General features: G+C 41.0%; 3 protein-coding genes across 3 annotated transcripts; all 3 read right to left on the bottom strand.

Annotated features, from left to right (window-relative positions):
- Positions 1-36,347: 36,347 nt before the first annotated feature.
- On the bottom strand, positions 36,348-37,589 carry LOC139455552 (uncharacterized). The gene is made up of 3 exons (XM_071237104.1): positions 37,565-37,589; positions 36,965-37,017; positions 36,348-36,605 (listed from the first exon to the last, which is right to left on the bottom strand). Exons 1-3 carry the CDS (start codon positions 37,587-37,589, stop codon positions 36,348-36,350), a joined length of 336 nt encoding a protein of 111 aa, XP_071093205.1.
- Positions 37,590-40,716: 3,127 nt separating this feature from the next.
- LOC139455934 (uncharacterized) lies at positions 40,717-41,978 on the bottom strand. Its single transcript, XM_071237479.1, has 3 exons — positions 41,954-41,978; positions 41,334-41,386; positions 40,717-40,974 (listed from the first exon to the last, which is right to left on the bottom strand). The coding sequence occupies exons 1-3, from the start codon at positions 41,976-41,978 to the stop codon at positions 40,717-40,719; spliced, it is 336 nt and encodes a 111-aa protein (XP_071093580.1).
- A 2,513-nt stretch (positions 41,979-44,491) lies between these two features.
- Positions 44,492-45,752, bottom strand: LOC139455938 (uncharacterized). Its single transcript, XM_071237482.1, has 3 exons — positions 45,728-45,752; positions 45,108-45,160; positions 44,492-44,749 (listed from the first exon to the last, which is right to left on the bottom strand). The coding sequence occupies exons 1-3, from the start codon at positions 45,750-45,752 to the stop codon at positions 44,492-44,494; spliced, it is 336 nt and encodes a 111-aa protein (XP_071093583.1).
- Between the last annotated feature and the right edge of the window lie 7,855 nt (positions 45,753-53,607).

The raw sequence follows: 53,607 nt of genomic DNA on the forward strand, positions 1-53,607 counted from the left end.
GCACACCAGAAACCTATGATTGTGGGTTCGAATCCCGGTTCGCCCCAATTAATTTTCTAGGTTTGTCAGCACCATACCCCTGCTCATGGGTTTCACCGAAGAGGTAAACGTCTGAGACCTGCATCACTTCGGGCTTTCAATGGAGGCTGCACAATATACCAAGCACAGACACTGGGTTTTTTAAAAGTCGGGTTGCATTTGGTAATCTTTACTCAGTTAATTAAAGGCAACAGGCCCAAACAACAGAACATAACGACAATCTTTTCATACAAGTATAACATTGATTTAACTAACATTCTTGATGTAGTGACTTTTGTAATTTCATCGCATTGATTATATACTTTGATAGGGGCTGCACTTAAAATTTGTAAAAGTGAATGGAAATAATTTGGGAAACAATTTGTGATAATTGGATAAGGGCAGATAACTTATAACCTACCTCTGTGTCAATATGTATTTACCGTATTCGACGTAATAAGCGCCCAGCTCTAATAAGTGCCCACGACGATATTTGCTAGTATATTCACACATTGGCTTGTGAACAATCCCTTAGCACCCCTTCTGATTGATCAATGTACACAAGACTTATGTATTCATGTATAATACGCAATCGTGTGTTATATGCAGCCTTAATTATGGGCAATTAAATTCTGAAAAATATATCTATCGTGTATAATACGCACAGATTCTTCTTTCATATCATTTCAGGCTGTCAGCATAAACCACGAAATTTACAATCTTTTAACTCTGTTTTTTTCTCTCACCAAAATTATATTCTCATAAGAGCCCCCTATTTCTAATTTTGAGAGTGGCCACGGCGCTTATTATGTTGAATACAGTATATGAATTAACACAGCCAATTGCAATGCGTTAGACTACTGGGCCACCTCTGCCCCGTACTGTAATCAAAGTTTATGTGTGTGCTTCTAGGAGAGGTGCACAAGAGATTCACTGAATAGAAAAACTCCAATCACCTTTGAAATTGAAGAAGAGATGAGGGCCCAATTTGGCCCACTAAAATGTTAAAATTTTGAAATTTGTGGATAACTTTGAAATATTCAAACGGAAATTATCAAATATATTGGCTGACAAAAATTCACAATATAACTACATGGTTACACGACAATTTTAAATCTCTAATTTTCTCATTTCTTCATGACTATGAACACGTTCCTTCTGACTTATATATGTTTGAACAAAGCTAAACTTCAGTGTATGCATGACCACATCGTTTTATACATGTATCAAAATACATTTTGCCAGGTCTACTGTCAAACTATTCCCAATCAGACATTTTGACACCAACAGCGGGTACCCGGGTAGGGTTGGGTAATAGGGATGTGGGTACCCGGGTAGTAAATTTGCACTCATCCCAGCCCTATTAACTCTACAATTGTTGAAATGAACAAAAGTCTCGTTCCCATTCGTATAACTTTATCTGGAAACTTTCATAACAATTTCTGAAAGTTTTGCTCAGTTCTTAAATCATGCCCACCCTGATGCCCTTATCCTACCTTGTCATTTAAAGGGCCACTGAGCCTGAACCTTAACACTAACAACTCACAAACAGGCGTGCTTCAAGGTTCAAGACTGTGTGCCTATCCTTTTCAAAACGACTAAATGGTTTAAAGCTTAAATGTTATCATTTTCCTTCTGCCTATTGAATTTACTCTACCCTTTTGAATTCAATACCCACGCAAACTGAACCAAACTCACCGGTAATCACGTACATTTGTAGCATGTCCTACAGCCCATGCTCTATCAATGACAACTGTACATAAACCACATAATACAAACTAGTCTCAGTGATATATGAGTTGTATACTCAGGTAAAACTTATTGACATTTTATTTGTTAAGAATACAGCTTTGGAACTGTTGTGAATAGACTGCCTCAACAGGGCTCTCCAAATCCTGCTTATACTGCGCCATGAAATGACGATCAAGTCTAATCAATTGTATAAACATTCAAGATGGGTCATGAATCTATTTTGATTTTTTCCATATTGGAACCCTAGGATCATGTTTCTCCAAAACTTCAGAGAAAGCTTTGGAACATGGCATGAAACCAGCAATTACCGTTACCATGGTCACAAGATGTTTTGACAATTGATAACCATTTGTACGTCACATAAAATAATTCTGATAACTGGCCATTTCATTGATCCGGATGGACATGGAAGTGGTCTTGGAGGATTAGCGCCCCTGGTGTCTGGAACTTTCCCACAGTTAGATGGATGGGAATAGATTAATGGTTTGTGTTTTCTATGTGGGCCTTTCCCTATACTTTAAATTGCCTGTCTCCTCAGTCAGGTGCCTACATGTTCAAGGTCTATCTTGGAGTGACATTTATTGACAAAGTGATTAACTGATGGATATTCATTTAATATTTTTTTAAAAAGTTAAAAAAGAATATGATTTTTTTCCAGTATTTATCAATTTACAAAGTGTTCCAAGGCCCAATTGTGGACATGTATTGACAAAATGGTTAACTGATCCTTATTATTTAATCAAGAAACAAAATGAAATTCTAAAATAGGAAATTTTAGCTTCAGCACATTTAAGAACATTTAAAAACTGTGTTGTTTGAATTGGCTCATCGTCATGGTGTTTTACTAAATATCTGATTCTTAGATCTGCAGAGTGAGATAATGAGGATGGTTTTACTCAACTACATCAATGCAGGGGCTTCACATAGTAATCCTGTGTGGGGAATCAAACCTGGGTCTTAGGCATGACAATCAAACGCTTTAACCACTGGGCTACCCATCTCTCCAACAGACGTAACCACACACAGAAATATATACATACCGTATTTGACGTAATAAGCGCCCAGGGCGCTCTCAAAATTAGAAATAGGGGGCTCTTATTAGAATATTATTTTGATGAAAAAAACAGAGTTGAAAGGTGAGGTGAGGTGAAATGGGGTTTAACGTCGCGTCCAAGATTATTGCACTTATATAGCGACGTGCATGTACGTGTGTGTGTGTTTGTGTGGCTGCTTGTACTAGTCCAGACTGATGCCGATTTATAGTGCTAGCTCACTGAGATACCATGATGCAGTTTAACATGAATACCCCACTCAGACACAGTATACTGACTCCGAGCCGACCAGTCCTTGTTTTAGCCCCTTAATGCCGAGCGCCAGACAGGGTAACAACAAGTGCCATCTTTTAACGTCTTTTGGTATGACCAGAGTTGAAAGATGGTTAATTTCGTGGTTTATGCTGAGAGCCTGAAATGTGTACATACGACAGATATATTTTTCCAGAAATTAATTGCCCATAATTAAGGGTGCATATAATACACGCATGCGTATTATACAAAATTACACTGATCAATCGGAAAGGGTGATGATTGGGATTGTTTACTAGCCAATATATTAGTAAATATGGCAGTGGAGCCGAGCGCTTATTACGTCGAATACGGTAATGGTTAGCAGTTACTGACAGTATGAACTTATTACAGGAAAATGATCATAACATAACTTGTAGACAGATCTAAAGCCAAGGAGCTAGTTCTAGCATAACCGAAGTGATTATTGATTTAATATTACCCACAGAACATCCAGTATACCATGTGAGCAGTATATTTTGTAACACCTGCATAGTTTTTTTCAGCATTTTTTAAAAATGGATTATTATAAATTACAGTAAAAAATGTCCCAGTCTGGTCAGTCCATGGAACAATTGGCGCCTGGCAACCTGTGCTTGTTGGTTGGTTGGTTGGTTGGTTGGTTTGTTGTTTTACGCCGCACTCAGCAATATTCCAGCTATATGACGGCGGTCTGTAAATAATCGAGTCTGGACCAGACAATCCAGTGATTGATATCAACCAAGTCAGCGAGCCTCACCACCCGATCCCGTTAGTTGCTTCTTACGACAACTAGAGTCGCCTTTTACGGTTAGAATGGGTTGCTGAAGACCTAGTCTACTCTGGACCTTCACGGGTCCTGTGCTTGTCGTACAAGATGCCTGAATGGATCTAGCGGTCAGACTCACTGACTTGGTTCATAGTATTTCAACATACCCTGACAGCAGGGCTGATAATACGACCTTTGGTTTGTATGGTGCTGACTGTTTTATTTATAGGCCACAGTCAAATAGCTGGAATACTGCTGAGTGTTGCACTGAACAACAAACAAGCAGGCTTAAAAAAAAATAAAAAAATTATAAATGAATTTAGTACCCAAGTGCAAATATTTGTCATGATATACGAGATAGTGACCATGGTCTCTCCGAGTAGAAGCTCTTTACTCTTGTCAATAACATAATGAATACACATATAGGGAGTGACAGCCATTTGAAAAGTGAGATCTGGCTTGTTACTGGACATCGCCATGGAGACTATCAACCAGTGTCAGCACACACTGTGCACTTTTTTAAGTGGATTAAGCAGTAGTGAAGTACACACAGTCACGTAACTATTTCACAGGCAAAACTCCTTATCAGCCTTTTTAAACACTCAGCAATGCTACAGCTGTCTCAATGGCCTGGACTGAGTGTTTTTAGAATGCGATAAAAATGCTTTGGAACTCACAAGAATCATGTATTGTAAAACCCTCTTAGCAGGAAAAAAGGGACCTAGAAAAAATCATTACAGTCCTTTTCTTTACAGTCCACACAGTTTATAGCTTATCCAAAATAAACATGAAATAAGTAATATCTGTCTTCAGCAGGACACACCTTTGATGTCTATCACCTCATTACACTAACAGCAGCTCATTAGCCAGATGAACTCCATGTCATCTCATTGTGAATTAGGACTAACAGTGCATTAGTGTCGAGTGGGGATTAGCACTTGCAATTGTCTGGTAAGTGAGTGAGTGAGTTTTTGGTTTTACGCCGCTTTTAGCAATATTCCAGAAATATCATGGTGGGGGACACCAGAAATGGGTTTCACACATTGTACCCATATCGGGAATCGAACCCGATTCTTCGGCGTGGCGAGTGAACACATTAACCACTAGGCTACCCGACCATCCTGTCTGGTAAGTACTCAACTGAGTAGCAATGGCTTAGTCAGTAGTGCGTTTGCAAAAACGCTTTCTGCTTTTCCACTTATGTAAAATTTAGTATGTAACATGTCTCTGGGGGCCAAGGAAATGTATAAAGATAACACACTTTTCTACTTAAAAGATTCTACTTATCGGATATAAAATAATGATTATTATATAGTGAGTTAGCCAGGACAAAATAAAAGTATCTACATTGAAGGTTTTTCCACTTACAGTGTTTCAACTTTGTGAGAACTCATTAGAAATAACAAAATAATGACAGCCATGTTTGAAATCAGATCGGAGTTCTGTGACAATTTTGAGACACCATGGCTGGGATCATTCATACAAAGTTTCAGCATGGCCGTGTAGTTTCAGAAGATATGTAGAAAGAGAAGCAACACAAGAAAAAATGGGGAAGTGAAGGTCAAAGGTCATAGCTTGATCAGCATTTATCCAAGGAATAAGCTTAGTACACAAAAGTACACACTCAGCAATATTCCAGCTATATGACGGCAGTCTGTAAATAATCAAGTCTGGACCAAACAATCCAGTGATTGACATCATGAGCATCGATCCACGCAATTTAGACCGATGACATGCATCAACTAATTCAGCGAGCCTGACCCAATCCTGTTAGTCTCCTCTTATGACAAGCAAAGTTGCCTTTCACCCAAAAAAATAAATAGGTATGACATCTGCGCTTTTGAAGTAGATAAGATGCAAGTCAATGTGTAAGAGGCCTCATGTCGCTCTCATGTATAGATGCATTCAGCCACCTAGAAACTTTCACATTACGAAACTTCTTGAATGATCAAGTCTGTTATGTTTGTAAACAACCAGGGGAGGTAACTCTAAATCACACTTCCTGTTACAATCTGGTTGTACAAAGGAAACTTAATGCTAAGGTGATCGTAACTTGCATACTTTAAAACAGGCTTACAACCATCGTAGCCCTTAGGTTGTGTTGTACAACAGTATCCTGGTCAATAAAGCACTCAACATTTTACGTGTGTTTCAGTTGCTTGCTGCCACTGACAATCATTTATTACAGGGGAGGGGCGAGGGGCGGTGTGATTGGCCTTAGGACTGTATCATATTGTGCCGACCTCCCCATTTTAAGTAACTTTTTTTCATGCCCCGAACGCTGCATAACATTTCCCCAGGACTCGCCCACCCAATCACCCTATAATAAATTAATAAATGAGCAGGCCCTAAAAAATACAACTTTATAATTATTTAATTAAAAAAATAGAACTGCCATTACATCATGTGCATTATTCCCTGCAGTAGAGTTCGTGTATATCGATGCCTGCATTCAGTCAGTTAAAAAAATGTTTGAAAAGACATCCGTAAGCAATATGAAAAAGCTACACTGGGTGATTTCGTAGTGTTGTGATACCATTGGGTTATCAAATTTCTTCTTGCATATTTGTACGCAGGCAACTCATCACTAATTGTGGTAGGGGAATTAGTTTGTATATTTTACATAAATACACAGATTATCTGGAGCTCTAACTTCTAACATTAATAAACACTGATGATGACTCCATTAGGAAAGTCTGTGATCATTAGGTGAGGAGAAAAAGTGTTTAACATCACGTGCAAGATTATTGCACTCATATAGCGATGTGCATGCACGTGTGTGTGTATGTGTGTGTGGCTGCTTGTACTAGTATGGACTGGACTGGTGCCGATTTATAGTTATAGTTCTATCCCACTGGATACCACTACCAAAGTTCAACATGAATACCCCAATCAGTTTTAGCCCCTTAATGCCGAGCACCAGACAGGTTAACAAAAAGGACCATCTTTTAACGAATTTTGGTACGTTGTGTCCGGGGATCGAACCTGCGACCTTCCGCTGTCTTGGTGGACACTCTTCCACTAGACCACTTGCGATCATTAAGCCAACCTTGAATCATGTGATAAAGCTCATATGACCTTCTAATTTTCAGAATATAAGTGCTGTATTATAGTGAGTGAGTGAGATGGTTTTAACGCCGCTTTTAACAGTATTCCAGTTATATCATGGCGTGTCAGCTTAATGTGGGAGGAAAATCCGAAATTTGTGGTATATGGTGACAGCCTGAATGTTTATATACGACATATATTTTTTCAGAATTTAATTGCCCATAATAAAGGGCACACGAGTGTGTATTATACGCGAATAAATAAGTCTTGTGTACATTGATCAATTGGAAGGAGTGCTAATTCGGATTGTTCACGGGCCAATATATTAGTATAGAATGCGGGGCGCTTATTACGTGGATTACGTATATCAAATTTCAAAGATTGTATAGAATTATCTCAAAACTGTCAATAAACATAGAGATTCTAACAAATATTGACCAGTTCCTATATCATCACTTACAGCATTGCAAAAACTCATAAATTCGCAAACAGACAAACGTTGATATGGTTAAAAGTAGAGTGTTCTTAAATAACATCCAGCAACCCACACCATGATCAATCATAGTACTGTGATTGATATTGACTAGGTCAAATTGACGTGAGGAAATTGGAAGTGAGGGCAAATTTTGCAGGCAAATAATTTTACAGTATTTTCCCACCCTGGCTGATTGATTGTATAATTGCATGAAATCGAACAGGGGCAATAACTTTGTTTGACAATGGTATTGATCCATTTGCCAGAGAAATTACACTGTGACCATAATTGTTGACAGATTCCTTCGTTTCCGCAATCAAACCAATTCTCCCGCTAACAACCCCATTGTTGAGTACCTGGTTGTCAGCAGAATAATCTGGCTCACTTTTCATTGTTTTGACTGAGTGAAAAAAGCAGAAACGGCAATCAATTGATAGACTCCATTCCAGGGTTATATTTGATTGAAACACTAGGCTACACCAAGTCAACTACATTAACAAAAAATAATTTCCTGAGGACTGAATTTGTTTACTCATGCGTTATTGGGTTTGCATTCGAAACTAGTTTCAATTCAATGAATGAATTAACCTGATTCTTTAATAAACTTGATTCAATAGCTGATTGACAAATGAAATCAGATGCAAAAATAAAAAAGGAATAGATTTGTCCCAATAGTTTTAATCCAATGAATGAATTAACCTCATTTTTTAAAGCTCTATGCAACAGTTGATTAGTGAATGAAATCAGATGCAAAATGTGGAAAAGATTTGTCCCGATATTTTTAATTCAATGAATGAACTAACCTGATTTGTTTAAAGCTCCATACAACAGTTTATGTAAAATAAGAAAGGTTTGTAACAATAGGTTTAATTCAATGACCGAATCGACCTGATTTTTTAAAGCTCCATACAACAGTTGATGTAAAAAAAAACCGGGTTGTGACAATAGGTTCAATTCAATGACCTAATCAACCTGATTTTTTAAAGCTCTATACAACAGTTGATGTAAAAAAAAAACGGGTTGTCACAATAGGTTTAATTCAATGACTCCATACAACAGTTGATCAGTAAATCAGATGCAAAAAGTAGAAAAGATTTGTCCCAATAGTTTTAATTCAACTAACATAGTAACCTGATTTCTTACACTCCATAAAACTGCTGATTACTGGGAATGAACAAAATCAGCATCAAAGACATTAACCACATTTTCCTGATAGTTCAATGTCCACAAATCATAACCTTCAACTTATTATTAATGCATAAATCTGCTATGTCCCATCACCCTCATCCAAGTGATGTTATAGCAAGACGAAAATGCATAAAGTAAATTCTTGTGAATCTTAAATTCATTCATCCACAAATCGGTTTTATCTGCCAATTATCTTGGGAACCCATTAAGAGCCGACTTATTTAGTCCTCTTATCCAGTATCACACATTCCGACAAGCCTGTACAGTGACGGAATGGTATAATCAGGTAAAGATTACCCTGCTAATCCAGGTAGTCAGCCAACTGTGAATATAATCAAGTGTACTGGAGGCCATCTCAGTCTGCCCCTACAACCAGTGTGGTGTACTGGAGGCCATCTCAGTCTGCTCTTACAACTAATGTGGTGTACTGGAGGCCATCTCAGTCTGCTCCTACAACCAGTGTGGTGTACTGGAGGCCATCTCAGTCTGCTCCCACAACCAGTTTGGTGTACTGGAGTCCATCTCAGTCTGCTCCCACAACCAGTGTGGTGTACTGGAGGCCATCTCAGTCTGCTCCTACAACCAGTGTGGTGTACTGGAGGCCATGTCAGCCTGCTCCCACAACCAGTTTGGTGTACTGGAGTCCATCTCAGTCTGCTCCCACAACCAGTGTGGTGTACTGGAGGCCATGTCAGCCTGCTCCTACAACCAGTGTGGTGTACTGGAGGCCATCTCAGTCTGCTCCTACAACCAGTGTGGTGTACTGGAGGCCATCTCAGTCTGCACCTACAACCAGTGTGGTGTACTGGAGGCCATCTCAGTCTGCTCCTACAACCAGTGTGGTGTACTGGAGGCCATGTCAGCCTGCTCCCACAACCAGTTTGGTGTACTGGAGTCCATCTCAGTCTGCTCCCACAACCAGTGTGGTGTACTGGAGGCCATGTCAGCCTGCTCCTACAACCAGTGTGGTGTACTGGAGGCCATCTCAGTCTGCTCCTACAACCAGTGTGGTGTACTGGAGGCCATCTCAGTCTGCACCTACAACCAGTGTGGTGTACTGGAGGCCATCTCAGTCTGCTCCTACAACCAGTGTGGTGTACTGGAGGCCATGTCAGCCTGCTCCTACAACCAGTGTGGTGTACTGGAGGCCATCTCAGTCTGCTCCTACAACCAGTGTGGTGTACTGGAGGCCATCTCAGTCTGCTCCTACAACCAGTGTGGTGTACTGGAGGCCATCTCAGTCTGCCCCTACAACCAATGTGGTGTACTGGAGGCCATCTCAGTCTGCTCCTACAACCAGTGTGGTGTACTGGAGGCCATCTCAGTCTGCTCCTACAACCAGTGTGGTGTACTGGAGGCCATCTCAGTCTGCTCCTACAACCAGTGTGGTGTACTGGAGGCCATCTCAGTCTGCTCCTACAACCAGTGTGGTGTACTGGAGGCCATCTCAGTCTGCTCCTACAACCAGTGTGGTGTACTGGAGGCCATCTCAGTCTGCACCTACAACCAGTGTGGTGTACTGGAGGCCATCTCAGTCTGCTCCTACAACCAGTGTGGTGTACTGGAGGCCATCTCAGTCTGCTCCTACAACCAGTGTGGTGTACTGGAGGCCATCTCAGTCTACTCCTACAACCAGTGTGGTGTACTGGAGGCCATCTCAGTCTGCTCCTACAACCAGTGTGGTGTACTGGAGGCCATCTCAGTCTGCTCCCACAACCAGTGTGGTGTACTGGAGGCCATCTCAGTCTGCTCCTACAACCAGTGTGGTGTACTAGAGGCCATGTCAGCCTGCTCCTACAACCAGTGTGGTGTACTGGAGGCCATCTCAGTCTACTCCTACAACCAGTGTGGTGTACTGGAGGCCATCTCAGTCTGCTCCTACAACCAGTGTGGAGGCCATCTCAGTCTGCTCCTACAACCAGTGTGGTGTACTGGAGGCCATCTCAGTCTGCTCCTACAACCAGTGTGGTGTACTGGAGGCCATCTCAGTCTGCTCCTACAACCAGTGTGGTGTACTGGAGGCCATCTCAGTCTGCTCCCACAACCAGTGTGGTGTACTGGAGGCCATCTCAGTCTGCTCCTACAACCAGTGTGGTGTACTGGAGGCCATCTCAGTCTGCTCCTACAACCAGTGTGGTGTACTGGAGGCCATCTCAGTCTGCTCCTACAACCAGTGTGGTGTACTGGAGGCCATCTCAGTCTGCTCCTACAACCAGTGTGGTGTACTGGAGGCCATCTCAGTCTGCTCCCACAACCAGTGTGGTGTACTGGAGGCCATCTCAGTCTGCTCCTACAACCAGTGTGGTGTACTGGAGGCCATCTCAGCCTGCTCCTACAACCAGTGTGGTGTACTGGAGGCCATCTCAGTCTGCTCCTACAACCAGTGTGGTGTACTGGAGGCCATCTCAGTCTGCTCCTACAACCAATGTGGTGTACTGGAGGCCATCTCAGTCTGCTCCTACAACCAGTGTGGAGGCCATCTCAGTCTGCTCCTACAACCAGTGTGGTGTACTGGAGGCCATCTCAGTCTACTCCTACAACCAGTGTGGTGTACTGGAGGCCATCTCAGTCTGCTCCTACAACCAGTGTGGTGTACTGGAGGCCATCTCAGTCTGCTCCTACAACCAGTGTGGTGTACTGGAGGCCATCTCAGCCTGCTCCTACAACCAGTGTGGTGTACTGGAGGCCATCTCAGCCTGCTCCTACAACCAGTGTGGTGTACTGGAGGCCATCTCAGTCTGCTCCTACAACCAGTGTGGTGTACTGGAGGCCATCTCAGTCTGCTCCTACAACCAGTGTGGTGTACTGGAGGCCATCTCAGTCTGCTCCTACAACCAGTGTGGTGTACTGGAGGCCATCTCAGTCTGCTCCTACAACCAGTGTGGTGTACTGGAGGCCATCTCAGTCTGCTCCTACAACCAATGTGGTGTACTGGAGGCCATCTCAGTCTGCTCCTACAACCAGTGTGGTGTACTGGAGGCCATCTCAGTCTGTTCCTACGCCAAGTGTGGTGTACTGGAGGCCATCTCAGTCTGCTCCTACAACCAGTGTGGTGTACTGGAGGCTACCCCACCCCACACCATTTTTCACCTCAGGATACTTAAAACACACAGAGAATTATTCAGTGTTAGAAATAATCAATGTTCCAAGGTCTTTGAGTTATTTGGCAATATCATTTGAATCTAAGCACCCACTAAACCATTGGTTTGTAACATAAGGACACTGACCTCTTGCCAGTCATACTTAAAAATTACTTGTCATGTGATACCTTCGTTCAGGAAACCGAATTAATGTAAATCTCTTTCAAACACAGTAGATACCTTATCTTGGTTCTTAGAACAGTGACTAAACTAACATTTAGATTACCTAATCTATCAACTTTGAATGTTTCTAGGGGGAAAGTCAATTGACATGGTAGAGGTCGTTGTCTGGACAAGTGGCCCTCCTACGTCGTTGCATACAGTTGAATCACAAATACGTTGCTACCAGGGAGACCTGGGTTAGAATATGTCGCCAGCACTCTACTGATTGTCATGAGAGACCACTAACTTGTCTCCGTGCACAGGCACGATGACTTCCTTGATTCTTCATCCTACCGAGCTCCAGATAAGCTTTTGGTGTTGTGGGTATTTTACCCATGCATTTTAAAATCATTGGCTATCAGTAATTCTATCTGGGTATTCAAATTTCTGTTACCCACTAGTTTTTACACATGTGGGTATTTAAGTTAAATATTTATGAACACTATTCATCTAGTCCCTGCAAACTAGTGTCGAGTGGGTTCGAGAGCTTTGTAGGACTCTGTAGGAATACCATGATACTTCCACAAGAAAGTGTGATGGCAAATGATCATGATGTAACTGTCATCGTGGAGTTTGGCAAGGTTGACGGAATGCCCGTTTATAATTTCCAAATAAGTTGCTGATTTGCGAATCAAATACGCAGGGTTACTTCACAATATTTTGATGATAGGCACAAGTTTTATTTTTGTAGCATATCTGTAATGGTCGTTGCGTATTTGATACGCTTGGATTTTATTTTACTGCATATTTCTGCATTTCTGATGCGTATTTTATGCAGATACGCAGCTTATCTGGAGCTCTGTCCTACCCGGTCAGCAGGGGCAGCTGGTTACAATAAACCTCGCTGTGACTCAGTTATTTACAGGCTGCCATGATAAGGCTGAATATAGCATAAAGAAACTGGGCATAAAGAAACAACAAACAACGACAAGTACCATGTGTGAACCTTGCCTCACTTGATTGTTTCTTCTGCCAAGACGTCTCATGCTTTTGCTTGTTTGTTAAATGCATATATAATATGATCAAACCTCAAACTATGACAGCACTGACAAACGAAAAATTGTTATAAATGAAGCAATATTCGAAGTTAAAAAAATGGAGGGGACGGCTTCATTACTCACTCATGTCCGACACATATTAACAACCCACTTACATATAAATTTATGGCAAACAACTCTGTAGGGGGCAAAAAAAACAACTTGGGATAAGTATGAGTCAAGTGAAAATCCAACAGAATATCTTGGAAACCATCATCATAAGCAATTCTCACATCAAATACCTCATTGAACTAGCAGAAGGTATATGGTATACTGCATTCTATCCATAATCACTTATTTTGTACCTGAAGTTCAAAGTATTTATTTGAGTATGGTGTGCAACCCAAGCATAATGAGCACCCCCTCTAGGAGATGCTGTACTCGAAACAATTATTTTTCGGTATCACGCTCAGGAAAAAAGTACATCATATCCCTTCTTGTGAATGATTTGTTGCCATGGTATTTCCAGTGTTAGTGTTCATGGAAATGTATTTACGTTGTGAGTGAGTGAGTGAGTTGGGTTAAATGCCGCTTTCAACAGTATTCCAGTTATATCACGGAGTGTAAGCTTAATATGGGAGGAAAGCCCAAAGTGATGCAGGTCTTAGATGAAACCCATGAGCAAGGGTATGGTGCTGATAAACCTAGAAACATAATCGGGGTGAACCAGGATTCGAACCCACAATCATAGGTTTCTGGCGGGCCCAAGGTTGCAACTCTGCACAGCGAATCGCGGCGCCTTAGATGACTGGGTCACCCGTGCCCCCTTTTACGTTGGGACAAACCGTAAAAACTGATGATGGAGTGTTTTATGCGCACCCCCTCTACACAGCTGTATTTTTAGGAAAAAAGTGTGCACTTATAATGAAAATACAGTATTGACCATCATGTGAAAAAAAAATATGTTTTAAAAGCAAAATAATATCAATTAATATTTTTTGGCACAAAAATAAAATATGGCTTACCGGGTAAAGCGTTTTTCTATATCGGAGGGCGTGGAGGTGCGTGAGCTGGGGGTGGAGTACTGGTTGAGCCCCGGGGTGGCGAACAGGGGGCCTGGACACAGACTTGTCATTGTGGCAGTCACTGGTCACAGCATGGAGGGTCGATGTCCACTTCACCTGCAACAAAATAAGGTACCATGGGATACTGTATTTTTGTAATGCCAGACATTTTTACAGATTATTTTTGAAAATTTGCTGGTAAGTAGGCGGGAAATGAAGAAGGCATTTTAGATTAGTTTTATTCTTCTTCAAACTGTTATCTGAATGTGTGGGACCCGTGAACATTCCGGGGTAGAACAGGTCTTCAGCAACCCATGCTTTCCGTAAAAGGTGACTATGCTTGTTGTAAAAGGCGACTAACGGGATCGGGTGGTCAGGCTCGCTGACTTGGTTGATGCATGTCATCGATCCCATTTGTGTGGATCGATGCTCATGATATTAATCACTGGATTGTCTGGTCCAGACTCGATTATTGACAGACGGCCGTCATATAGCTGGAATATTGCTGAGTGCGGCGTTAAACAACAAACCAACCAACCAACTGAATGTGTGGCCAAATGTGCTGTGTTGTTTAACCTGTTGTTTGCACAATTATATGTAATGACCAAGTAAATGTTGGACTTTCAAGTTTGTATTTGTCGCTCAATTTTCAGATTTTAGGGTTGACAGAATACGTGAACATAGTATTCTCATAATATTACTCCTCGTAAAATATTAATGGAGCACAAATTGAATGATTTTTGTTGTATTTTATTTCTGAAAGAGATTTCTTCCTTCTTTCTTTTTTGTCAAAAAGAGAAAAATTCCAACACTTAAAACAAAGATTTCTTGTCATTGGCTAAAATACTCTGGAGTCACATCAGTATAAGGCCCAACTGACTGAAGAGTGTATCATGCATGTATAAAACATGGTGGGCTTATCCAAGTAGACAGAGGTCTTTTCATCCTTTTGTTGGAAAAGTACAGAAAGTCGTAAGTGACATTGAGAGTTTGTTGTAAACATGCACAAGGTGTGTCTCAAATGTTTGTTACATTCAGCATTGGTGTTTTGAGATCATGACTGACTGAAAGTCGTCTCTGGACCAGTATTTTTAATTAGTTAACAAGTCACCAGAAGCCCTGGATCAATGATGATGAAAGCATGTATCCTTCCTGGTCTCACAAATACAGACAACGTCTGAATGAGATTTTACGGTTACATCGTTACCCAAATTGATTAACTGATCATCATTCGTAACATAGCTGTCAAAAGGGTTACCATAGCAACCAAGTAACTGTGGCTGTCATCAAGAGAAAATTTAAATTGTCAAAAATCAAAACTAGTTTGAAATTAACATTACTAAGGATGTCGTCTTGATAGGTTCTCAAGCACAGAACCATAACCCAATAAATGCACTGATCATTGAATCAAAGTACAGGATTTATAGATAATAAACTGAAACCAAACCTTACATTTAACCAACGTCAGAGGAGGTGAGGTGAAATGGGGTTTAACGTCGCGTCCAAGATTATTGCACTTATATTACGATGTGCATGTACATGTGTGTGTTTGTGTGGCTGCTTGTACTAGTCTGGACTGATGCCGATTTATAGTGCTAGCTCACTGAGATACCATGCTGCAGTTTAACATGAATACCCCACCCAGACACAGTATACTGACTCCGAGCCGACAAGTCCTTGTTTTAGCCCCTTAATGCCGAGCGCCAGACAGGGTAACAACAAGTACCATCTTTTAACGTCTTTTGGTATGACACGGCCGGGGATCGAACCCCGAACCTTCCTCTCTCCAGGCGGACGCTCTACCACTAGACCACGAAGGCGGTCCAACGTCAGAGGAGCTCACACAACATTACTACATGACCAAGTACACTGCATCAATATATGCTAACACAAACTTTTTTAACAAATTTTGTTTTAAATAACCATTCATTGTTCAGTTTAGCTTTGTTCATATTAATATATATATTACTATGTCTGTTGTTATTAGTCATATTATCATAATGTAGTGATATTGTAATATGCAACCGAAAAAATAATTTTTTAAAGAAAGACACAGACAACCGACTTTGATGGCGACACCTCCTAGCTGTGAAGCTGTTGTGGTTTTCATTAGGGGCGAATAATCATAGGCGGATCCTTTTGAAAACCACATGTAGTATGTTGTAGACAGTAAAACTATCTGAGAGAGGATTTTGATATTTTGGACCCCTCCCTTTTAAAAATGCTTGATCTTCCCTTGCACACAAGATCAGGTCATTGCTGACTCGGTTGATGCATGTCATAGATCCCAGTTACGTAGATCTATGCTCATGATGTCACTCACTGGATTGTCTGGTCCAGACCCTACTTAATTATTTACAGACTGCTGTCCTTAAGGGTGGGACGGGTATGTTGGGTACTCAAGTCAGGTAGGCTCTGACTCGGACCAGAGTACCCACAGGACAACCCCGACCCGTTGTTGGTCACATGATACAGTGTTTAATGACACTAGCAATCAATCCCTATGATTACAATACAAGTTGCTAATATTTGCATTGCTTTCTTTCTATGCACACATTCCTTCTGACTTTCATATGTTAGAGTAAAGATGAAGCTTCAGTCAACATCAGTGTACGCATGATCAGATTTTTTTTGTGTGTATCTACATAGTTTTTGCCAGGGATCCAGTAAAGTTCTCCAATTCCCAAATGGACATTTTGTACCATTTCTTGAGACCTACAGTGAGTACTGGGGTAGGGTCGGGTAATAGGGACCTGCGTACCCGGGTAGCAAATTTGGACTCGTCACAGCCCTGTCATGTAGCTGGAATACTGCTGAGTTCAGTGTCAAACAAACAAACAAACAAATACCCCACTTCACATCATCTTGTTGCCTCACGTACCTACAGATGAAGACAATAGAACTTTACCGTGTTGCCCTTCCTTCTGTGCTTGAGGAAATACAAAATATATGAGATACATGCAGTCCTCCCAACCATTCCTTGACGTGAATCCCATCTGTCGACATGTTCATGTACCCAGATGCCATGAACAGTTTGTTCTAAAAACTTAATCCCCATCAACCACATCAACTAGTTGACCCGTGAGGATCCGGGTTAGAATAGGTCTTCAGCAACTCATGCTTGCCGTAAAAGGGATCGGGTGGTCTGGCTCGCTGACTTGGTTGATGCATGTTATTGTAGCCCAATTGCGTGGATCGATACTCATGATATCAATCACTGGATTTGGTTTCTTGGGGGGGGGGGTGGGGGGGGGGGGGGGGGGGGGTGTGGATTTTTATTTACAGACTGCTGTCATAAAGCTGGAATATTGCTGAGTGTGGCATTAAACAAACAAACAAACAAACAAAATATCAACTAGTCACCAGCTGGGGCACAAGCAAACTCTTGAGTTAAGTGCTCATTATGAATGCATGCAGGATTTGTACAAGGAAACTATGTATCCAAGTCAATGTTACAGTAATCAGATAGGGACAACATAGCACCTACATGACAGACAATCCGTTGTTCCATGTAGCCACAGTGACTGTCAGGAAGTCTCGGTCGGGGACACAAGGCTATGGTTACACTCCAGCAACGAGAGCCGTCACGCTAGACTTGTCATGTCTGGGTCACAGGCTTCATCAACAAACATGACGGTCGATAGGAGCATTGTTTTCTATGTCACTTGAGCATGTTGAGCACGTCCTGACTGTTTACATGGCCAGGATACATCAAAAGGGCTGGTATTTCATGAGTAAAATGATGCTCAACACAACATAAGAAACATAGCATCACAAGACAAATGGCACATGACAATATACGACACATAAATACTGCAGCAAAAGACACCTCATGACACATGGCACATTGCATCACAAGACAAATGGCACATGACAATATACGACACATAAATACTGCAGCACAAGACACCACATGACATCACAAGACAAATGGCACATGACATTATAAGACACATGAATACTGCAGCACAAAAGGCATCACAAGACACATGGCTTCACAAGACGAGTGGCATGACAAGACACAGGGTCTCACAAGACAATTAGCACCACAAGACACATGACAACACAAGACACATGCCGTGTAAGGGGGCCATCAGACATACCACACCATGTGTTATGATCACATGACATCCATTCTTTAAGTCATGACATGGTATGGTGTGGTGTGAGCAACACATATGACATGCGAAGGTAGACACTCAACAAAGGCTAGTAACAGTTCACATATTTGCCACAGAAAACAAACAAAGGCAGACTTAAAGCATATCTTTCCTATGAAAACAATAACTAAGTTCCAAGCAAAACATGTAACAAGTAAACATACACGATTTTCTCATCCCGTTTTACAAAATGTTAAAATTATATTCATTATTACAAGAAAGTAAATCAAAGTAACGCCAGCATCAATCTCATTAAAATCAGACCTTAGTTCTTGCAACTGCTAAACAAAGATCTGAAGACATCCCATTAGGGGTCACGTCAGAACAACCTTTCATCTGACTAATCAGAGCTTCGCTTACCAGATTATGAAAGTGACAGTCACAATGCGATTTCTAATCATGCAACCTCGAAAACTTTAACACGGGGTATTCAGAATGATAGTTACAGGTTTAACGACTGAATCCATACTATCCAGACCATCTATTAGCCATTCCAGAATGTTCTTATGTTCAGGTTTCAAATTTGTAATCGAGAGATTGTTAAAATATGTTTTGAAGCGCAGTCGCCAATTTAAAATGAGTGCCGTAAAGCACGAGAAAGCTGCCTTCTGATTGGTCATTCCATTGGTTGGTCAAAGTTCGCACAAGGTCTCTCTGACGTGACCTGTAATGGGATGTTCTCAGATCTTTGTTTAGCGGTAGCAAGAACTAAGATATGATTTTAATGAGATTGCGCCAGCATATGCGTACGACTGCTGAGTTTGCCCACAAACTATGTCATCAACTCAATGTAATAACAAACATCATGGTGATGGGAATGTGTTCACGATCAATCAAGTGTCCTACAGTACCTTCATTTCATTGCTGGCAACAGGAAGTAGTTAACGGACATACCACACCATGTGTTATGATCACATGACATCCATTCTTTAAGTCATGACATGGTATGGTGTGGTGTGAGCAACACATATGACATGCGAAGGTAGACACTCAACAAAGGCTAGTAACAGTTCACATATTTGCCACAGAAAACAAACAAAGGCAGACTTAAAGCATATCTTTCCTATGAAAACAATAACTAAGTTCCAAGCAAAACATGTAACAAGTAAACATACACGATTTTCTCATCCCGTTTTACAAAATGTTAAAATTATATTCATTATTACAAGAAAGTAAATCAAAGTAACGCCAGCATCAATCTCATTAAAATCAGACCTTAGTTCTTGCAACTGCTAAACAAAGATCTGAAGACATCCCATTAGGGGTCACGTCAGAACAACCTTTCATCTGACTAATCAGAGCTTCGCTTACCAGATTATGAAAGTGACAGTCACAATGCGATTTCTAATCATGCAACCTCGAAAACTTTAACACGGGGTATTCAGAATGATAGTTACAGGTTTAACGACTGAATCCATACTATCCAGACCATCTATTAGCCATTCCAGAATGTTCTTATGTTCAGGTTTCAAATTTGTAATCGAGAGATTGTTAAAATATGTTTTGAAGCGCAGTCGCCAATTTAAAATGAGTGCCGTAAAGCACGAGAAAGCTGCCTTCTGATTGGTCATTCCATTGGTTGGTCAAAGTTCGCACAAGGTCTCTCTGACGTGACCTGTAATGGGATGTTCTCAGATCTTTGTTTAGCGGTAGCAAGAACTAAGATATGATTTTAATGAGATTGCGCCAGCATATGCGTACGACTGCTGAGTTTGCCCACAAACTATGTCATCAACTCAATGTAATAACAAACATCATGGTGATGGGAATGTGTTCACGATCAATCAAGTGTCCTACAGTACCTTCATTTCATTGCTGGCAACAGGAAGTAGTTAACGGACATACCACACCATGTGTTATGATCACATGACATCCATTCTTTAAGTCATGACATGGTATGGTGTGGTGTGAGCAACACATATGACATGCGAAGGTAGACACTCAACAAAGGCTAGTAACAGTTCACATATTTGCCACAGAAAACAAACAAAGGCAGACTTAAAGCATATCTTTCCTATGAAAACAATAACTAAGTTCCAAGCAAAACATGTAACAAGTAAACATACACGATTTTCTCATCCCGTTTTACAAAATGTTAAAATTATATTCATTATTACAAGAAAGTAAATCAAAGTAACGCCAGCATCAATCTCATTAAAATCAGACCTTAGTTCTTGCAACTGCTAAACAAAGATCTGAAGACATCCCATTAGGGGTCACGTCAGAACAACCTTTCATCTGACTAATCAGAGCTTCGCTTACCAGATTATGAAAGTGACAGTCACAATGCGATTTCTAATCATGCAACCTCGAAAACTTTAACACGGGGTATTCAGAATGATAGTTACAGGTTTAACGACTGAATCCATACTATCCAGACCATCTATTAGCCATTCCAGAATGTTCTTATGTTCAGGTTTCAAATTTGTAATCGAGAGATTGTTAAAATATGTTTTGAAGCGCAGTCGCCAATTTAAAATGAGTGCCGTAAAGCACGAGAAAGCTGCCTTCTGATTGGTCATTCCATTGGTTGGTCAAAGTTCGCACAAGGTCTCTCTGACGTGACCTGTAATGGGATGTTCTCAGATCTTTGTTTAGCGGTAGCAAGAACTAAGATATGATTTTAATGAGATTGCGCCAGCATATGCGTACGACTGCTGAGTTTGCCCACAAACTATGTCATCAACTCAATGTAATAACAAACATCATGGTGATGGGAATGTGTTCACGATCAATCAAGTGTCCTACAGTACCTTCATTTCATTGCTGGCAACAGGAAGTAGTTAACGGTCGACAAAAAAATCGCACCATCGAATCAATGACAGAGTCAATCTGCACCCAACAGACTTGACAATTACCAGTGACAAGCGACTGTCACAGTGTATGAAGATTTATGGTCTGACCATAATGAATGGATTGAGCTGATTAGAAAAATACACAAGTCAACAAAGTGCAGAAATTTAATGACTGTCACAATTTGTACAGATTCAGGAAGGAAGCAATGGTAAAAAATAAAAACTGTCTAGTAAAAAGACGTAAAGTGAGTGAGTGAGTGAGTTGGGTTTAACGCCGCTTTTAACAATATTCCAGTTAAATCGCGGCGTGTCAGCTTAATGTGGGAGGAAAGCCCGAAGTGATGCAGCTCTAAGACGTTTACCACTTCGGTGAAGCCCACGAGCACGGGTATGGTGCTAACAAACCTAGAAACATAATCGGGGCGAACCGGGATTCGACCCCACCATCATAGGTTTCTGGCGTGCCCAAGGGACGCAACTCTGCACAGCGACTCGCTGCGCCTTAGACGACTGGGCCACCCGTGCCCCCAAAAAGACCTAAAGAATTCAATACCACTGACAATACACAAAGGCCTAGTGAGGACAAAAAACGATGATAACCGATTGTCAATAAGAAATACAATGTATGAGAAACCAGTTGTAAGATAGCATCGACTGAAGAAAGTCCAGATCGATGGCAACTTCAATCTTAAGTTGCAGAGATGACAAACCATCAATGAAAACAATCAAGGATGAGTGTAAGAAACTGCCAAGCAACTACGACATCAATATCAAACACACACATAACTGACACATGTCCTTTCTGTCACAACAAACGCAGGAGCATCCACCGGATCAATAATTCAAACAAAAGTGTCTGCTGAAGAAGACACAAGGATACCCACAATGCAATGGTCATGGATCTGCAGCCAGTGAAGCAGTTCAGGCCATGTTGTTTGAATGTTATGGTTCACAGACAATTAAATAAATTGCAAGTTAATCATGAAATGAAAAATAGGCCACACCCACCATTACTGTTTTCTTATCCCTTGATAAAAGAATGGAATGTGTTTTTGAGGAGGCCTAGGTGGCTGAGTGGGTTAGATGGTGATTTGGGTGCCTCACTCTGAGAGTGTGGGTTCGAATCTTGGATGGGACTCAACCCCAATAAGTACTAGAATTTGAACTTTACTAAAAAAGTGTTATCCCAAATAAACCATTTGTAACATTTGACCACTTTCTTCAAAGGAATTGTGTATTCATAGCTTTTGGCCTTGGGAGATGTGCCAATTTGCATTTGTCAGAGGAGTACACAAATTATGTGATCTGGACTACCATTTGTCGGACTTCCATTTTTTTTTAAGCTTCAATGGCTGATAGCGTTCATCTTCCCGGGGCAAGGGAGTTAACTGACTGTAAAAGTCCAGTTTCCCACCTTGCCGAACTAGGCTAGAATTTCTGGGCTCGATTGTAGCGCCACTAGTGGCTATTACGAGTTGTGTCCCTTCTATATCCCTCCTATTGACCAATCAGATTCCACTTCTCATTTCACTTGCATTTGTTTTAAACAAAATGGCGTGCCCAGTGAAGATGATCTGATCGATAATCAAAATTGTTTTTGTAATATAAAGGATCTTATTTCTCGAAGAGCACCTTGATGAAACATGAAAAGATTAGGAAAATATTTGTTGACGTCGAGTTGGAGGTACACATGCTTTGCAAATACTGCGACCGAAATCTGCATGGCAATTTAAGAACCGGAAGTCGAATTCAATACACGATTTTGATTGGACTATGCATAGACCCTTTAGCCCAACCAAAATGTAACTCCATAATTGCAGCCAAGGTACAACAAGGGTAGAAACTGGACTTTTATAGTCAGTTGACTTACTTGCCTCGGGGAGATTGATAGGGTAAGATCGTTGACTTTGTGTGCTGGCGATTAGGTGCCTCACTCTGAGAGTGTGGGCTCCAATTCCGAACGGGACTCAACCCCCAAAAAGTATGAGAATTGGAAATTTATAAAGAAAGTGTTATTCCAAATATAACATTTGTTACATTTGACCACTTTCTACATTGGCATTGTGTATTCATAACATTTTCAGTGCTTAACACATTGAAGACAGCATTGTTTCAGTGGTTGTGGAGATGAAGGGGGTTTATGGGTACAAACCCCATGTTTTGACAATAACACATGAACCCCAGTGAGACCCCCTCTACCCCCACCCACAAATATGTTCGTAGTAGTGAAATATATGTGAACATTATTGTCTATCACCCACCCCCAACTCTACTGAAGGTATTAGAATTAAAAAATGCGAACAATTCCCCTCCAACATTGACTTTTACAATTCAAATATTTTCCCCCTCCCCCTTTTGACACTGAAGTAAGAACTTGAATCCCCCTTTAGGAGATCCTGGATCGACCACAGTATATTTTGTATATGTATGGTAGAGGGAAAATTTGAAAATATTCAAACAAAACTACAAACTTCTGTCCTTCAATTACTGACAAAGACCATTTTCTCCACCAGCTGTTCACAATGACATAAAATCGTTTGAGAGGCGTGGTGAGGTGAAATATTCCCTCAATACCCAAACAATCTGTTGACATCTTTTGGGATGGTGTGGCCGGGATCGACCCATCCAGAAACCGCTCTCCAGGCAGACGGTCTGTCCACTCGACAATAATGGTAAAATGATTTATTTCAAATGGAACAGTATACCTTTAACGTCTTGATAAACTACTCATTTCGACTTCTTGAAGACATGAAATTGCAAATAACTATTTCTACAATGCTTACTGTTGAAATATGTTTACCAAATCATCAATTTGTAATCAAATAAATAAAACTAAAAATTCAATCCCATCAATGGCAATTTTATAGCTCTCATGAGACAATTGCCATTCTCACCTAACTGTCTGGGAATACAATAACAATGGAATTATTTACAAGATCGATATGTCTTTCAATTTTAAAAAAACATTTGTTGTGAATAAGATAATCCACTATGATGTTGCCGTCGCCTAGTAACCTTTGTGGTGTAAACAGATAATGTCAATAGACAGGCAATAAAAGCCATTACAATATCACCTAATGCCGTACCACCACGCCTGGTGTTTAGCTGATAGGGCCCAATTATTGCTCAGTTTATTAATTATGTACCAAGCATGGTGTGGTTTCTTTTCATTACAGAAACTCCTCTGAAATTATGAACAATAGATTCTGATTTTTATTAGAAATTGTTTTTAGAATAGGCTTTGATTACACATTTTACTGCAACCGCAAGAGACTGCAGTGAGGGTGTGAGGTTCAGTTACTGATGCTGTAATACTGTCAGAGTAAGACACCATGATCAGGATTCAGTGTTAGCACAACTACCGTATTCAACGTAATAAGCGCCCGCTCTAATATGCGCCTATGGCGATATTTGCTAATATATTGGCTAGTGAACAATCCCAATTAGCACCCCTTCCAATTGATCAATGTACACACAACTTATTTATTTGTGTATAATACGCAGTTGTGTGTTACATGTCTCTTAATTATGGGCAATTAAATTCTGGAAAAATACATCTGTCGAATCTGAACATTTCAGGCTGTTAGCATAAACCATGAAATTTACGGTCTATCAACTCTGGTTTTTTTCACCAAAATAATGTTCTAATAAGAGCCCCCCATTTCTAATTTTGAGAGTGCCCTGGGTGCTTATTACATCAAATACAGTATGCAATCTCGTTAAAATGAGATTTTTTACTCCCGTTAGATAACTCTTTGCATGATTGGTTTGTTGGTTTGTTGTTTAACGCCTCACTCAGCAATATTCCAGCTATATGACGGCGGTCTGTAAATAATCGAGTCTGGACCAGACAATCCAGTGATTAATAACATGAGCTTCGATCCACGCGATTGGGATCGATGACATGCATCAACCAAGTCAGAGAGCCTGACCACCCGATCCCGTTAGTCGCCTTTTACGACAAGCAAAGTCGCCTTTTACGGCAAGCATGGGTTGCTGAAGAGCTATTCTACCCCGGATCTTCACGGGTCCTTTGCATGAAGATCTGACAACACCTCCATAGAATCCCCTTCATTTTGTCAACCTGACTGAACTTTGAATGGCCATTTTATTTTGTTTTTTTTGTTGCTTTGCTGTTTAACGTCACACTTAGTAATATTCAAGCTTTATGACATTGATCTGTAAATAAGCGAGTCTGGACTAGACAATCCAGTGATTAACATCATGAGAATCAATCTTCGCAATTGGAATACAATGACATGCATCAACAAAGGCAGCGAGCCTGACTATCCGACCATGTTAGTCGCCACTTATGACAAGCTGAATTTTAACCCAGAACCTTCATGGTACAAATGCCCATTTTTAATGAAGGATGTATGGATTCAGATGTCAGCTTTCTAAAATGATTTGGCTTTAATTCTTTACCAGTTTGTTCATTATAATTTATTATTTTACTTGTACAAATGAAGTCACACAGAACACAAATATTCATGGCACTCCCTTTTAATGTAGTTGCCATGGCGCTAAGAAATGATATTGGTGTACAGAAGATCATGAATATAATGGTGTGGCCTTATTTATTTACATTTGGAGCTTGTTGCATAAGTTCATTTTCTTGGTACAGAAATCATATATGATGGTATGAATGCTTGGCTCTTTTGTATCAAGAATTTAGAAGCCCTGATGCCGACTGGCTGATATGGAGGTGTAGACAGATCTTCACGGGGACAGTTGTTGCATCGAAGTAAACAATCTGATTTTAATGAGATTGTGCCAATATTGGGAATAAAAGCTGGTTATAGCAATAAGGCTATTTATGTGAGTGCTTCTCATCTGCTCAGCTTCTGTGGAAGACTATGAGCAAAATATAATACAAAAAACACAACAAAACAAACCTTTATAGGTTGAAAATACAACTGATCAGTTGTCTTGATATATACGGGTGCAGGCTAAAATATATGATCTATTTACATGTTATTTGATGTATTTACATGTTATTTGATGTATTTTCATGTTATTTGGTGTATTTTCATGTTATTTCCTGTTTTCCAGTTGTTCACAGATAATTACATACATTCACATAAGTACAGTTCTTCACAGTTTTTATCTTCATCACAGTTTACAATATCGGCCCACGTACCACCGAGCTTTGTGATAGTAGCTGACTCAGGGGGCTAATGTTTAATGTAAACTTGTTTTAACATTTCACAATTATTGGTGTTTGTAAGAAAGATATGAGTTTAATTTAATTTATTTTTACTTTTACATACATGTATAATGTTTTTACAATAAGTTAGCCTAGTTATGCTTCCCAAACAGAGTCAGCGAGTAAATTGGAGTAGGGGGCTAATTTCTAATGCAAACTTGTTTTAACATTTCACAATTATTGGTGTTTGAAAGTGACCATGCAAGTTTAATTTATTTTAGCTTACCAATGTAAAACAAAAAGAAGGTGCCGTTTTCGCCAGGCAAAAGTAGCCGTTTTCACCAGGTGCCGTTTTAGCTATAACCCGATATGTACAGGAACGGCCTTGACCCCAGAGTTGTACAGTGGAAAGTGAGACTGTGATGCTTCCAGGGGTCAGAGTTCAATTCACAACAGTGATCCCTACACATGGGCAGATACAGCTTTTTTGAAAAGGGGGGGTGCACAATTAAGATCTATTTATTGTCTTTGGTGGTAAGATTTTTTTCGAAATAAAAAGGGGGGGTGCGCACCACCGCACCCCCCCCTCCCCCCCCCCCCCCCTCTGTATCCACCCATGCCTACATCATATGATATTCATATGATCCCACGACATGGGGTGGCCTAATAGGTATACGTCGCTATATGGCTGAAATAATGCCGATGCGCGTTAAATTTTAACTCACTCACTCACTAATAGGGATACACCGTCTGTGTTTATTTTTGTTTTTCTCACCTCCCATCAATCCTAAACTTTTTATATAACAAATTACAACCAAAATAGGTTGCTGGTGTCCATTTTAACCAGGAATCCCGAACATACATCCATCCTCGATTATCCAGTGTATCATATCTCCATTTTATTATGATCAATACACTTGACCAATCGTCACATTAGCATTTAAACATTCTTGGTTGACTGCATAAGATATTTTTGTCAATTGACTTATAGCAAAAAGAAATAAACAACAAACTAACATCCACAACAACAATTCAAGATCATCCATTGCTCCTCAACACTTCTTAAAGTGAGTGAGTGAGTGAGTGAGTGAGTTGGATTTAACGCCGCTTTAAACAGTATTCAAGTTATATCACAGCGTGTCAGCTTAATGTGGGAGGATAGCCCGAAGTGATGCTGGTGTCAAACGTTTACCACTTCGGTGAAACCCACGAGCACAGGTATGGTGCTGACATACCTACTTCTTAAAAATATGATACCTCTTAAGAACACATTCATCATAATGACAAACAAAGCATACCATTTGGAAAACATATTTGTTCAAAATACTTATCAGCCTTGCAACCGATACCATTCATAACACTGAACTCGACTGTGACTGAATCTAGCTTTTCAACCTTTGCAAAAACCATTATATAGAATCTAGGCCTAAATATATAATTTATGTGGCATTCTACAGAATAAATGAAACACTCTCCACACGACTCCATGGAAAATATTAATTATACCATACAGGTGAATCAGTTCCTTGATTATCGAACCTAAGCGACTGAAGCAAGCAACACATACCCGAATCACTGAATGACCCGAACATTCAACGCTTGGTTGGTCATGTTGGTTCGACACACAATATACATCAAAATTCACTAAACGTTGTATCGATCGTCATGGCAATTAAACGACTATTTCGTGTATACTTGTGGGGCAATGGTGTACAATCGGTAAAGCAATGTCAAATAAACAGCAAACACACTCACCTGTATTGTCGGCGCTGATCACTTTTAAACTTTGCCGATTGCCACAGGTATCACGAACCGGTGAACGGGGAATGTAGTACCCCTGGAAATTCGTTCCTTCTGTAACGGAAGAGTAATGCAAAGGGTTGAATGTGGACGACATTTTCTTAAACATGTCGGTCAATAATTAATTTAACGAATTTCTTTACTCATATAGTCTGTTCGTAAAAAAATAAGATATCGGATTAATAAAACGGCATTTTATAACGTATATTTTTACATCACATGCTTGTTAAGGGATAGTTCATCATGTGGGTAGACGAATATAACATTTATTTATATTATATTTTCTTATTATGTACGACTATGTAGGCATAATATACGACATTGTCATATCATTTTAATTCAGTTTACGTAAAGATAAAGGACGGTAGCACAGTGGTTAAAGCTTTTGTTCATCTCACTGAAGCGAATTATGGTTCGATTTTTCTCACATAGGGATTGGAAGAAGTAGAACCAGTTTAAGTTATTAGTTCCTCATTTCAGACACTGTAAATATCATTTTGTTTGTTGCTTAACGTCGCACTCGGCGATTTTGTTATGACGGAGGTATGTAAATAATCGAGTCTGAACCAGACAATACAGTGATTGATACAGTGACAAGATCCACGCCGTCGGAGCACGATGGCACACCAAATCACTGGATCAATTTGGCCCAGCACATGTTCCTGAATATTATAACTCGGAAAACGCAACGAGGGTAGTACATATAGAATAATATCCGGCTGGATTTAACAGATTCCGGATTAACGATATGTAGTATTCTGAAGTTGCATTTGTTTTCGAACTGATATGTTCTAGGTTACAGGTGATACGGTTTATCAAGAATCCCTTGTACAGGTACGGCATATTTTGGCCCTATTAATAATATAGTATCATAGCTTATTTTGGACGAAAACAACTTCATTTCGAAGATCATGAAGAAATAGTGAGTGAATGAGTTGGGTTTAACGCCGCTTTTAACAGTATTCCAGTTATATCACAGCGTGTCAGCTTAATGTGGGAGGAAAGCCCGAAGTGATGCAGGTCTCAGACGTTTACCACTTCGGTGAAACCCACAAGCACACGGGTATGGTGCTGACAAACCTAGAAACTTAATCGGGGCGAACCGGGCGAACCGGGATTCGAACCCACAATCATAGGTTTCTGGCGTGCCCAAGGGACCTAACTCTGCACAGCGAATCGCGGCGCCTCAGACGATTGGCAGAAGTTTTGTATCTTGGTAGTTATATTTCATAGGGAGGTAAATGACCATACACCGGCATACCCTTCACCATGGTAGCAAACCTCACGTCAAGGCGAAATCCCTTTGACACCTGTGTGGTTGAAAAGTCGGCGTCGCGGAGCGAGGCGCCTGAGCAATATCATTTATTATTGAACCCAGTCTGCACATTTAACTAGGCGTTTTGGAGAATGATTCCTGACCCAGGTTCCATTAATAATATAGGTGTTTGTGGCCGATCACATCAACAACCAGTAACTTAGCAAAGCCGATAAGATAAAAGTTGTGAGTTGAAAAAGTAAATAGAGCACTTCCGTAAGCATGTTTATGTCAACTGTTGCCGACCCTCTCAATATTACTGATATTTATAACAATATATTGGGTCTTTGGTTTTAAAATCTAGCACATCAGGATTATCGTACGTTTCGTACCATTTTGATTAATTAATTAATTGAATTCTTTACAATTCCTCACTAATTGTTTATGTAGCGTAGCCGTTGCTAATAGCAACGTGCATCGGCGCCTCCCGGGTGCCTCTGGGATTTAATCTGGTTAACGATGTAAGTTAACAACTGTGACAAAAAATGTATTTATTGTTAATTAAAGTCTTTTCAGGAATAAAAACTATACCTTGCTGGCTTAGCAATTCACTGATTTTAATCTGACTGTGGAATGTTTATTACAAAAGGTTAACAGGCAGGAATTTTCATTTTGTATGATCTACATTTATTCTATATACGTCAGTGAAATACCGATATTTGCGAAAGAAATTATGAGGAAATAAGAACGCTATTGTCACTAGTGAAAGATCAATTTCAAAAGACAATTTTTGATTGTTGAATGACGTCACTATTACTTCACGGGACAATATATCATTGACCTAATGTTACAATGAAGCCGCGTTTTACCTTTTTTGGTGGTTAAACAAGAATGAAATTTAAAAAAACATTCACAAATTCTTTATATTTTAATAGTGCACTCGGTGTATCTTAAATCATACGATATTATATATAACAGAAGGTCTCGTTCCACACAAACGTAATATTTGGCATGGCAGTATATATGTTACATACTCTTCCACATTTCTACTACTAATTCCTTCACTAGTCGCCCTCACAAGAATTCGTATATTTTTCAAATGCCCCCCCCCCCCCCCCCCCCCACACACACACACACACACACACAACCAGGCTGTGAACACATTTAACGTTTACGATTTATCTGTAAAATGCGTTCATTTCAGAGACTAAAAATTCCTTTGGTTGTTGCTGTTGCTGTCATTGTATTAGGAATCCACTTTTCGTGTAAACGAGCGATCTAATTAAAATCTGATGATTCTCCAACTCGATATTTTTCGCTTGACAGAGAGACGTTACATTAGGGGCAAAATCTGATATTTATGAGGATGTGTGAACGAGGCGATGCGAATGATCAAGCTCTTCCCAGTACGTAATACCATCGCTACCGTCCAATAACATTAAATAGAGGGAGTCAATGGGGTAGCCTAGTGGTTAAAGCGTTTGCTCGTCAAACTGAAGGCCATGGTTCGATTCCTCACATGAGTAAAATGTGTGAAGCCCATATCTGGTGTTCCTGCCAGATATTGCTGGAATATTGCCAAAAGCAGCGTGAAAATTCCCAACTCACTCACTTGTGCTCCAGGAATGGGCTATCGCTACAAGGAGATTGACACAACAAGGGAGGTAACTTTCAACACCTCGCCCAGCCGAATGCGTCGGTGGTTGGCCCAAGTGGTTTCTTTCGTTCGCCCGGTTTCGAATATAAAATAAGTTAAAGTAAGTGAATCATATTTGATTTGTGTTTCCTTCGTTTGGCTGTAAATATGCGAAAAGTGTCCTAAAATCCTTCATGTTCACTCATTCGCAAAGACAGAATTGATCGGCCAAGTCATCTCATCACCGTGACCAATGGCCTGTGACGACTCCGTACACAGTCATAAACTTATTGGCGTTACTCGGAATCGCATGGGAATGTTGACAGGAGGTTACAGTCAGTCAATCCATAAATCAATGAGAAAGATATATATAAATAGACGCATCGCTTGTCGTATAGATCTCTGGATTGAGACACAACCATAAGCGGGTACATTCCCACGGTCAATGGTTGGTCTGGAGAGTAGTCCTTCCGGCGCCATGACCCGACTGCATTAACGACAGTGATTGTGTAAATATTTTGTTACGTCATAGTTTGCAATCATCCAGTTATACAACGTCGGCCTGTAAATAATCGTGTGTTGTCCTACCTACAAACCAGTGATTGACATAATGAGCAACAAGCCAAGGCGTCGGGATACGATGACACGCAATCAGTATAGTTAGAAAGTGACCACCCGATGGACGGTGGATAAAACACAGCTAAGTACGTAAAAGTTCCTCAACAGAGTTTGAAATTCAGTGAATTTACGATTACAAAAAAGAACTCCGAACCAAATTGGCTGGTCCAATTGGAGAAATTCTATTCAAAAATTTAAAAGTTAATTTGAAGTTAACTCCGATCACGCAATTAATTTGAACCCCATGCCCTTCACCGTGAAATGGTCTGGCCTCACGCCATTGCAACAGGAGAAAGATATATAATAAGTATACATTACCCTCGCATTCCCCTCCGTGCTCACATGAGCTGTTGACTGTAATGACTGTTTTTGTCAAACTCTGCATGGCTATATTTTCCTCCAACAGCCTATAATTACAGCACTTACAATTTGACCTTTAAACAAACTGTGAAAGTTAAAAAAGCATGTCCATTGCAACCCCCGTGACTAAACGGAAATTTCGTCTGCTGGACGATTGTTGTTGGTAATATTTTTTGTTGAAACTCTGTTTGTACGGAAATCTCGTCTGCTGGACGATTGTTGTTGGATATGTCTGTAGTGAAACTCCCTTTGTACGGAAATCTCGTCTACTGGACGATTGTTGTTGGTATTGTTTATAGTGAAACTCCCTTTGTACGGAAATCTCGTCTGCTGGACGATTGTTGTTGTATTGTCTATAGTGAAACTCTCCTTGTACGGAAATCTCTTCTGCTGGACGATTGTTGTTGGTACTGTCTATAGTGAAACTCCCTTTGTACGGAAATCTCGTCTGCTGGACGATTGTTGTTGGTATTGTCTGTAGTGAAACTCCCTTTGTACGGAAATCTCGTCTGCTGGACGATTGTTGTTGGTATTGTCTGTAGTGAAACTCTGTTTGTACGGAATCTCGTCTGCTGGACGATTGTTGTTGGTATTGTCTATAGTGAAACTCTCTTTGTACGGAAATCTCGTCTGCTGGACGATTGTTGTTGGTATTGTCTATAGTGAAACTCCCTTTGTACGGAAATCTCGTCTGCTGGACGATTGTTGTTGGATATGTCTGTAGTGAAACTCCCTTTGTACGGAAATCTCGTCTACTGGACGATTGTTGTTGGTATTGTTTATAGTGAAACTCCCTTTGTACGGAAATCTCGTCTGCTGGACGATTGTTGTTGTATTGTCTATAGTGAAACTCCCCTTGTACGGAAATCTCTTCTGCTGGACGATTGTTGTTGGTACTGTCTATAGTGAAACTCCCTTTGTACGGAAATCTCGTCTGCTGGACGATTGTTGTTGGTATTGTCTGTAGTGAAACTCCCTTTGTACGGAAATCTCGTCTGCTGGACGATTGTTGTTGGTATTGTCTGTAGTGAAACTCTGTTTGTACGGAATCTCGTCTGCTGGACGATTGTTGTTGGTATTGTCTATAGTGAAACTCTGTTTGTACGGAAATCTCGTCTGCTGGACGATTGTTGTTGGTATTGTCTATAGTGAAACTCTGTTTGTACGGAAATCTCGTCTGCTGGACGATTGTTGTTGGTATTGTCTATAGTGAAACTCCCTTTGTACGGAAATCTCGTCTGCTGGACGATTGTTGTTGGTATTGTTTATAATGAAACTCTCTTTGTACGGAAATCTCGTCTGCTGGACGATTGTTGTTGGTATTGTCTATAGTGAAACTCTCTTTGTACGGAAATCTCGTCTGCTGGACGATTGTTGTTGGTATTGTTTATAGTGAAACTCTCTTTGTACGGAAATCTCGTCTGCTGGACGATTGTTGTTGGTATTGTCTATAGTGAAACTCCCTTTGTACGGAAATCTCGTCTGCTGGACGATTGTTGTTGGTATTGTCTATAGTGAAACTCCTTTTGTACGGAAATCTCGTCTGCTGGACGATTGTTGTTGGTATTGTCTATAGTGAAACTCCCTTTGTACGGAAATCTCGTCTGCTGGACGATTGTTGTTGGTATTGTCTGTAGTGAAACTCTGTTTGTACGGAATCTCGTCTGCTGGACGATTGTTGTTAGTATTGTCTATAGTGAAACTCTCTTTGTACGGAAATCTCGTCTGCTGGACGATTGTTGTTGTTTGTAATATCTATAGTGAGACTTTGTCTGTACGGAAATCTCGTCTACGGCTACTGCTGATAATGTCTATATATTTCAAAGGATATTACTAAGTACTCGTGATTCATAATCCGAAAATGTGTTAATCCGGACGATTTCGCTATCCGTTTAAACGGTGCTACCATGTACACGGGTAGATTCCACCGTATTCATGAGTCCTAAATCCGTGCAAATTTACATGGGAACGGATTAACGAAGTTTTACTCGGACGGATTATTGATGATTTACTGGGAAGGGATTAACGATGATCTTCCAGGAACGGATTAACGATATTTCACTCGTAATAGATTATCGATGTTTTAGCTGAACGGATAAACAATGTTTTACTTGGAACAGATTAACGATGTTTTACTGGGAACGAATTATTGATGATTTACTGGGAGCGGATTAACTATGTTATACTGGATAAGATAATAATAAAGACGTGTTCGAATAATACGCATTTTAAGGTAATAGGAAATGGCTGATATATTTTATGAAATGTATAATTTTGGACTAATGTATTGAAACAAGTGTGTGGATCATTTTAATAGGCTTTTAATGATTGGGGGAAAATTGTTTAGACGATCAGGGTATATTAAAACCTATTTACTCGAAGTGCTGAGAACTATAAAGACACATCCAGATATCCGTGCCCGGACACAAGCACGTGGTGTGGATACATGGATCTTATACTGGAGCATTCGATTCCCCACATGGGTACAATGTGTTAAGCCCATTTCTGGTGTCCCCAGCCTTGATATTGCAGGAATATTGCTAAAAGCGGCTTAAAACCATACTCACTCACTCACTAACTTAAAGTGTATCAAAGAAAGACGTTTTCATTGTCGGTACCTGAGAGAAATGGCGATTCCATACATGCATACAAAACGACGACATTCGCACGGCAGCTTGAGCGTCTATTTGTTCACAGTTAAGCTGTCAGTTCAATTATCATGTCATATGTTTCCCCAAGTGCAAACTGTTTCTCTTCAGAATGTCATCACCACCGTAAGATATAATATATGTGTTAATTGCCAAGCTTCACCAACACAGGTAATTCAAGTATTTCTAAAAAAAGCCATAAAGTTATTTCTTAACCTAAAAAATTTTACAACCGAAGTAAAAGAAATATATCAGGTTGAACACCGCAAGCATGTACAGCCGTGCCTTTTACACATTGTAGGGGTCCCTATAAGGATACGGTTTAGCACTGGTATTCAGCAAACCATACTTGTCGTAAGTGGCGACTAACGGGATCGGGCGATCAGGCTCACTGACCATGGTGATGTACTTGATAATGCATCATAGCTGTCTTTAGGACCTCCAGTTTGCAATGTTTCGGCGACTGCTTTCAGCCTAGAAACGTTTCGATAACGTTTGGTCAAATCAAATTGTCTGCTGTGTACGTTCTTTTTCCCGTCACCTGTATTATTTAGGTTGCTTGTTATTGATACCTATTTAAATACCTTCAATTCCTTGAACCCCTAGGAATTCCGGGTTAGAATAGGTCCTCTTGTCTGTCTAAGAGGCCCTGAACCATATCAGTTTCCCTTCTCTCCAACCCCTTACTCACTTTAATGCTGCAAGTCCAGTTTTTCCAAAGGTTCAGTCCTCCCGTCTCACGTCGGGCCCTTTTCATTTTAAATGCTGTTGTTTGTTTCTATCAAAACAGTATATTTTCAGAATCTATAGATCCCAGTTAGGCTGATATGTCGGAAGCCCAAACACGCAAGTGTTTATAAAAGCGTGTCATCGTACGCCGACGATGTGGTCTCACATGATATATCAATCACTGGTGTGTCTGGTCCAGACTCGATTCTAATTTATTTACAGGCTGTCATACAAATGGACTTGCTGAGTGCTGCGTTCAGTACAAACTGAAATTAATGCAAGTATGTTTTATGACACTATTAAAAATATTCATTTTTGTCTGTTTTGGAATCTCAACTCATTACACTCCTCGACTCGTCCCTTCTTAGAACGTCCTCATGTGATTTCTGCAGTCACACTATGGTTCGATACAACAGAACAAGCCTCATATTGCTCTCAGAGTTTTTCAAGCAATGTCAAAAACATTGGTAGGGTAGCCTTGTGGTTAAAGCGTTTGCTCGTCACGCCGAAGACCCGGGTTCCATTCCCCACATGGTTCAATGTGTGAAGCCCATTTCTGCTGTTCCCCGCCGGAATATTGGTAAAAGCGGCGTTAAACAATACTTACTCACTCACTCACTCGTTCACTCTTTCAAACAGCCGAATAAGCCACAATACGTTGTTCATTTTAAATGTAACACTATTCTTACTACATATCAGCATCATCATAAACATGCCATAACCACAGCTAGGGATTTTCCTGGGTTAACCATTAACTATCAGTAATAAAGTTTAGGAGCCCAAGGCATGAACCTTAGGGGTGTCAGAATGACAACATGTGACATGCCTCACTTGATTTCCGAGAGTTCAACGCCTCTCATATCTCTGCACATACTAAGAAATCTTAAGCCTATTATACATTTCAATGTTGGATTGAAGCGAGCGAAGGGAGTTTGGTTTTACGCTGCTTTTAGGAATATTCCAGCAATATGACGGCGGGGATTTGAAGAAAATCAACACTGCAACTTCTGCATACCCTATTTATTCGCCATTTTGTCACAGACCTAAGGAGATCTACAAAGGTAGAACCAGCTTTAGGTTATGGTTGAGTTTGAGCCATACGTAATGAGGCACCTACATTGATAATAGAATAGAGCAGCAAACAACAACTAGAACAACTACAAAATTTACTAACGAAGGAACAACCCAATGGGAATGATAACATGTGTTTTTGTTAACTAATTTGACAAAATGTCCAAACAAAAATAAAGAAAGTTGACTTCACAGATTGTTACAAAATGTCACTTTAAGCGTCGTTTTTGTTATAGGTGAAGACTCTCTTGATCAGACGGATGAAACGGGACAGCAAGGCTCTCAGGAAGGACTGGGGTGGGAGGGGTTGTGTGTCTTCCTCACGGCCGAGATCGATCTCCACAAAGTCGGTGTCAACCATAATGACGTGGCCGGTGATGTTGACAGAAACAGAGACAGGGGCTGGGTCGGGGACAGAAGTGTAGGAGGTGGGGAGGGTGGACAGGGGTTCAGGGTGGTACACACAAGGACGCTGGAGGGGAGGTGGAAAGAGTGAAATGATGAGACAAGGGTGATAGGCATGGTTGTTGTTTCCTGGGTTAGGAAAGAGTGGTCATACAGGAGACGGTCATGGAAGATTAACACTTGTTAAAATAAAAACTCACTTTGATTAAAGAAAATGAATGTCACCTGTAAAAATGTAATGTTACAATTTAAGTGACATGAGCTTATACAACTTTCAATTTCAAGAAATTAGTTATTCTGTTTATAAAGGAGGTTATGGAACATCAACACTTACGACACTAGACACTTCAACTTTTATAGGATACAACTATGTTGAAAAAACAAATACTGATATAGATCTAGTTCCTACAACCCTAGCACACCTACTCGACGTGGGACAGGAGTGGCAGCAGGGGTGAAAGCCGGGTGAAACATCCTCTCTGTGTGGGGGAGAAGTGATAAGAATACGTTCAATAGAGAGTACATAGGAAGTCATAATCAGGAACAAGTAAGCACGTAGACATACTTTACAGTGGTACAAACTAACTGTTGTAGTCTACTAGTCCTTTTAATGATAACATATAGCAAACCCCTTTAAAATGGCAAACTTCTACTAGTCCTTATGATACCTTAACGATTGTGCAGATTGGCAAGGACTATGGTACTAGTGCTAATTTCTAACGCTGCTTTATGTGGGTTTATGTTTATCTGTGTTTATATTTGATACAATAAAGAATGTCATACACTTCCATCGAGGCAGAGAATTGTCAGTGCATATGTGAGGATTAGCCATTTCAGTAAAGCCGCTGAACTCAGATATCACATTAAGAACAAGGAACACGTTTAGTACATTGACCAAAGTAAGACTGAACGGGGTTGTATTCAGTTCGTCATGAACAAAAAGGCTGATAGGACCTATCGGCCCGTCACAACAAATTTATCAACAGACAGAAACAAAATCATCCTAAAACTGTGATGCATTGGTACCTTGAACACAACTACTTGACTGCATCTTGAAAAAACTCAAGCGATGTTGAAAATCGAAGGTAGATATAGATTGACAACAAAGAGATACGGCAGATGTAGTAGCAACAACTATGGCGTCGTTTTGCTGAGATCGGTAGTTAGGCAACGCTCGGCACTAACCGAAGGGAGATAACTCTCAGTTTCCTAGTATTTCTTATACCGCTAGTGATGTGTAACACTGGTTCCAGTGTTGCTCACGCAGCAGGTTTTAACCAACAGGCGGTGGCCACAAATATGTTCCATATATGGTTATGAGAGCGCATGGGTGGCGTCCTTGGTTACGATTGAAAATATTTATCTTTTCAACACTGACAACAGCACAAATGGACCAGACACTTGTGTTGATGAGATTGTAGCGGATGGTATTGTAAGTAACATTCAACCGAAGAGAGGTAACATGACAACAGACACCATCACTGAGGCTGTAAACCCCCCCCCCCCCCCCCCCAAAATTTGAAATTCCAGTGTCGTGATTTTCATATTTTCTGGCGGGGTGGTCGGGTAGCCTAGTGGTTAAAGCGTTCGCTCGTCACGCCGAAGACCCGGGTTCGATTCCCGATATAGGTACAATGTGTGAAGCCCATTTATGGTGTCCCCCGCCGTGATATTGCTGGAATATTGCTAAAAGCGGCGTCAAACCATACTCACTCACTCACTCACTCATATTTTCTGGATTTTTAACCAAAGGCAGGTAACTCTAAACGGGATTGGATGGTCAAGCCCAGCATGTCATCGTATCCCAATTGCTTAGATCGATGCTCATGATGACAATCACTGGATTGTCTTCCCCACACTCGGTGTTCAACGGCAAATAAACAGACAACCAAAGGAGGAGGATGATGGCCTCGTGATATTTTTGTACTTTTACTCCTAATATGCCGATATTGGAGGCGAGATGTTTGCATTCAGTCCTGTGCAGAGTTGCGTCCCTTTGGCACGCCAGACACCTATGATTGTGGGTTCGAATACCGGTTCACCCCGATTATGTTTCTAGGGTTGTTAGCACCATACCCGTGCTCGTGGGTTTCATCGAAGTGGTAAACGTTTGAGACCTGCAACACTTCGGGCTTTCCTCCCTCATTAAGCTGACACGCCGTGATATAACTGCAATACTGTTAAAAGGGGCGTTAAACCCAACTCACTCACTCACTGTTCACCAAAGGCTCCAGAATTTTATTCACTCGGGCCATATAATCCGTAATCGTTCGAATTCGTTGGTTGTTCTCGTATAACGCCGGGCATAAACAAACACAAACATGCATACGTTCCTTGACACATGACACTATCAAAAATATTCATTTTTGTCTATTTGGGAATCTCAACTAATTACACTCCTCGACTCGTCCCTTCTTAGAACTTCCTCATGAGATTTCTGCAGTCACACTAGGTTCGATACAACAGAGCATGCTTCATATTGCTCTGAGTTTTTCAAGCAATGTCAAAAACATAAAAACAGTTTTCTGCAGTTCTTTCAAACAGCAGAGAGGTAGAGTAGCCTTGTGGTTAAAGCGTTCGCTCGTCACGCCGAAGACCCGGGTTCGATGCCCGATATAGGTACAATGTGTGAAGCCCATTTATGGTGTCCCCCGCCCTGATATTGCTGGAATATTGCTAAAAGAGGCGTCAAACCATACTCACCCACTCACTCACTCATATTTTCTGGATTTTTAACCAAAGGCAGGTAACTCTAAACGGGATTGGATGGTCAGGCCCAGCATGTCATCGTATCCCAATTGCTTAGATCGATGCTCATGATGACAATCACTGGATTGTCTTCCCCACACTCGGTGTTCAACGGCAAACAGACAACCAAAGGAGGAGGATGATGGCCTCGTGATATTTTTGTACTTTAACTCCTAATATGCCGATATTGGAGGCGAGATGTTTGCATTCAGTCCTGTGCAGAGTTGCGTCCCTTTGGCACGCCAGACACCTATGATTGTGGGTTCGAATACCGGTTCACCCCGATTATGTTTCTAGGGTTGTTAGCACCATACCCGTGCTCGTGGGTTTCATCGAAGTGGTAAACGTTTGAGACCTGCAACACTTCGGGCTTTCCTCCCACATTAAGTTGACACGCCGTGATATAACTGGAATACTGTTAAAAGTGGCGTTAAACCCAATTCACTCACTAACTGTTCACCAAAGGCTCCAGAACTTTATTCACTCGGGCCATATAATCCGTAATCGTTCGAATTCGTTGGTTGTTCTCGTATAACGCCGGGCATAAACAAACACAAACATGCATACGTTCCTTGACACATGACACTATCAAAAATATTCATTTTTGTCTATTTGGGAATCTCAACTAATTACACTCCTCGACTCGTCCCTTCTTAGAAACTTCCTCATGAGATTTCTGCAGTCACACTAGGTTCGATACAACAGAGCATGCTTCATATTGCTCTCAGAGTTTTTCAAGCAATGTCAAAAACATAAAAATAGTTTTCTGCAGTTCTTTCAAACAGCAGAGAGGTAGAGTAGCCTTGTGGTTAAAGCGTTTGCTCTCACGCCGAAGACCCGGGTTTGATTCCCCACATGGTTCAATGTGTAAAGCTAGGGATTTACCTGGGTTAACCATTAACTATCAGTAATAAAGTTTAGGAGCTCAAGGCATAAACATGGGGGTGTCAGACTGACAACATGTGACATGCCTCACTTGATTTCCGAGAGTTCAACGCCTCTCATATCTCTGCACATACTAAGAAATCTTAAGCCTATTATACATTTCAATGTTAGATTAAAACGAGCGAGGGAGGTTGGTTTTACGCTGCTTTGAGGCATATTCCAGCAATATGACGGTGGGAATTGGAAGAAAATCAACAATGCAACTTCTGCATTACCCTATTTATTCGCCATCTTTTCACAGACCTAAGGAGATCTACAAAGGTAGAACCAGCTTTAGGTTATGGTTGAGTTTGAGCCATACGTAAAGCGACACCTACATTAATAATAGAATAGAGCAGCAAACAACAACTAGAACAACTACAAAATTTACTAACGAAGGAACAACCCAATGGGAATGATAACATGCGTTTTTGTTAACTAATTTGATAAAATGTCCAAACAAAAATAAAGAAAGGTGGCTTCACAGATTGTTACAAAATGTCACTTTAAGCGTCGTTTTTGTTAAAGGTGAAGACTCTCTTGATCAGACGGATGAAGCGGGACAGCAACGCTCTCAGGAAGGACTGGGTTGGGAGGGTTTGTGTGTCTTCCTCACGGCCGAGATCGATCTCCACAAAGTCGGTGTCAACCATAATGACGTGGCCGGTGATGTTGACAGAAACAGAGACAGGGGCTGGGTCGGGGACAGAAGTGTAGGAGGTGGGGAGGGTGGACAGGGGTTCAGGGTGGTACACACAAGGACGCTGGAGGGGAGGTGGAAAGAGTGAAATAATGAGACAAGAGTGATAGGTATGGTTGTTGTTTCCTGGGTTAGGAAAGAGTGGTCATACAGGAGACGGTTATGGAAGATTAACACTTGTTAAAATAAAAACTCACTTTGATTAAAGAAAATGAATGTCACGTGTAAAAATGTAATGTTACAATTTAAGTGACATGAGCTTATACAACTTTCAATTTCAAGAAATTAGTTATTCTGTTTATAAAGGAGGTTACGGAACATCAACACTTACGACACTAGACACTTCGACTTTTATAGGATACAACTCTGTTGATAAAACAAATACTGATATAGATCTAGTTTCTACAACCCTAGCACACCTACTCGACGTGGGACAGGAGTGGCAGCAGGGGTGAGGGCCTGGTGAAACATCCTCTCTGTGTGGGGGAGAAGTGATAAGAATACGTTCAATAGAGAGTACATAGGAAGTCATAATAAGGAACAAGTAAGCACGTAGACATACTTTACAGTGGTACAAACTAACTGTTTTAGTCTACTGGTCCTTATAATGATAACATATAGCAAACCCCTTTAAAATGGCAAACTTCTACTAGTCCTTATGATACCTTAACTATTGTGCAGATTGGCAAGGACTATGGGAGTAGTGCCAATTTCTAACGCTGCTTTATGTGGGTTTATGTTTATCTGTGTTTATATTTGATAGCACAAAATCTCATACACTTCCATCGAGGCAGAGAATTGACAGTGCATATGTGAGGATTGGCCATTTCAGTAAAGCCGCTGAACTCAGATATCACATTAAGAACAAGGAACACGTTTAGTACATCCAAAGTAACGTTTCAGTACGTTGACCAACGTAAGATTGAACGGGGTTGTATTCAGTTCGTCATGAACAAAAAGGCTGATAGGACCTATCGGCCCGTCACACCAAATTTATCAACAGACTGAAACATAATCATCCTAAAACTGTGATACATTGGTACCTTGAACATAACTACTTGACTGCATCTTGAAAGACTCAAGCGATGGTCAAAATCGAAGGTAGATATAGATTGACAACAGAGAGATACAGCAGATATAGTAGCAACAACTATGGCGTCGTTTTGCTGAGATCGGTAGCTAGGCAACGCTCGGCACTTACCAAAGGGAGATAACTCTCAGTTTCCTAGTATTTCTTATACCGCTAGTGATGTGTTACACTGGCTCCAGTGTTGTTCACGCAGCAGGTTTTAACCAACAGGCGGTGGCCACAAATATGTTCTATATATGGTTATGAGAGCGCATGGGTGGCGTCCTTGGTTACGATTGAAAATATTTATGTTTTCAACAGCACAAATGGACCAGACACTTGTGTTGATGAGATTGTAGAAGATGGTATTGTAAGTAACATTCAACCGAAGAGAGGTAACATGAAAACAGACACCATCACTGAGGCTGTACCCTGAGGCCCCCACAAAAGTGTATTATGTTTCTGAACTCCGTCCACGTCATTTGAAATCCCAGTATCGGGATTTTCATATTTTCTGGCGGGGTGGTCGGGTAGCCTTGTGGTTAAAGCGTTCGCTCGTCACGCCGAAGACACGGGTTCGATTCCCGCTATAAGTACAATTTGTGACGCCAATATCTGGTGTCCCCCGCCGTGATATTGCTGGAATATTGCTAAAAGCAGCGTCAAACCATACTCACCCACTCACTCACTCATATTTTCTGGATTTTTAACCAAAAGGCAGGTAACTCTAAACGGGATTGGATGGTCAGGCCCAGGATGTCATCGTATCCCATGTGTAGATCGATGCTCATGATATCAATCATTGGATTGTCTGGCCCAGACTTTGCATTCAACGGCAAATGAACACTATTAAACAGACAACCAAAGGAGGAGAAGGATGGCCTCGTGATATTTTCGTACATTAACTCCTAATATGCCGATATTGGAGGCGAGATGTTTGCATTCAGTCCTCACTGTGTGTGTGTGTGTGTGTGTATGTGTGTGTGTGTGTGTGTGTGTGCGTGTGTGTGGTAGTCGTCTAAGGCGCCACGATTCGCACGACAGAAACCTATGATTGTGGGTTCGAATACCGGTCCGCCCCAATTATGTTTCTAGGTTTGTTAGCACCATATCCGTGCTCGTGGGTTTCACCGAAGTGGTAAATGTTTGAGACCTGCAACACTTCGGGCTTTCCTCCCACATTAAGCTGACACGCCGTGATATAACTGGAATACTGTTAAAAGCGGCGTTAAACCCAACTCACTCACTCACTGTTCACCAAAGGCTCCAGAACTTTATTCACTCGTGCCATATAATCCGTAATCGTTCGAATTCGTTGGTTGTTCTCGTATAACGCCGGGCATAAACAAACACAAACATGCATACATTCCTTGACACATGACACTATTAAAAATATTCATTTTTGTCTATTTTGGAATCTCAACTCATTACACACCTCGACTCGTCCCTTCTTAGAACGTCCTCATGTGATTTCTGCATTCACACAAGGTTCGATACAACAGAACATGCTCCATATTGCTCTCAGAGTTTTTCAAACAATGTCAAAAACATAAAAATAGTTTTCTGCAGTTCTTTCAAACAGCGGAGAGGTAGAGTAGCCTTGTGGTTAAAGCGTTTCCTCGTCACGCCGAAGAGCCGGGTTTGATTCCCCACATGGTTCAATGTGAAGCCCATTTCTTGTGTACCCCGCTGTGATTTTGCTGGAATATTGCTAAAAGCGTCATCAAACCATACTCACCCACTCACCCACTCACTCACTCATTTTCTGGATTTTTAACCAAAGGCAGGTAACTCTAAACGGGATTCCCCACATGGTTCAATGTGTAAAGCCCATTTCTGCTGTCCCCCGCCGGAATATTGGTAAAAGCGGTGTAAAACCATACTCACTCACTCACTTAAATGTAACACTATTCTTACTACATATCAGCAGGATCATAAACATGAAATAACCACAGCTAGGGATTTACCTGAGTTAACCATTAACTATCAGTAATAAAGTTTAGGAGCTCAAGGCATAAACATGGGGGTGTAAGACTGACAACATGTGACATGCCTCACTTGATTTCCGAGAGTTCAACTTCTGTCATATCTCTGCACATACTAAGAAATCTTAAGCCTATTATACATTTCAATGTTAGATTAAAGCGAGCGAGGGAGTTTGGTTTTACGCTGCTTTGAGGCATATTCCAGCAATATGACGGTGGGAATTGGAAGAAAATCAACAATGCAACTTCTGCATTACCCTATTTATTCGCCATCTTTTCACAGACCTAAGGAGATCTACAAAGGTAGAACCAGCTTTAGGTTATGGTTGAGTTTGAGCCATACGTAAAGCGACACCTACATTAATAATAGAACAGAGCAGCAAACAACAACTAGAACAACTACAAAATTTACTAACGAAGGAACAACCCAATGGGAATGATAACATGCGTTTTTGTTAACTAATTTGATAAAATGTCCAAACAAAAATAAAGAAAGGTGGCTTTACAGATTGTTACAAAATGTCACTTTAAGCGTCGTTTTTGTTAAAGGTGAAGACTCTCTTGATCAGACGGATGAAACGGGACAGCAAGGCTCTCAGGAAGGACGGGGGTGGGAGGGGTTGTGTGTCTTCCTCACGGCCGAGATCGATCTCCACAAAGTCGGTGTCAACCATAATGACGTGGCCGGTGATGTTGACAGAAACAGAGACAGGGGCTGGGTCGGGGACAGAAGTGTAGGAGGTGGGGAGGGTGGACAGGGGTTCAGGGTGGTACACACAAGGACGCTGGAGGGGAGGGGGAAAGAGAGAAATGATGAGACAAGGGTGACAGGTATGGTTGTTGTTTCCTGGGTTAGGAAAGAGTGGTCATACAGGAGACGGTTATGGAAGGTTAACACTTGTTAAAATAAAAACTCACTTTGATTAAAGAAAATGAATGTCACCTGTAAAAATAAATGTTACAATTTAAGTGACAGGTTCTAATACAACTTTCAATTTCAATAAATTAGTTATTCTGTTTATAAAGGAAGTTATGGAACATCAACACTTACGACACTAGACACTTCGACATTTATAGGATACAACTCTGTTGTAAAAACAAATACTGATATAGATCTAGTTTCTACAACCCTAGCACACCTACTCGACGTGGGACAGGAGTGGCAGCAGGGGTGAGGGCCTGGTGAAACATCCTCTCTGTGTGGGGGAGAAGTGATAAGAATACGTTCAATAGAGAGTACATAGGAAGTCATAATAAGGAACAAGTAAGCACGTAGACATACTTTACAGTGGTACAAACTAACTGTTTTAGTCTACTGGTACTTATAATGATAACATATAGCAAATCCCTTTAAAATGGCAAATTTCTACTAGTCCTCATGATACCTTAACTATTGGGTAGATTGGCAAGGACTATGGTACTAGTGCTAATTTCTAACGCTGCTTTATGTGGGTTTATGTTTATCTGTGTTTATATTTGATACAACAAAATCTCATACACTTCCATCGAGGCAGAGAATTGTCAGTATATATGTGAGGATTGGCCATTTCAGTAAAGCCACTGAACTCAGATATCACATTAAGAACAAGGAACACGTTTAGTACATCCAAAGTAACGTTTCAATACGTTGACCAACGTAAGATTGAACGGGGTTGTATTCAGTTCGTCATGAACAAAAAGGCTGAAACGACCTATCGGCCCGTCACACCAAATTTATCAACAGACAGAAACAAAATCATCCTAAAACTGTGATACATTGGTACCTTGAACATAACTACTTGACTGCATCTTGAAAGACTCAAGCGATGGTCAAAATCGAAGGTAGATATAGATTGACAACAGAGAGATACAGCAGATATAGTAGCAACAACTATGGCGTCGTTTTGCTGAGATCGGTAGCTAGGCAACGCTCGGCACTTACCGAAGGGAGATAACTCTCAGTTTCCTAGTATTTCTTATACCGCTAGTGATGTGTTACACTGGTTCCAGTGTTGTTCACGTAGCAGGTTTTAACCAACAGGCGGTGGCCAAAAATATGTTCCATATATGGTTATGAGAGCGCATGGGTGACGTCCTTGGTTACGATTGAAAATATTTATGTTTTCAACAGCACAAATGGACCAGACACTTGTGTTGATGAGATTGAAGAAGATGGTGTTGTAATTAACATACAACCGAAGAGAGGTAACATGAAAACAGACACCATCACTGAGGCTTACCCTGAGGCCCCCACAAAAGTGTATTATGTTTCTGAACTCCGCCCACGTCATTTGAAATCTCAGTGTCGTGATTTTCATATTTTCTGGCGGGCTGGTCGGGTAGCCTAGTGGTTAAAGCGTTCGCTCGTCACGCTGAAGACCCGGGTTCGATTCCCGATATAGGTACAATGTGTGAAGCCCATTTATGGTGTCCCCCGCCCTGATATTGCTGGAATATTGCTAAAAGAGGCGTCAAACCATACTCACCCACTCACTCACTCATATTTTCTGGATTTTTAACCAAAGGCAGGTAACTCTAAACGGGATTGGATGGTCAGGCCCAGCATGTCATCGTATCCCAATTGCGTAGATCGATGCTCATGATATCAATCACTGGATTGTCTGGCCCAGACTCGGCGTTCAACAGCAAATAAACAGACAACCAAAGGAGGAGGATGATGGCCTCGTGATATTTTCGTACATTAACTCCTAATATGCCTTTAATGGAGGCGAGATGTTTGCATTCAGTCCTCAGTGTGTGTGTGTGTGTGTGCGCGCGCGCGTGCGTGTGTGTCCGTGTGTGTGTGTGTGAGGTAGTCGTCTAAGTCGCCACGATTCGCTGTGCAGAGTTGCGTCCCTTGGGCACGCCAGAAACCTATGATTGTGGGTTCGAATACCGGTTCGCCCCAATTATGTTTCTACGTTTGTCAGCACCATACCCGTACTCGTGGGTTTCACCGAAGTGGTAAACGTCTGAGACCTGCAACACTTCGGGTTTTCCTCCCACATTAAGCTGACACGCTGTGATATAACTAGAATACTGTTAAAAGCGGCGTTTAACCCAATTCACTCGCTCACTCACTGTTCACCAAAGACTCCAGAATTTTATTCACTCGGGCCATATAATCCGTAATCGTTCGAATTCATTGGTTGTTCTCGTATAACGCCGGGCATAAACAAACACAAACACGCATACATTCCTTGACACATGACACTATTAAAAATATTCATTTCTGTCTATTTTGGAATCTCAACTCATTACACACCTCGACTCGTCCCTTCTCAGAACGTCCTCATGTGATTTCTGCATTCACACAAGGTTCGATACAACAGAACATGCTCCATATTGCTCTCAGAGTTTTTCAAACAATGTCAAAAACATAAAAATAGTTTTCTGCAGTTCTTTCAAACAGCGGTGGGTAGAGTAGCCTTGTGGTTAAAGCGTTTCCTCGTCACGCCGAAGACCCGGGTTCGATTCCAGACATGGTTCAATGTGTTAAGCCCATTTCTTGTGTACCCCGCTGTGATATTGCTGGAATATTGCTGGAATATTGCTAAAAGCGGCATCAAACCATACTCACCCACTCACCCACTCACTCACTCATTTTCTGGATTTTTAACCAAAGGCAGGTAACTCTAAACGGGATTCCCCACATGGTTCAATGTGTAAAGCCCATTTCTGCTGTCCCCCGCCGGAATATTGGTAAACGCGGCGTAAAACCATACTTACTCACTCACTCACTTAAATGTAACACTATTCCTACTACATATCAGCAGGATCATGAACATGCCATAACCACAGCTAGGGATTTACCTGGGTTAACCATTAACTATCAGTAATAAAGTTTAGGAGCCCAAGGCATAAACATGGGGTTGTCAAGCTGGCAACATGTGACATGCCTCACTTGATTTCCGAGAGTTCAACTCCTGTCATATCTCTGCACATACTAAGAAATCTTAAGCCTATTATACATTTCAATGTTAGATTGAAGCGAGAGAGGGAGTTTGGTTTTACGCTGCTTTTAGGAATATTCCAGCAATATGACGGTGGGGATTTGAAGAAAATCAACAATGCAACTTCTGCATACCCTATTTATTCGCCATTTTGTCACAGACCTAAGGAGATCTACAAAGGTAGAACCATCTTTAGGTTATGGTTGAGTTTGATCCATACGTAATGAGGCAGCTACCTTGATAATAGAACAGAGCAGCAAACAACAACTAGAACAACTACAAAATTTACTAACGAAGGAACAACCCAATGGGAATGATAACATGTGTTTTTGTTAACTAATTTGACAAAATGTCCAAACAAAAACAAAGAAAGGTGACTTCACAGATTGTTACAAAATGTCACTTTAAGCGTCGTTTTTGTTATAGGTGAAGACTCTCTTGATCAGACGGATGAAACGGGACAGCAAGGCTCTCAGGAAGGACGGGGGTGGGAGGGGTTGTGTGTCTTCCTCACGGCCGAGGTCGATCTCCACAAAGTCAGTGTCAACCATAATGACGTGGCCGGTGATGTTGACAGAAACAGAGACAGGGGCTGGGTCGGGGACAGAGGTGTAGGAGGTGGGGAGAGCGGACAGGGGTTCAGGGTGGTACACACATTGACGCTGGAGGGGAGGGGGAAAGAGAGAAATGATGAGACAAGGGTGATAGGTATGGTTGTTGTTTCCTGGGTTAGGAAAGAGTGGTCATACAGGAGACGGTTATGGAAGATTAACACTTGTTAAAATAAAAACTCACTTTGATTAAAGAAAATGAATGTCACCTGTAAAATGTAATGTTACAATTTAAGTGACAGGTTCTAATACAACTTTCAATTTCAATAAATTAGTTATTCTGTTTATAAAGGAGGTTATGGAACATCAACACTTACGACACTAGACACTTCGACTATTATAGGATACAACTCTGTTGTAAAAACAAATACTGATATAGATCTAGTTTCTACAACCCTAGCACACCTACTCGACGTGGGACAGGAGTGGCAGCAGGGGTGAAAGCCGGGTGAAACATCCTCTCTGTGTGGGGGAGAAGTGATAAGAATACGTTAAAAAGAGAGTACATAGGAAGTCATAATCAGGAACAAGTAAGCACGTAGACATACTTTACAGTGGTACAAACTAACTGTTTTAGTCTACTGGTCCTTATAATGATAACATATAGCAAACCCCTTTAAAATGGCAAATTTCTACTAGTCCTTATGATACCTTAACTATTGTGCAGATTGGCAAGGACTATGGGAGTAGTGCTAATTTCTAACGCTGCTTTATGTGGGTTTATGTTTATCTGTGTTTATATTTGATAGCCCAAAATCTCATACACTTCCATCGAGGCAGAGAACTGACAGTGCATATGTGAGGATTGGCCATTTCAGTAAAGCCGCTGAACTCAGATATCACATTAAGAACAAGGAACACGTTTAGTACATCCAAAGTAACGTTTCAGTACGTTGACCAACGTAAGATTGAACGGGGTTGTATTCAGTTCGTCATGAACAAAAAGGCTGATACGACCTATCGGCCCGTCACACCAAATTTATCAACAGACTGAAACAAAATCATCCTAAAACTGTGATACATTGGTACCTTGAACATAACTACTTGACTGCATCTTGAAAGACTCAAGCGATGGTCAAAATCGAAGGTAGATATAGATTGACAACAGAGAGATACAGCAGATATAGTAGCAACAACTATGGTGTCGTTTTGCTGAGATCGGTAGCTAGGCAACGCTCGGCAATAACCGAAGGGAGGTACCTCTCAGTTTCCTAGTTTTTCTTATACCGCTAGTGATGTGTTACACTGGTTCCAGTGTTGTTGACGCAGCAGGTTTTAACCAACAGGCGGTGGCCACAAATATGTTCCATATATGGTTATGAGAGCGCATGGGTGACGTCCTTGGTTACGATTGAAAATATTTATGTTTTCAACAGCACAAATGGACCAGCCACTTGTGTTGATGAGATTGTAGAAGATGGTGTTGTAATTAACATTCAACCGAAGAGAGGTAACATGAAAACAGACACCATCACTGAGGCTGTACCCTGAGGCCCCCACAAAAGTGTATTATGTTTCTGAACTCCGCCCACGTCATTTGTAATCTCAGTGTCGGGATTTTCATATTTTCTGGCGGGGTGGTCGGGTAGCCTAGTGGTTAAAGCGTTCGCTCGTCACGCCGAAGACCCGGGTTCGATTCCTGATATAGGTACAATGTGTGACGCCCATTTCCGGTGTCCCCCGCCGTGATATTGCAGGAATATTGCTAAAAGCGGCGTCAAACATACTCTCCCAATCACTCACTCATATTTTCTGGATTTTTAACCAAAGGCAGGTAACTCTAAACGAGATTGGATGGTCAGGCCCAGAATTGCGAATATCCCAATTGCGTAAATTGATGCTCATGATATCAATCACTGGATTTTCTGGCCCAGACTCGGCGTTCAACGGCAAATAAACAGACAACCAAAGGAGGAGGATGATGGCCTCGTGATATTTTCGTACATTAACTCCTAATATGCCGATATTGGAGGCGAGATGCATTCAGTCCTCAGTATGCGTGCGTGTGTGTGTGTGTGTGTGTGTGTGTGTGTGTGTGTGTGTGTGTGTGTGTGTGTGTGTGTGTGTGTGTGTGTGTGCGTGTGTGTGCGTGCGTGCGTGCGCGTGCGTGTGTGTGTGTGGTAAACGTTTGAGACCTGCAACACTTCGCGGCTCTAGAATTTTATTCACTCGGGCCATATAATCCGTAATCGTTCGAATTCGTTCGATGTTCTCGTATAACGCCGGGCATAAACAAACACAAACATGCATACATTCCTTACGAGAATCGGGTATCGAACGCTGGATGATTTATGGGTATTTAAATGTAGGTATCATATTATTTATAGCCCCTTCAGTTACTGACACTGTCGTCTCACTTCGTGAGTCTCCCTGTGTGATGCATTCGTTACGCAAAAAGTCTTCAGCTTTGCAGGTTAAATCTTGTGTTTGTGTTGACCTCACGAAGGTATAACACACAAATATTTACTCTTAAATAACACGACCAACATTTACAATGCTTACGCGTGCGAACGTGCTAGTTGACGTGAGATGAGCAATGGAACGGAATTGATATCGAGTTAGGCAATTTAAAATTTACACAAGTGTTCTTGTGTTTTATTAAGTAAACATAATATTTTTTCATTAACTGCCGGGCCAAAGAAAGTATGAACCCATGTTTGAATGTGACTAAAATCAAATAAACAAGAAATGGTTATTCGATGGTGATGTATTTTATACGCGTAACATATTTGTGTTTTGGGGTCTTAAGTATGCAGTATGCTACTGTCTTGATAACGTTTGTATTTTTTTGGGGTCAAATCCAATTTTCAAGTGCATACTTATTTTTGCCCGCCAGTTTACGAGTGGACGCAATAGGACTCTTGATTGGCTTCGCGCAGAAGACCCGGGTTAGCATTGGTCTTCCGCAACTCATGCTTGTGTCATAGCGACTGATTTATGACTACCATTGTCTGCAGTACATTTGACTTCAAGGGCAATTTACCCTGTAGCCATGTCTCCATAACTTAATTGTCATTACGTTTTAGGCGCTAATCCCCGTTGTTAATCCTCACCAACATTTCATTGTATTTTGACTGTCAGTCAGCCTGGACTACCATATCACTTCCCTTTAACTACTGCTTTTTATAGTATGGCATTTATTGCCCTAATTGATCATCCCATGAACTGTGTTTGTTAATCACGCCCATATGTCCAAAGCAACGTCGTTGTCTCTTTGTCTGTCCATTGTTGTTCATTACTATATATGTGCTACCATTACACAGTTACAGGGGTGTTAGTCAGGCTTGGTATTCCGAGTGCTGGCATAGGGACGACCTCGAGCAGGATATGCTGCTCGTGGGAAACGCCCTGAGGTGAGCTGGAGCTCCGTTCACCTCTTGTACGCCTGAGCTGGAAAGTCTGCTCATTGCTGTGTTTGTGTTGTCAGAGCAGGTATTCCGCTCATTATGCAATTGTTGTTTATTGTTTACATGTTGTGCATAAAGCGTTCCGGGACAGTGATGTCGATTTTGTCCTTTATTCCCCCAAGAGCTAATTCCCTGTCAACATGCGCGTTGACAACTGGTGTTAGAATCCGGCTGGAGTAACTTTTAAGCTTACTCCCGATCCCGTAACCTCTCTGTATGCCTACCACCCTGAAGAACAATCATCAACTCGAGCCATGAAGAAACAAGATTGAAGAAAACAACAGGAATCTCTCCGAATCTCTCAAGATTTCGTTCATACACAGGACCAAGGAAGTATAAACGCCTATCCCGCAGTGATCTTGACCACAGCCATCATGATGCAGATCATACAGAAACCGCCTCACGGGCACCTACAAGATGGACACTGTGTACAAGATATCTCATTTGGACTTACTAATTTGTGTTTACTTACATGGACTCAATCAAGGATATATATTGTGTGACTGTTGAATAGTGCAACCAGGTATGTTTAATCAAAGCCAGTATATTAATGCCAAAATGTGTCTTTCCAAAATTCAGTTTTGTATGTGTGCAATATACTCCAAATTACATCTTTAGTCAGCTAGATCTTTGAAGTTATTGTGTAGGGAATCTTTGAAATGTCTCCAGGCCACGCCAGACATATAGTTGCAGCTACGGCCCAGACAAACCTAAGCTGTAGGGTTATCGAGTCACACCTCTAAGCTCGACTCGTAATTTCAAAAATCTAAACGATAAAATTTGTCAATTGTTACAAGTAATTAATGTGCACAGTTTGGTACAAAATTGAATGTATTGTCTAGGACTTTGAATTCAGATTAGGGATATTCTTGGGTGAGCCACCCCTACACATATGTTTATTGTATGTCAGTATTAAGTAATTAACAGCACAGCAGTATTCAGCATTTCAGAATTTTGATGTCGGAATTAAGGATTTTTTTCTTGGGCATCGCACCCACAATGTATGGGCAAGCTCCGTCAAAGACACGGGAAGAGCACCCATTGTACTTAAAAGGGCAATAGTACCCACAAGTACCGTTTGAGTCACGCGGTAAAGCTAGACTCCTGGTTTCAAATTTCTTTATGCGAAATATTTGCTGAGATGTTTAATTTGTACTTTTTATGACATTACTCATTATCATTATTCGGTACTAAGTCGCACCGCCAAGCCAGACTCCTGAATTCAAAGAACCTTCAGTGGTATATTTATTGAATCTGTGAAAAGCAGTAATTACCTTGTAGTGAAATTGCACATTCTAAAGATCACTTGGTTAGTTTTCAAACTGGCACTAATTCAAATTGGCTAGATGATCACTTTCATACCGTCATTGCATAGATATATTTGTTGCATAAGGATTTCATATAACTGATTTTGATCACATTTGCATGGTTGTTTTCCTTGGTGAAAAAGTTCACACATATCAATTTGGACTTGTCAAAGCTTGGGGTCCAAGCTTCACGGAACGGAGGGAAGTTGTCATAGCGACTGATTTATGACTACCATTGTCTGCAGTACATTTGACTTCAAGGGCAATTTACCCTGTAGCCATGTCTCCATAACTTAATTGTCATTACGTTTTAGGCGCTAATCCCCGTTGTTAATCCTCACCAACATTCCATTGTATATTGACTGTCAGTCAGCCTGGACTACCAT

This window comes from Haliotis cracherodii, unplaced genomic scaffold (assembly GCF_022045235.1).
Source record: "Haliotis cracherodii isolate W230 unplaced genomic scaffold, xgHalCrac1.p SCAF_11, whole genome shotgun sequence".
Taxonomy (NCBI): Eukaryota; Metazoa; Mollusca; class Gastropoda; order Lepetellida; family Haliotidae; genus Haliotis; species Haliotis cracherodii.

Coding starts and splice junctions, on each gene's coding strand:
- LOC139455934 (XM_071237479.1), bottom strand. CDS start 41,978: ATGCAGTCAAGTAGTTATGTTCAAG. Junction 41,387..41,953: donor GTCAAGTAGTTATGTTCAAG/GTACCAATGTAT, acceptor TCCCCCACACAG/AGAGGATGTTTCACCAGGCC. Junction 40,975..41,333: donor CCACTCCTGTCCCACGTCGA/GTAGGTGTGCTA, acceptor CCTCCCCTCCAG/CGTCCTTGTGTGTACCACCC.
- LOC139455552 (XM_071237104.1), bottom strand. CDS start 37,589: ATGCAGTCAAGTAGTTGTGTTCAAG. Junction 37,018..37,564: donor GTCAAGTAGTTGTGTTCAAG/GTACCAATGCAT, acceptor TCCCCCACACAG/AGAGGATGTTTCACCCGGCT. Junction 36,606..36,964: donor CCACTCCTGTCCCACGTCGA/GTAGGTGTGCTA, acceptor CCTCCCCTCCAG/CGTCCTTGTGTGTACCACCC.
- LOC139455938 (XM_071237482.1), bottom strand. CDS start 45,752: ATGCAGTCAAGTAGTTATGTTCAAG. Junction 45,161..45,727: donor GTCAAGTAGTTATGTTCAAG/GTACCAATGTAT, acceptor TCCCCCACACAG/AGAGGATGTTTCACCAGGCC. Junction 44,750..45,107: donor CCACTCCTGTCCCACGTCGA/GTAGGTGTGCTA, acceptor CCTCCCCTCCAG/CGTCCTTGTGTGTACCACCC.